At 41.2% G+C, this 70,288-nt stretch overlaps 5 protein-coding genes and 1 pseudogene across 5 annotated transcripts in view; 4 read left to right on the forward strand and 2 right to left on the reverse strand.

Annotated features, from left to right (window-relative positions):
• Window positions 1-1,676: 1,676 nt before the first annotated feature.
• On the forward strand, window positions 1,677-3,287 carry LOC133027834 (UDP-glucuronosyltransferase 2C1-like). Its single transcript, XM_061094977.1, has one exon. It carries the CDS (start codon window positions 1,677-1,679, stop codon window positions 3,243-3,245), a length of 1,569 nt encoding a protein of 522 aa, XP_060950960.1. The 3' UTR covers window positions 3,246-3,287.
• Window positions 3,288-4,320: 1,033 nt separating this feature from the next.
• Window positions 4,321-5,839, forward strand: LOC133027909 (UDP-glucuronosyltransferase 2B14-like). The gene is given in 2 exon segments (XM_061095076.1): window positions 4,321-5,612; window positions 5,614-5,839. Coding segments are annotated over 2 exon segments (1,434 nt in total). The 5' UTR covers window positions 4,321-4,404.
• A 7,027-nt stretch (window positions 5,840-12,866) lies between these two features.
• On the forward strand, window positions 12,867-29,413 carry LOC133028171 (vesicle-fusing ATPase-like; annotated as a pseudogene).
• A 4,104-nt stretch (window positions 29,414-33,517) lies between these two features.
• On the forward strand, window positions 33,518-37,492 carry LOC133028054 (ORM1-like protein 3). Its single transcript, XM_061095249.1, has 3 exons — window positions 33,518-33,706; window positions 33,989-34,140; window positions 35,804-37,492. Exons 1-3 carry the CDS (start codon window positions 33,533-33,535, stop codon window positions 35,937-35,939), a joined length of 462 nt encoding a protein of 153 aa, XP_060951232.1. The 5' UTR covers window positions 33,518-33,532; the 3' UTR covers window positions 35,940-37,492.
• Window positions 37,493-41,519: 4,027 nt separating this feature from the next.
• On the reverse strand, window positions 41,520-60,561 carry LOC133028172 (vesicle-fusing ATPase-like). Its single transcript, XM_061095366.1, has 23 exons — window positions 60,487-60,561; window positions 55,679-55,686; window positions 55,097-55,178; window positions 54,302-54,332; window positions 53,805-53,931; window positions 53,351-53,447; window positions 52,765-52,804; window positions 51,557-51,723; window positions 51,253-51,360; window positions 51,072-51,147; window positions 48,971-49,126; window positions 47,753-47,952; window positions 47,011-47,176; window positions 46,787-46,861; window positions 45,675-45,862; window positions 45,053-45,148; window positions 44,584-44,740; window positions 44,350-44,483; window positions 44,010-44,076; window positions 43,826-43,905; window positions 42,091-42,225; window positions 41,762-41,875; window positions 41,520-41,579 (listed from the first exon to the last, which is right to left on the reverse strand). The coding sequence occupies exons 1-23, from the start codon at window positions 60,559-60,561 to the stop codon at window positions 41,520-41,522; spliced, it is 2,439 nt and encodes an 812-aa protein (XP_060951349.1).
• A 6,804-nt stretch (window positions 60,562-67,365) lies between these two features.
• LOC133028055 (ORM1-like protein 3) overlaps window positions 67,366-70,288 on the reverse strand; it is a 4,559-nt gene continuing 1,636 nt past the window's right edge. Inside the window, exon 3 of the mRNA XM_061095250.1 lies at window positions 67,366-69,636. Within this exon, the coding sequence (XP_060951233.1) occupies window positions 69,501-69,636 (136 nt within the window). The 3' untranslated portion in view covers window positions 67,366-69,500. The remainder of the gene's footprint in view (window positions 69,637-70,288) is intronic.

The raw sequence follows: 70,288 nt of genomic DNA on the forward strand, positions 1-70,288 counted from the left end.
TGCTAGCATGCTATATGCTGGGGTGGAAGCAGCTAAAATGACAATTTGACAAAGTGTTTTAATTAACACAAAATCTAACAAAAAAACATTATTTGTGCAAATTTCTGTGAATACACTTAGACTAGACATCAATTCAACATGTTCACAGATTGTTTAGCTCAAAAAGAATTGAGAGTTGAGTAACAGTAAGAGTATTTTTTGTGAAAAAATTATTGAAAACTTTGAACTGATGAAAGTAAAGGGTTGCAATGATAGAAAAAGGGGTAAGGTCTCTGTTAGGTCTCTTCTTGATTGGCTCCAAGATGTGAAACACCAGAAAATAAATAACTGGCTCCAATTGAATGACAGTAGGACTGAAGGAGTGTCTACTGCCAGCTCCTGTTCTGAAATGTGTTTACATAGGGTTTGCCTTGAAAATGGAAATAAATAACAGAAGCTTTTTACGATGATGTCACTATACATCAACATTTTGTTTTATCATAGGAGAGTGGTCCGACATGGGACGGTTTTCTTTACCTGTTGAACATTGTCCTGTGGTTTTTGCTCAGCACGCGCCTCTGTGTATGTGTGTGTGTGTGAGAGAGAGACAGACAGAGAGACAGACAGAGACAGAGATAGAGAGAGAGACAGGCAGAGACAGACTCCCCCATACCACTCTTCTTAAAATGATTTAAAGGTTGTCACTACTGCACTGATCTCCTCTGGATTTGGACAAGACTATTGCAACTCGCAGGTCTACCTGCTGGTGCTGTCCGACCTCTGCAGTTCATCCAGAACGCAGCAGCTCGACTGGTCTTAAACCTACAGTACCTCAATTCACTCACACTACACAGCTCCTCCGCTCCCTTCACTGGTTACCGGTGGCTGCCCGGGGCTTATAACTGCCCTTGACTAAGTCTTATCTACTTATATGCATACTTACTTGTTTTTAGCCCGGTTAGTTTATTTGTACGTGGTCTATTTGCATGAAGTCTATTTGTATAAAGGGTTTGAATTGATGACTCAAGCTTACTCGGTGGCTCTTACTATTCTATGGCTTTATTGTTATCTTCTCTCATTCAATTGTTATTTTAATGGATCTTACTATTGTACAGAACGTTGGTCAACCCTGGATGTTTTTTAAAATGTGCTTCATAAATAAACTTGATTTGAAAACAAATAAAAAAAGTGAGAAAATAACAGTGCAGCACAGGGGTCCAGTGGTTAGCACTGTTGCCTCACAGCAAGCAGCTCCCTAGTTTGAATTCCAGGTGGACAGGAGTTTTTCTGTGAAGTGTTTGCATGTGTGGGTTTTCTCCAGGTGCTCCGGCTTCATCCCACAGTCCAAGCACATTGGTGATTAGGTTGATCAGTGACTATCAATTGACCATTGGGATACTCGTTGTTTGTCTCTGTATGTTGGCACTGTGATACGCTGGAGACCTGTCAAAGGTGTACCCCACCTGCTACCCTATATCAGCTGGGATTGGCTCAGGCACCCGTCTGTGACCCTAAAGGGCAGAATAGATAATGGATGTGATAGATGGAAGAAATAACAATAATGGTTGGTCATGGATGGCTTGCAACTCTATTACGAGTATTTGTGTTAACAAACTTTGAAATGATCAGACTTTATTTCTTTTGCAGTGATATTGTTTTAACCTTGGTTAACTAACTTTACATTGTTTTTATTTTAGATGAGAATGATCGCTTGCTGCAGGGCTTTGCTCCTGCTCATCCTGATTCCCGGAGTCTGTCAAGCTGGAAACATCTTGGTGTTACCCTGGGAAGGCAGCCATTGGTTAAACATGAATATTCTACTTCAAGCCCTGCACTCAAGAGGACACAATATCACTGTTGTGCATTCAAGCAAAAGCTTTTACATCCCAAACAACTCCTCCCATTACAACACTGTCACAGTCCAAGTGGAGAGGGGCGTGGATGAGGAGCTCTTCACAAATTGCTTATCCAAGGCAATACAATTTGAGTTGGATACACTTCACTTGATAAAGTTTGGAGAAATGATAGGCTGCTTCTCTGAAATTCACAAAGTTGTGGGGGAATTTGTATCAACACTGCTAGATGACCGAGAGTTGATGAGAAACATTGAGGGCAGCAAGTTTGACCTGGTACTCACTGACCCTGCTGTGGGAGGTGGAGTCATTTTGGCCAAATATCTAAACCTTCCTCTGGTTTTTAATGTTCGCTGGCTGCTAGTTCTAGATGGTCAACTTGCTCTTGCTCCATCACCCGTATCCTATGTTCCTATGAAAGGATCTGGCAATAATGATAAAATGACCTTTTTTCAGAGAGTTAAAAATATGATTTTATATCTTATCAATCAAATATTTTACCACTTTGCAGTTCAGGTATACCAGAAGATATGTGACAAATATCTTGGGCCTGAAAATGAATTTAAACAGTTGGTGCTTAATGCAGATATTTGGTTGATGAGAACTGACTTTGTGTTTGATTTCCCACGTCCGACTGTGCCTAATGTTATCTACATGGGAGGGTTTCACTGTAGCCCTGCAAAACCTTTGCCTCAACACCTAGAGGATTTTGTACAGAGCTCTGGAGAACATGGAGTCATCATCATGTCTCTGGGGACTTTTGTGACTGAACTTCCTGCTGACATGACCAACAAGATGGCTGCAGCTTTTGCTAAATTACCTCAGAAAGTCATCTGGAGGCATAAAGGTGACAGACCGGCCACTCTGGGCAACAACACTTTACTTGTCGACTGGATGCCACAGAATGACCTCCTAGGACATCCAAAGATTAAACTATTTGTTTCACACGGGGGAACAAACGGAGTTCAAGAGGCTATTTATCACGGAGTCCCAGTTGTGGGTCTACCTTTGTACTTTGACCAGAACGACAACCTGCTCCGTCTGAAAGAGAGAGGAGGAGCTAAGATTCTTACATTAGCCACAGTGGACAAACACAACAACTTCCTAGAAGCAATACAGGAAGTTTTGACTGAGCCCTCCTACAGGCTGAACATGCAGAGACTCTCCAGGCTGCACAGAGATCAGCCAATGAAACCACTGGACACTGCACTCTTCTGGATAGAGTTTGTCATAAGACACAAAGGTGCAGCTCACCTGAGAACGGAGTCCTACAAACTGCCCTGGTACTCCTACCACTCTGTAGATGTCATATTGTTCTTGATAACATCTGCACTAGTTATTTTGTTATTATTTGCTGGAATCTTATGGTCATGCTTCAGATTGTGTATCAAAAGAAAACTCAAATCTGACTGACAAGGGAGGATATATTTTCAAACTGGTTAAGATGTTTGGATGATCAGCTAAACACTGAAGGAGTACTTGTTTTAGTTTTGGACTGTCCTTTGAGTTGACTGTAAATTTCCTTCTTAACAACAGCTAAACAATAAAAGTACCTATCAGTTTTGACAACCAACTTGCTGAGTGAAGTCTAATTACTTTGTATTAGGCAGAGTCATCTAATCTTATGCAGTGTCATTTTAAAATTTAACTTTGACTATAAACAAAATAAACCTGTTAATGCTTTTCGGTCATTTACAGTGAGTAAAATATTAGATATAAAAAGTGTCACTTTTTAGAAGACTCTACAACAAACACACAGAGATATTATAGATCACAAACACACTATCAGGTCATGCCACCAACACATTGTCCCACAATGAAATAAGCAAACTGTTATGTTTGACATATGAATTTAATCTGACCATTTTTTAAAGTTTCTTGTTTACAGTAATTTGTTTCTGTAACAGATATTTGCTTAACAGCTAATCACCATGAACAACCTTTCCTCCATAATTTATTGTATCACCTGGGCGTGCCAGATCATAAAATTGCAGTGGTAAAGTCCTTCCAGGTGGGCTGGAGCACATTATCTGTTCTCTGGCAAAGGAGGAAGACTGAAACATCTTCACACCGGCTACTAATAAAGGTAGAATCAACATGTTTAAAACTTTAGCTAACAGTAATAGCTGACGTTGTAGCTGTTTTGCAATCAAAAAGTGTGTATTCACAGAAGTACATTTTTTATTGTCAGCAAAAACAAATGGTTTTTATTCTCTCTGGTACAGTTGCAATTGCTTGAATACGGACAAAATTAAGTTATAATATATACCATGCTGCATTGAGTATTGAAAATTATTAAAAACAAAAGTACTAAATAGACTTAATTTGTGTAAAAGGCAGTTTCTATTTAAGAATTAGTGATACCAACTTTCCCTTTGATGATAACATTACTTGTATTGAAAAGTATGTGTTTGATAAGATATAATTTAAGTCACCGTTTGCTTTTCCCCCCCGATTCAGAATAAAGATGGGTTATCCCTGGGTTGTGACCACTCTCTGGTTGATCTATGCACCTTTGGTTTATGGTGGCAAAGTGCTTGTTGTTCCAGTGGACGGGAGCCACTGGGTGAACATGAATGTCATTGTAGAGGAACTATACTCAAGGGGGCACCAGGTTTCTGTTCTGCGATCAATCGACAGCTGGTATATCAAGGAAACATCCCAATTCTATACTTCCGTCACACTTGATGCTGAGTCCGGATTTGATGAAGATTTTTTAACAAAGTTTGTGGCCCAACTCCTGAATATCCAGAGGGAAGGGAAGTCTGCCTGGACACGTTTTAAATTGGAAATGGAACTAATGCAAAAGGGTTCTGAGATGAATCAAAAAATGTGCAAAATGCTTGAGGTGCTTTTTGAAAACAAAGATCTAATACAGTCACTGCAGGATGCCAAATATGACCTTGTCCTCGCAGACCCTTTTAGCCCATTGGGTGTTATACTTGCTCACTACCTCAGGTTGCCAATTGTTTTTAATGTCAGATGGACCGGTCAAGGTGAAGGCCATTTTTCAATTGCACCTTCTCCTCTGTCTTATATTCCAATGCCAGGGTCTGAGCTATCAGATAAAATGAGCTTTCCTGAGAGAGTTCTTAACGTCATGATTTTTGGCTTCGCAGAATTCCAAATAGCACATTATGTGTCACCAATTTATGATCCCTTTATTAAAAAATATTTAGGTCTGGATGCAGATTTTCTTTCACTGTTTCAAGCAGCCGACCTGTGGCTGATGAGAGTGGACTTTGTGTTTGAGTTCCCTCGACCCACCATGCCTAATGTTGTCTACATGGGAGGGTTCCAGTGTAAACCTGCAAAACCTTTGCCTCAACACCTGGAGGATTTTGTCCAGAGCTCTGGAGAACATGGAGTCATCATCATGTCTCTGGGGACTTTTATTAGCACACTTCCGCAGGACTTAGCTGATGAGATCGCTACAGCTTTTGCTAAATTACCTCAGAAAGTCATCTGGAGGTACAAAGGGGACAGACCGGCCACTCTGGGCAACAACACTTTACTGGTCGACTGGATGCCACAGAATGACCTCCTGGGACATCCAAAGATTAAACTATTTGTGGCTCATGGGGGAACAAACGGAGTTCAAGAGGCTATTTATCACGGAGTTCCTATACTAGGACTTCCACTGATTTTTGACCAACATGATAATCTATTCAGAATTAAAGTCAGAGGAGCAGGAAAGATAATTGATTTTTTTACTATGAATGAAGACATCTTCTTTCAGGGAATTCAGGAAGTCTTGACTGAGTCCTCCTATGGGCTGAACAATGAAACCACTGGACACTGCCCTCTTCTGGATAGAGTTTGTCATGAGACACAAAGGTGCAGCTCACCTGAGAACGGAGTCCTACAGACTGCCCTGGTACTCCTACCACTCTGTAGATGTCATATTGTTCTTGATAACAGTTGCACTAGTTATTTTGTTATCATTTGCTGGAATCGTTTGGTCATGCTTCAGATTGTGTATCAAAAGAAAACTCAAATCTGACTAACAAGGAAGGATTTTTCAGATGTTACAGTTAGTCTGAATGATCAGTTGAACACTGAAAGAGCAGGTGTTTCGTGTTGGACTGTCCTTTGGGTTAACTGTACATTTCATCACATTAATCATTGTCTATGGACAAAATAAAATAAAATGAGTTTTGACTATCAACTTGTTAAGTGAAGTCTGTTTGATTAAAATGTTGTATTATAGCGTCAACATTTATTTTTGCCTGTAAACAAAAGGGCACATTACCAATCAGCAGTTTATTTCTGCAGATATTCAGACTGCAGTGGTTTTCCTACCACACTGTAGATGTGATGCTACTGTGACTTGAACTTGTGCTGATGATGCACTTTTGTGGCCTTAATGAGGTGTTCAAGCTTTAAATGTTGTCTGAGAACAGAAGGTAAAGGCAGTTTGAAAAAATCATTGGGTTGGTTTGATTCTAGTTGAACAACAAATCTAAATAATTCAGTGCTTGATAATTATTATATTCACAAGAGGAAACACATCCTGTATGTTGAATGATGAATAAAGTCATCTCACTATATTCTTACAATATTGTTATTTCACGTACTTAGTACTCTGTGTATACAATCATGTTATATGCTTGATGTGTGTGTTCTTTTAAAGACTAGCTAGTGCATTATTTAAAAAAAATATACATGCTGATTTAATTTGAATATGAAAGCTGATTTCTGTAACTTCAGCTCCACACAAAGATAACTTTAACATTTGGTAGAGGGAGGAACATACTGTACATTTCATTGCTGCTTTAGCTGGAAGTAAATAAAACATTGTTTAAATTTTAAACTGCTTACTCATCTGCTTTGTACCTCTATAAACTGTTGGTCCTCTTTAAGTGGAATAAAGGAATGTACCTCTGCATGTGTAAACCCTTTTTACATATTCGCTCTCGCTGTGGCACAGTATTGTTAGATTTCTAACAATAGTAAGAAAGTTATCTAAAAGAAATTGATCTTGTGGTTAAACTGCCTTTGACCCCCCTGTTCTAGGAACCCAGCTGACTAAGGAGCAGCCTTATCAGACATCACACATTTTCCTCTGGGACACAGAACGGTTGCAGCCTTCATATCATACCAATACAGAACATAAGTTCCAGACACAGAACAAAAGATTCACCCACCTCTTGTTTGTGGTCAGGTTCGCTAAATACGCACAGAGACTTCACTTTTGCATCTCATTCAGGATCCACCCTGCCTGTGTGATCCTTTCTGAAGAAAGCTTTGCAATTACACTTTCAAAGACAGCTTGTCTTAGAACTGCGTTTATTGACCAACTCCACCACAATGGATAAATTCTTTCCCCGGTGTTGCAACATATTGAGGACTAAAGTTCTTACATTATCTAAGCCATAGGCTTGAATTGATTTAAACATCCAACTTCATATAAAAATAAAAACCATATGTTCTCCGGACTGGATGAGAAGAGAGAACAACTTTAAATACAATGGAAATTGAAGTTGATCCGATGAAAACCCTGGTACAAGTGTATCAAAGAAAAATGTGGAATATGGCCAAAATGGCCACTAAATACAAAATATCAGGCTTCCTGATTTGTTTTTACAATTGCACCCAGAGACTTTTTTGTTTGTTTGGTCATGATACACCTGTATATTGATTTTTGTGAAGATAGGTCAATGGGAACACCTTCCGGGGGTCTCGGGGGGTCTCGGGGGGCACCGTTGAGCCATTTTGCGACGCCCATTGAAAATTCCTTCAGAATACGTACATTTTCACCACTTTCTAACTTTCTGCAAATTTTGGTAAGAAGTTGAGCATGTTAAAGCCCTCAAAAAGCCAATTCATTTGCCTGAATAATAATAATAATAATAAGTAAATTTTCACCACTTTCTAACGTTCTGCAAATTTTGGTTAGAAGTTGAGCACGTTAAAGCCCTCAAAAAGCCAATTCATTTGCCTGAATAATAATAATAATAACTAAAATTTTTAGGGCTGCAAAGCAGCACTGAGTGGGCCCGAGCACATCCACTTTGAAGCGTTGCATGCTTTTTGTCTGAAAAAACAAAAATAACCAGTTCTGAGAGAGAAAGAGACGTGACCTTTGCAAGACATAAAGTTTCCTTTGATCTAGGAAGACTGAAATCAAAGGATTCATGGTCCATGTATGTCCGCGTTACAGAACATCGTGTTTTAATGGCGTGTAATCAAATTTTGACGCCACGCCACGGTCACACCGTGTGATTAAAAAAAAATCTGTCAGTCAGTTTTTATCTCCATCTTGTTGTGATGACACTCATCTCAATTTGAAGTTGATCCGATGAAAACCCTGGTACAAGTGTATCAAAGAAAAAATGTGGAATATGGCCAAAATGGCCACTAAATACAAAATATCAGGCTTCCTGTTTTGTTTTTACAATTGCACCCAGAGACTTTTTTGTTTGTTTGGTCATGATACACCTGTATATCGATTTTTGTGAAGATAGGTCAATGGGAACACCTTCCGGGGGTCTCGATCAAATGATCTTGAATGTTTCGTATAGCACTAAATAGTATTTTGACTGCTGCTGTGAAATCTGAATTGCAATAGGGTCTCACCAGACACCTTTGATGTCTGTGCTCGGGCCCTAATAACTCAAAGAAACAAACTGATAATAAAATCAAAAACAGAAAACACGTTTCGACCCTCTTGGGCCTTCTTCAGGTCTTGTTAGGCATGTGAAAAAGCAAAATATTTCTATCTGAGCTGTGAGGTCCTTCCACTACAACGTTCAGAGCAGGAGTGAGTGAGGAGACTGAGGGCTCCTCTATTTATAGGCTGCCTCTCACAGACTCCTCCCCCTTGTCTATTCCGCTGTGATCCTTTAATTCTATAACTGTGAGTAAAAATAAACGTATTTATATATATTATTATTCATGATACCGTGTTTCTATGAATACATTATATTTTATTGGACTTAAGTGATATATTTATTTATATTCTATTTAAAATAAAATTGTGACTTGTGACTTTAAACGGCTCTCGTATCAATAAACTGTGATTGTTTTAACTCGCATATCAAATTACATGTTATTAATTTGAGTTGTCGACATCCATGTATTGTTTTTGTAATAAATCATGTTATAACAACTTTTTGACATCTACAAATTGTCTTTATTTTTATAACTGAACTGTGACTTGTGATTTTAATCGAATTTCAAACAGACAAACTGATTGTTTTTTAATTACATATCAAATTACATATTATTTATTTCCTTATTGTTTATTTGAGAGTTCTACATCCATGTAATCTTTTTGTGATCCATCATGTTGTTGAATTGTCTTTTGTCAGTTGTCTCTATGATTTGTGAGTTTCTTTCTTGTTCTTGTGAGTAAATCAATATATATATATGTGTGTGTATTTATTCTTTTTGATTAGTGTAATTTGGAGAATATGTTGTACAGAATATCTAGACTTAGAATAACACTGTTGTTCTCAAGTTAGAACGGTTTAGGCAAGGGTCCATAGTGGTTAGGGTTAAGGCAAGAGTCTAAGGTTAGGTTTAGGAAGAGAGAATGTGTGAGTTAGGTTGAGGCAATAGTAGAGTAGGTTTAGGCTCGAGTAGAAAATTAGGATTAGGGCCCTAGTCCATGTCCAGGATTCTAAACCCACTGTACACTCTATGAATTGGGTCTCCTGGGTGCTGAATATTATCGTCATTCTAATTAAATGCCCCATGTTGTTTAGGAGTCATGAAATATTCACGAAATTGTTGAATTTATTTTAACATTCAGGCCAATTGGTTCTTTCGTGTTTAGGAGGAAGATCCATCTTCTCTCCATTTTCTTTCATTTTATATTGGTCCAACATGTTGACAGTCAACACATTTGACATGGGTTTCTCAAAAAAAGTCATGAAAAATTGTTGTATTTATTTTAATATTCAATCCAATTGGTTCTTCCATCTTCTCTCCATTTTCTTTCGTTCTATATCGGTCCAAGACAAATTGTATTGGAGGCCTGCTCCTCTAAGTGATTGTGGTCCATGTAATATAAAGTGTTTGACGAGAGGAATATTTGTGTTTTTCTTGTGTCTCAATTTATACCTGTGTTGTACCATCCTTGTGGCTATGGAATTTTTTGTTTCTCCTACATACTGTTTTCCACATTTTTCACAGAATATCATGTACACACAATTAGACGTCTGTGGTGTGAAATGCAGTGAAATTATGAAATTGATCTTGGTGTGTGTGTTTCTAACGAATTTAAGTTTACAAAACACTTGTAATAACATATTGTTTTACTTGTGATGCAGTAGTGTGAGTGTTGCCTTAACTAGCAGGTCTTTTAAATTTGTATTCCTCCTGTAAACCGAAATTACTTGGAATCTGTCCAGTAATCCTGGATCTTTTATCATTGTTTGAAAATTGTTCTTAAGTTTGTTGTTAATTACTCCACTCATAGCAGAGAATGTTGTAATAAGAGGAATCATTTCTCTATTTGTGGTTTTTGTTCTTTATAGTTTTATAAACACAGTGTCTTAAAAATGATCTTGAATGTTTCGTATAGCACTAAACAGTATTTTGACTGCTGCTGTGAAATCTGAATTGCGTGTACAATATTCGTGTGTTCAATATATTAACAAATTCATCAAACTCCTCCTTAGAGTGGTGCCAAAGCCCCCAAATGTCATCTAAATATCTAAAAGTCGCCTTTTGGGGCATTTTGCCAGGGCTTTTTCTTTCCAATCTGCAATGAAAATATTGGCACAGGCGGATGCAAATTTTTTGCCCATCGCCCTGATCCGGCCTTTTGATGTTAGGATATTTTTTCATTATGTTTTTCACAGCCAATAGTCCCGCTTTGGTATCAATATTGGTCTATAAGCTGTCTATATCCATGGTGAAGAATAATGAATTTGGAAGGATTTGTAGGTTTTTAACAATGTCTGTAAAGTGATATCTTTAATATATGATGGGTGTTTTAGTGACAATGGATTGAGATAATAATCGATAACTTCTGCTGTTTGGTACGTTTCACTTCCACAGTCAGATACAATAGTCCTGCCTGGAGGCACTTCTAGTGGTACAGTCCATTCTTCTGGATCCTTATGAATTTTTGGGAGCATATAAAATCTCCTAGCCCTCCGTTGGCTCTCCCCTTTTAAATATTGTTTTGGTGTATTTATATATTTATTCTTGTGTAAATCATTTAAAACGCTGTGAACGACAGGTATGGTTTTTAAATATATGAGTTCGTTAAGCTTTTTGTAATATTTAGTATTCTCTAATAGCCTATGGGCCTCCATAACATATTGATCCCTTCCTAATATTACAACAACACTCCCCCTTGTCTTTCTCGTTTGGAGCTTTGTCAGGGCCTAGACATAATCATATTCTCACCAAAGTTTGCAGGAAATTCAAAACCCTAAAAATATTTTGAAATGGGCGTCGCAAAATGGCTCAACAGCGGCATCTAAGGAAAAGCCCCTCAGTTAGCTTTCACCGATCTTCACTAAAATCGGGACACATGTGTATCATGACCAGACGCACAAAAAAGTTCAGGTGCGTTGTGAAAATCACAACAGGAAGCATTTTGATTTAGTGGCCATTTTGGTCTAATTACACCTAATTTTTAAGCAAATAATTAAAAATGTAATAATTAAAGCAAACTAACAAATAATTATTTGCTTAATGAATCCTTTGAAGTGTTGTTTTATATAAAGGCTTTATATAATAGAACACGTGTTAGATTCCTTTGATGTCTTATATGCAAAAGGTGAGAGATTTATGCGATCTGAAGAGAGAAAAGAGTGTTTTTGACCTGAACAGATCTATTGTCTGTATTCAGTGATAGGGATAGCACCACCTACTGCCAAAAGGAGGTAAGCTTGGACTGTAATGCGTGATTAGTGGGCGTGGTCCAGCCTGTATTGCCTGAGATTTGATTATTCATTATCGGCTTCTTCAGTCAGGAATCATCGTTACCAAGTGTCTCTGCACATCACGTCTTTGTGTGAAAGATCAGTGGCCATTAAACCCAATCAAAACACTGGATTAACAGCCCATTATCCCACTATCAAGTCTGCCCATGAAAACATGTAAGAGCCAACAATGATCAGATTCCTCGCAACTTCCCTGATCGATCAATCAAACGGATTGACCGATCCAGATTAAATGGACAACATTAGTAGTTGCTCACTCTTGCTACATGCATCACTCAGGGAAATGATGTTCGGTTAAAAGGGATCTGAATGTTTTCTCCTTTAGTCAGATTTTGTTTCTCTCCTTGTTGTTAATGTTTCAGGAACATTGACAGAGTGGACGACCTGATGCAGGACAACACGGAGCAGCAGAAGCTGGCCAAGGAAACAAAGATGAGCAGCCGCGTGAGTGACTTTAAGACCAACATTCAAACACACAACAATAAAAAACTGCTGAACGTTAAACAAAACTGACCGGAGTCTGTTTTTAACGCGTGAAGTGACCAGAACCGGCCTGTGTGGCAGAACTACTTTTCATTCAAAACTTGGTCCGTAGCCCGGAAGTGGAAACCTTATGACCGGTCCGGCTGCGGCTAACAGCTGGTTTCAGCTTTAACTCAACATATCTAAACATGTCAGCCGAGTCACCTGCTTCTACTGGACAGGAAGGTGTAGCTGAGGGGTTTTACATGTGGCTGCACCAGTCTGAATCCATGGTGGAGGGGAGGGAGGAGGGAAGTGTCAGATAACAGCATGAAACGGCTCAACGTGAACAGGAGGACCAGTCAGATGAACTGGTAAAATAGCAGCTTTAAAAAATGTACATCATTCAAAATAGAGCTGCAGCGATCTGTTGATCAATTAGCTCAACAGCAACTATTTTGATCATTGATTAATTGTTGCTCCAGCTTCTCAAATAATTTGGACAACATAAGATTGAATACATAAAAGAAAAATATTTAATTTTTTAATATTCCACAGACTGAACAACTAGTTGAGAATTTTCTGTATTAATCTGTAATTTAAGCCGTCATTATCTGCAGCTCTATTTTGGATACTGTCTCTAGACATTTCCTGCTCAGTGAAGTCAATGTTTGCGTTATTTTCTCTGCTGTCTTTCCAGATAATGCAAGCGGCTCGATGCCCGACAGACGAACTGTCGTTGACCAACTGTGCCGTCATCAATGAGAAGGAGCCACAGTTTGAACAGTGAGTGGGATTTCCTCCTGATGCATGTAACAGTAACCATGGTGATACACTTTGGTATTTACCTTGTGCCCCAGTGTTTTAACACATTCAATTAAATAAGGAAACAGATAATGAAGGTGCATCTCAAAATCCTCGTCAGCAGAGGGCAGCATTGTTGTAATAGAACCTGAAGAGAGATGTGGTTCAAGTTTCGACCTTAACTGGGCAATTATTTGATCTAAGATCAAGAATTATTATTGACAGAGATCTCAGAGGAAGGACATGATGAAGAAATATAAACTTGTGATTGTTTCATGTTAAGCTTCCCTAGTTAAACAAGGCAACCACAACTTGTTCTGTACTTCTTATTTCCTTTTGTCTCCCACTTGTTCATCCCAACGCAGACACGTGGCCGTGCGCATTTTAAAACACAAGTTTGTGTTCAACTTGAAGAAGCATCCGAGTGTCAACTCCGGGACCATCGCCTTCAGTCTGCCACAGGTTGGGTTCATCGTTTCACAGAAATATGTTGTCAGTGATTTGTCACCTGAGGGAAGCTGTTCGATGCTGGGCTCAGACATTTAAACGAATAATATAAACTTTCCCTTATAACTTACATTTTTATTCAAGCAGTTCTTCAGAGATTCTTGCTCTCCTCATGAACTGTTTATATAAATGTCGACTTTGGGCCTGGAAACTGAAGCAATTGCAGAAGTGCCTAAAACCTGTATTCTCTTGAAATGACCAGCAGATGTCCACATATCCACAGTTTTTCTTTAAAAAGCACCTGTGAATATTAAAATGCTGCTGAAGGCAGAAATCGTCAGTTTTCACACTGAAATCACATTTTTCTTCTTAACCATGAATGCAGAAGTAAACCTTTGAGCTTTCTTGCTTTGTTGTTGCTGTGGATTCTTTGCATGGACGTCTCTGTTTGTCTGAATCTGTCTGTTATTGCTTTCTCCTCTTTCACTTTGCCTGTCTCTGCCTGCTCTGCCTCGTCTATAAACTTGGCAGCCACAACAGCACACAGGTACGACTGTAGCCTCCTCAAAACGGTCTTATTTTACACCAGGTGTTCATTGGATAACAATGATTGAGTTGCCCTCCGGGGACAAATAAAGTTGTTTTGAATTTGATAAACTCATACTTGGCCTGGGAGCGTTCAGTGGACATGTAATCTACAGCTCTGAGTAATGTTATTCCAATATAGACAAATGTTGTGAAATAAGACCCAAACTACAGAGGAACGTTGCACTGATGTCTCCCTGAAATGCGTAGTATGTTTATTTGTAGTTGTCCCTTGTCTGATATCTTTGCCTTATCGATGGCTGAATGGTAACAGAGTGTTTTTTCTTTTGCAATAATGTGTCGTAATAATGTGTTCTCTATTTCTTTATAGAGGAAGTGGGCAGGCCTATCGATTGGCCAAGAGGTTGAAGGTAAGGTTAGGTTTTACATCTCGATATTTTCTTGAATTGGGTCTGGAAAATGTCCAAACCCAATTTTCATGTCTGAAAACAGATAAACAGACTAATTTATCAGACTGGGTGGTCACATAATCAGACACATTTGAACATGCAGATGTAAATCAACAGAATTTGAATGCATTCATATTTGACATAAGTATTTTAAAGACAAGCTCACACAGTTGTGTTTTCAGTGGCCGTTATCAGCGCCTCATTAAAAAATCCAATAATTGGAGAAAAAGCTGAATATTCCTAAATGTAGAAGGAGTTGTAAAATACAAGAAATCAGAGCAGGAATATCCAGAATATCAGGACCTGCTGTGTCCAATGTGTGGAAGATGTCTTCAGAAATGATCAAGGTCATGATGTTGTTGTCTAAACTGTAAATTTCACTCCCTGTCTGTTTGGTTTCTCCACTTCCAGTAACAAACTACAAGTTTGACAAGTCCAAGCAGTGTATAAGCAGCATGACAGTGGAGATAGACTTCCTGCAGAAGAACGTGGACAGCAACCCGTACGACTCCGACAAGATGGCCGGCGAATTCCTCCAGCACTTCAACAACCAGGCTTTCTGCGTTGGCCAGCAGGTGCTCAGGGCTTTAAGGGGTTAACATTGTGCCAATGTCAAAGTTTAATTTGGTGGAATTAAAGACTTCAGATTTTGGAAGTGTCTTTTTTTAATAATAAATCCATCATATCAAATCCAACAAATGTTTTTAAATGTAAGTTTGTTAATGTCTTTCCTGTCCTCGTCTTCTTTTTTCTAGCTGGGGTTCAGCTTCTGTGATAAGCTGTTTGGCTTAGTGATAAAAGACATTGAGGCCATGGACTCCAGCATCCTGAGTGGAGAACAAGCCTCTGGCAAGGAGCCGAAGGTATCAGGGGAACACACACGTCCATTCTGTAGCATTACAGCTTTTTAATTTACACAATTTGTGTAAATCTTGACTCATCATCATCTTTTTTGTGTCTCTCCTCAGATTGAGATTGGTTTGTTGCTGGGAAACAGTCAGGTGATTTTTGAGAAGTCAGAAACCTCGTCCATGACTCTGATTGGTGAGTTCTGGAACCGAAATCACTCACTATTATACTAAAATAAACTTGTGAGAGACGAGTGAGACGTGAAAACAAAGTTGTGTCATGTGTAAGTTTCTCCAGGAGGGGGTGCAGTCTGACCACAGGAGTCTGACACTGTGAGGGAGTTAATTGTTCACAGACTAAATGTAATTATCTATTTTAAATGTAAACGTACGAGCCGAGCATCATCTTCATCTTTTCACTTACAATTTGAGGACGTCTTGCTCGTCTAGTGAGAGCTGCACGTCTCAGTTAAAAGTCACAGAGACAGAAATGAATAAAAGGCCTCAGATGAGACTCAATAGAAGCAGCAGGAAACAGAAACATCCTGGATTGAGAAGAAATGAAAGTTGTAGCAGACACTAAATATTGTCTATTTATTTATACACTTTAGTCGTGTCTCCTTGTGACTGTGGTAACTTACAGCTTATTACTTAACATTAACATTTCAAATGTTTCAGTGTAGGAAAACCCTAGGATAACCCTAACCCTAACGTGCTCTTTAGTTTCAAACTTTTATTCACTTAGTGTTTTTTGTGTCCTCCCTCCAGGAAAAGCCAAGACCCGAGAGTCTCGCCAGTCCATCATCAGCCCGGACTGGAATTTTGAGAAGATGGGCATTGGCGGCCTTGACAAGGAGTTCTCTGACATCTTCCGCAGAGCCTTCGCCTCCCGAGTCTTCCCAACAGACTTGGTCGAACAGATGGGTGAGGCCCCTCCCTTTCTTTCTGTCTGTCTTGCCATAACTTATTCATTTGTTTATGTCCCGTTCTTGTTAAACAAAACAAGTTTTAAACACATTCTACTGCAAAATGTTCCTTTATTATTAAGTGGAATTCAATAAGTGATTTAACATTATTTAGTGTTTAAAGATGAAATAAGCACGCCTTTTTGTTTCTCACTCAGAACTGAACCAAGATGGTGAACTGATTAGTAATAACTGCCAAAGATAATCACTGTTTTTACTTATTTTTCAGCTTGTGTTTAATCCGTAAATCAACATTATGGCAAACAAAACTTTTATTAATTCCTTTAAGAAATGTATCAGCAAACCTGAGAATCAGTAAAGAGCAGGCAAGGCAGCGTTCCTCTGTGCCGCCTCGACCGTGACTCAAATCTCTGGCATCCCCCTGACAGTGATCCCTGCACACACTCATTAATAGATCTTTGACAGCTGTCAGATTGTGATGATTCACTCTTCAAAGAGCTGCAGTTCATTTCTAATGAAAGCCATCAGCACAATAAAACAGCCTCCCTTCCCATACACTCGTGCACACAGCCACATCAGTCCTAATCCTTGATCCAGAACTCCTGTGAAAACCTGTTCTAACAACATCTGGATTTGGCGTATGCACACGTTGGTTTGAGTCGGCTCACTCACACCCTCCGTACCCACACTGCTCAGGGGCCTGTGGCAGTGTCCGGTGGCAGTGGCCTGTGGCAGTGACCTTTAGCCGGGTGGTTGTGTGCAGGACTTGGCCTTTGGCTGTGGCCAGCTGGCGGCTGTAATGAGATGGCTGCAGCTCGAGGAAAATATTGATTAAAAAAAAAACTGAAATTCATTGTAGACAAGAAAATTACCATTTGTGATAAAGATTTTCTTTTTCATTTCAGAAAATACAGTATGTTCAAGTTAAGCTCCTGTGACATGTTATTACATAACTAATACCAGTATTGAACCAGTGGAAAAAAGTTCTCACTTTCAGTCCTGCTTCAGAACTGCTGGAGCTTTATGATGAGTAGGAACATTTGCTGCCCCGGTGCTCAGTGTCTCTCCCTTGATCGTCTGTCTCCAGGCTGTAAGCATGTGAAGGGGATCCTGCTGTACGGACCCCCAGGCTGTGGTAAAACCATGATTGCACGACAGATTGGCAAGATGCTCAAGGCCCGGGAGCCGAAGATACTCAGTGCCTACAAAATCCTCAACAAGTACGCCGAGGAGACAAAGGCCAACGTCAGGAAGCTGTTTGCAGAGGCGAAGGAAGAACAGGAGAGGGTCAGGACCCTTTACAGTTTACAGTCACATGCACATGAGTGTTTATCCAGGTTTATACTGCAATCAATCTTTATGATGTTGACAAACTTGTAATTACAGCTTCCATATATGTAACCTCCGTTTCTAAGGGGTCAGCCCTATGTTCCCACATTTCTAAGGATTTTTTTTCACTGACAATTTAGAAAATTAGTCCCGATGTTCCCACAGCCCTATGTTCCCACATTTCTAGATTTTTCTAAAAATTAGGGTTAGGGTTAGGGTTAGCGGTGTTGAGCTCAAGAGAGTTTGGAAGCTAGCTAGCTCCTTCAAATCCCCAGCTACGGAATGGAGAACTACCAGGCAGGGGTAGAAATGTGGGAACTGTAGGAACATAGGGCTGTGGGAATATAGGCACGCTCCCGTTTCTACAACTTGGCTGAACTTATTATCGTCATGTGTTCTGCAATTATCCCCCTGGAATACAGAAAAGCATCTCATCAATCCAGACAAAAAGAAAAGTAATTTCTCCAGGAGTGGAGAGATCTGTCCTTTAAGTATATGCTGCTGTCATAGCTTTGATAAAGTTCTAGTGTGGGTGTGGGTGTGTGTGTGTTTGATGAATTGAAACCCAGCGGTGATGTGTTTGGACGGTGACGCACACTCACACACTCCATCCAGTGTTTAATAAGGACAGCTCCACACCTACGTCTGAGACTGACAGGACTGGAGATGGAGAGATAACCCCCACCCTGCAGCGCTCTTAGATTTTCCATCTGTCTCTCTGTCGACGGTCACTTCTGATTTTTAAGTCGCTATGAAAGAAAAACATTGACGGCGTCTTTTTTACGATGGATGAAAACAAAGTTTTTATCTGTTACACTGAATTTCTTGAATTTCTTACATCTGCATTCACAAATTCAAGGAACTGTTTTTGCTCAACACTGCCGTCATGTATCTCACTGCTGCTGTAAACACATGTTATCATGTTGCATATATTCAGTTTTATCTTTATCGTCCTCGTCTCTCTGCTGAGCAGCTCGGTTCCAACAGCGGTCTCCACATCATCATCCTTGATGACATTGATGCGATCTGTAGGCAGCATGGCAGAATGGCCGGCAGCACCGAAAGCGTGGTCGACCATCTGATGTCCAAGATCGACGGAGTGGAGCAGCTCAACAACATCCTGGTCATAGGTGCTCAACACACACACACACACACACACACACACACACACACACACACAGACACATAAACTCCCAGACTCTCTGATGTCATCTCTGAACATCTGCACTTATCTCCTATGTCTCATTCATCTTCTTCCCTCTGCTTTCCCTTCTTTTTCCCGATCTATCCATCTGCTCCTGCCTCAGGGACGACCAACAGGCTGGACTTCATAGATGATGCCTTATTGAGGCCAGGAAGACTGGTCAAGATGGAGATTGGTGAGAAAAGAACCACAATTGCAATATGTAGGCACCTGTGTCGGGATATTTTATTGTTTTATATACAACAGGAGGATTCATCATCCATCTTTATTTTACAGTCTATGATCAAGACAGGCAACATAAATGACCTGATGCACCAATTCAAGTAAAATGTTGCAATTAAACTTCCATTATCTTCTTCTGTCAGGGTTACCGGATGAAAAGGGCCGAAGTCAGATCCTTCACATCCACACAGCGACAATGCGTCAGAACCAGCTGCTGGCTGACGACGTGAACTTTAAGGAACTGGCCGAGCAGACCAAGAACTTCACCGGTGCTGAACTGGAGGGTCTGGTCAGGGCTGCACAGTCCTATGCCGGAGAGAGATATCATACGGTCAGAATCCCCAAGAGACATTTTCTGTATCATGACTCACATTTATACTGAATGTTTAATTTATGTCCATGTTCACTTTGTGTGAGTGGGAATTCTAAGTTTGGGGTTTAAAGTGTTTTCAAAAAAAACATTTTTAGTGTTAAGTGATAAGGGTTTTATTAGGTGCATAGTTTTAAATTCAACACAACTCAGCAGCACACACAGATAAGGTGCTCTCACACACTCACAGACACCAACACAAAGCTGCAGATATTATAGGGTGATGATGAATAACAGACAAGGGGCCTTACACATGTCTGGTGACATTTTACTTCACTCGTCTCAGCACTGATTCTTCCCGGCCTCCTTCTCTCTGTTTGACCTTTCTGCTCCGAGGGAGCACGTTGTCTTCATGTAATGGAGCAACACTTCATGTAATGGATCTCACTAGTGGGGGGCACAGAGTTTATCCAGTGATGATGGGACCCATTATTTGCTTCATGTGTTTAGGCCGTTGAGAGTGGGGAGGAAGAGACCGAGGCGTTCAAGAAGCTGAAGGTCACCCGGCTGGACCTCCTCATGGCGCTGAATCATGACATCAAACCTGTAAGTTTCCTCTACATGTCTCTTTTTTTTCCTCATCTTCCATTTTTGTGTCACAGAGGTTTTTTGAAATAAATTATCATAATACAAAAACACATCGAATTAATATGAAAATAATGCCCCTTTTATTAAAGCTAGTACAGCAAATACACAAATGTTCATCGCTTTTTACCTATAAATGCCCAGATGTCCACATTTCCAACATCTCCAGTGGGGAGCAGCTGGTGGAGGCTCTGGAGGTAACGAGACAAACTGTACACACACCAAAACAGAAGCAGGCGCAAAACACACACCGACACGTGCCCACGCTGAACACTTGCTGATGCTGTTCAGACCGGGCAACAGTACTTTAGTTTTAATCCTTTTAAATGTGCAAATTTCTAAATGCATTTCCCTATTGAATTAATGAATTCACAGGTTTAAGTGCCCCCTCTCTCTTTGCCCCCTCCCCACAGCTGCAGAGCAGTTTCCAGGAGAAGGAGCGGGCTATTATAAAACCAGCCACAAGCAGAGATGAATCTGTGAGTGGGGGCTTGGTCATATAGTGAAGCTAGTTAGTGCTAGTGAGGAATCACGCTGTATTTAAAAATGGACCCTGGTCCCAAAAGTGAAGCCAATGCGTAAGTCCCAGAAACACACGTTCTCTGACCAGAAGATGGCGACTCCACTGGTTTTACAATATGTTTTTACAGAAATCCAGTTTGTTATTGTCCAACGGTACGAGTTCACGTCAAGAGTTCACCAAAGTTGAGTTTGAACTCGAGCCCCGATGCAGAATTTGCTCCGTGATCGTGAATGAATCCACAGATTCCACTGAAATGAAATGTTATGGTTTAAGATGTGACCAGGTCTTTAGTTTTGTGATTTTCCTCTGTGATGTCGTAGAAATTCTGTCTACGAGTAGTGGAAACCGCTCTGCTGTGGTTTGGCGTCTTAAAGATCTTTAAAAACATCCTGGATCGCGTTTCATTGTCTCCAAACTACATGTCCCTGCAAAAACACGCCACTGCCATCAGAGTCGCTCCGTGTTTGTTGCATCGCATTGTTTTTAATCTGTTTCTTCAGAATCATGGAAACAGGATTTTCATACTTTTTAGATAAATCTTATCTGGGGCCCGAGCGTAACCAACTTCCGATTGTTTTGTTTAGAGCGGACGTTTCTCATCCATTCCTCCCGTGGCAGGATCTTTCTGTTCTGGTCGCTGCAGAAATTGACCTAAGTCTCACTCCCTGCCTGGTGTTAATTTCTCCTGCTGACTGCGTGTCTGTGGGATGTTGACGATGTGTACGGCCTGGTTGTTGGGCCTGGATGCTTTGTAATTGCTGTGGTATGCACCTATGTGGCCATGTTTTGCACCCTGCAGCCCACACTCTCACACACACACACACACAGACACACACTCACACACCATCCCAAGCCCAAAGAAGTATGAAGTATGTGTTTGCCGAGACATGTTGCACAACTACGCACATACACATCCACAGTGAGTCTCCTGGTTTTCTCTCTGTCGTCTCTCCTCTCATTCCGATGTCTCTTCCCTGCTCTCACTTCTTAGTTCTCGTCGCTACAGGTGCTTCCAGACGCTCTGTAAGTTATTGCACAGGTTGCCATTAAGTTGACTTCCTCTCCGCTCCTCCTGTTTGTTCAAACTGAAGCATGAACTCCAAGACTTTTGGGCTCAGATGTTTCAACACCTTTACGTCTGGATACTCGGTTAAACCATCGATTGTTCTGAAGGAAAACAAGACCTGTTGGGAAATGTGAGGTTATTTTCCCGTGTTCGTACTGAGACGCAATGTTTCTGTCTTTCAGAGGTTTGCCGCCTACAGTTTGAACAAGACCCTGTTGAATGATGAAGAAGAAGAAGAAGAAGAAGAAGAAGAAGTAGAAGAGTAAGTAGTAAAGACTGGACCTTTAATGAGCGTCTGTTCTGATCCTGGAGCAGCGCTGGTTATAATTATGCAGCGACAGCACATCGCTAAGACAATGAACGGAGCAGAAAACATGAATCGATTATGTTATGTCCCTGTATCGATGCCACCCAAACCCACCACCACCTCCACCATCCTTCTGCACCCAGACACTTCTTTAATTGAAATTGTTTGGTGTTCTAATCCTCAGCTTACTCTTAAATTAATGGACTCCATGCGTCAGCCTTTTCCAGCGGGGCCATCATCCGAGCCCGGCTGGGTCACAAGTCCACCTCTGCCATTGGAGAAAATCTGCCCCAGCACCGTCCAGCTCATCCACAGGCCAAACCAGTGCCTGTCATGTTCTGTCATTTCCGTTTGTTTATTTCAGTCTCTAAGTGTTTTCTGTTTTAGTAAATCTCTGTTGTGTGTGTTCTAGTTGTTTTCATGTCTGCACACTCGGTTTCTGTTTCCTGTCTTATTGTTATTGTCTTATTGTAGTCTCTGTTCCTTGTGTGTTGTTTCCATCTTCACTTCCTGTCTTTGATTGTCAGCCTGCCCTCATGTGTTACACCTGTGTTCAATTGCCTCTGCCTTCCCTGTGTATTTAAGCCTCTGTCTTCCCTTTGTCCTCTGTCGGATCGTTTGTTCATCTACCCCCCTGTCTTCCATGTTGCTGTCCTTATCTCCTGAGCTTCTCCTTGGAATCCCAACGTAAGCTTCGTTGTGTTTTGTTTGTTACCTGTTAATGTTTTGTTTGTAAGTTAAGTTACTTCTTTTATTAAATTACCCTTTTATTTTTAAATCTCTGCATCTGGGTCCATCATCTTCATCCAAACCGTAACAGTGCCATTGACCTGAGAACCATTACAGGCCACTCGTGTTTTTATATTCTCAAGTAGCATTTTATTTAATTTGCTGAATATATTCAGGTACTTTACTCTTGCGATTTACAGATGCCGTTGTAAACAATTTCCATATTTATCAGTTTTTTGTTTTGCTGATTTAATGCATGATATTTAAGCTTTGTTAAATTGGGTCTGGAGCCTTTAACTTCTCTTTTTAATCTGTTATTTGTATCAAGTCCAGGCCAGTACTTCAACCCATGCACATGATCCTGTGCTGTTTGATCAGTCTTTTTTAATAATTTGCACATTTAATAAATTGTATATTTCTGCAATCATCAGCCTCCCGTCCCGTTATTCTGGATGTATGTGGTGAACCCAATTGGCATTCAACTGTCACCCTAAACCAATTTGACCACTACACAACAATGAAACAAAGTTGAAGATTTTTTTTTATTTTTAATAGATTTCTAAGTACAGAACAAGTCAAATCTCAGCTCTGAATGAACATTATTAACAACTTAAGCTAAATATCCAATAAATCGTGGTACTCTACAGAAAACACTTTAAGTCATAATCTTTATTCAATCTATTAGGTGACAGGGTTTTCTGTCTGTGAATCAAATAGTGTTCCCTCCTCTCCCGGGAAAGTAAAAAATCCAAGTGTAGAGGTATTAGAATAATAGTGATAAATAATAGTGCATCCCAACAAAAATCCCTCTGCTTTTGCTTATGATTGGTTAATTGTATTGGGTGTTTGATATGTGTTTGGCGCCCTCTACTGGTCGCAGGTGGGCACTGATTTATTTACACGGTTCTGGTCAGAATGTTCTGGAGCTGGCTGAGAGAGGTACGTACTTTGAAATGCGCGACACTAATGTGTAAAGTTCTAAGTTGAAGTTATCTGTAAGTTGTTTAGAAGGTTTCATGTGTAATTTAAGATTAAAGCAGTCGAGTTGTTTAATTAATTTATGGATCATTTTAATTTGTCAGTTAGTTCAGAGTGTTTCAGCCAGCTAGCAAACACGTGTTCTGTCTCTGTGCAGGTGCGTTGGTGGTCGCCATTTTGTGTCCTGAAGAATACCTGTTGAACCTTGTATTCTTTTATGTTAGCCATGTGACCAACGAAGTGCTCTGTTTTGCTGAAATTCTGAACAGGTATGTTTTGTTGTATAGGACTCTTGTTATTATATTTATACTCTTGCTAAAATGTGATTTTTTTTTTTGTTTTTTGTTTTTTTATTTATTTTTTTGGTGATGTGTGACTGTATTGAGAATGTTCTGGAGCTGGAACTGTAGCCTCCTCAAAAAGGTCTTATTTAACACCAGGTGTTCATTGAATAACAATGATTGAGTTGCCCTCCGGGGACAAATAAAGTTGTTTTGAATTTGATAAACTCAAACTTGGCCTGGGAGCGTTCAGTGGACATGTAAACTACAGCTCTGAGTAATGTTTTTCCAATATAGACAAATGTGAAATAAGACCCAAACTGTAGAGGAACGTTGCACTGATGTCTCCCTGAAATGCGTAGTATGTTTATTTGTGCTTGTAGTTGTCCCTTGTCTGATATCTTTGCCTTATCGATGGCTGAATGGTAACAGAGTGTTTTTTTCTTTTGCAACAATGTGTCTTAATAATGTTTTCTCTATTTCTTTACAGAGATTACCTGAGGGGCCGTCCAAATAAATAGACGTAAGGTTAATTTTTTTTTCAGCTCAGGGTTCCATGGCCTCAATGTCTTTTATCCCTTAGCTGAACAGCTTATCACAGAAACTGAACCCCAGCTAGAAAAGGGGAGATGAGGACAGGAAAGATGTTTTATTCAGAGACAGAAATTAATAAAAGGCCTCAGATGGGACTCAATAAAAGCATTCGTGTCTCCTTGTGACTGTGGTAACTTACAGCTCATTACTTAACTTTGACATTTCAAATGTTTGTTTGAATTAATTTGGTGATTTTCAGTGTAGAAGGACGTGCTCTTTGGTTTCAAACTTTTATTCACTTATTTTGTGAAAGGCCTTTCAGCGAAAGCCGAGACCGGAGAGTCGAGCCAGGCTGTCGACCCTTTGCCAGACTTGACCGTTGGGAATATGGCCATTGGCGGCCTAGATGAGGTGCTGAAGGAGATTGAGCGCAGAGCCTTCGTCTCCCGAAAACTCTAAAAAAACCGGTGAAAAAGATGGGTCCCTCCCCGATTTCTTTCTGTCCATCGCGCCATAACTTATTCATTTGTTTATGTTTTGTTTCTCACTCAGAACTGAATCCATGATGGTGAACTGATGCCAAAGATAATCACTGTTTTTACTTATTGTTCAGCTTGTGTTTAATCCGTAAATCAACATAATGGCAAACAAAACTTTTATTAATTCCTCTGTGCCGCCTCGACCGTGACTCAAAACTCTGGCATCCCCCTGACAGTGATCCCTGCACACAGGCATTAATAGATCTTTGACAGCTGTCAGATTGTGATGATTCACTCTTCAAAGAGCTGCAGTTCATTTCTAATGAAAGCCATCAGCACAATAAAACAGCCTCCCTTCCCATACACATGCGCACACAGCCACATCAGTCCTAATCCTTGATCCAGAACTCCTGTGAAAACCTGTTCTGACAACATCTGGACTTGGCGTATGCACACGTTGGTTTGAGTCGGCTCACTCACACCCTCCGTACCCACACTGCTCAGGGGCCTGTGGCAGTGTTCGGTGGTGTGCGAGCTGACCTTTAGCCGGTTGGTTGTGTGCACTTGAATATTGATCCAAAAAAACTGAAATTCACCCTTGATCGTCTGTTTCCAGGTATGAAGCATGTGAAGGGGGTCCTGCTCTACGGACCCCCAGGCTGTGGGAAGACCTCAATCGCCAGGGAAATCGGCAGGAGACATGACATAAAAAATGTCAAGTTCATCAACGGCCCCGAAATCCTGAACAAGTGGGTCGGAGGCCAACGTGCGTCAGTTATTTGCAGAGGCTGAGAAGGAGCAGCAGAGGGTGAGGACCCTTTACAGTTTACATGCACATGAGTGTTTATCCTGGTTTTTACTGCGATCAATCTTTATTATTAGACAAATAATGTTGAAAAACGTGTAATTGCAGCTTCCATACATGTAACCTGTGTTTCTACAACTTGCCTGAACGTATTATCGTCATGTGTTCTGCAATTATCCCCCTGGAATACAGAGAAGCATCTCATCAATCAAAATAAAAAGAAAAGTAATTTCTCCAGGAGTGGAGAGATCTGTCCTTTAAGTAGATGCTGCTGTAATAGCATTGATAAAGTTCTAGTGTGTGTGTGTCAGTTATGAATTGAAACCCAGCAGTGATGTGATTGGACGGTGAGACACTCTTCACCACCTAATGAGGGGCTGGGTTGTCTTTGACCTCCTATTAGACCTCCCTCTAAAACACACTCACACACACTCCATCCAGTGTGTAATAAGGACAGCTCCACACCTACGTCTGAGACTGACAGGACTGGAGATGGAGAGATAACCCCCCAACCTGCAGCGCTCTTAGATTGTCCATCTGTCTCTCTGTCGACGGTCATTTCTGATTTTTCAGTCTCTGAAAGAAAAACATTGACGGCGTCTTTTTTACGATGGATGAAAACAATGTTTTTATCTGTTACACTGAATTTCTTACATCTTCATTCACAAATTCAAGGAACTGTTGCTCAACACTGCCGTCATGTATCTCACTGCTGCTGTAAACACATGTTATCATGTTGCATATATTCACTATTATCTTTATCATCCTCGTCTCTCTGCTGAGCAGCTCGGTGCAAGCAGCGACCTCTACCTCATCTTCGATGCGATCTGTAGGAAGCGCAGCATGGCCAGCAGCAACAGCGAGGCAAGAGAAAGTGTGGTCAACCAGCTGCTGGCCAAGATGGACGGACTACATCAGCTACACAACATCCTGGTCATAGGTGCTCAACAAACACACACACACAGACTCTCTGTCATCTGCACTTATCTCCTCTGTCTCATTCGTCTTCTTCCCTCTGCTTTCCCTTTTTCCCGATCTGTCCATCTGCTCCTGCCTCAGGGACGACCAACAGGATGGATAAAATGGACAAGGCCTTTTTAAGGCCAGGCCGTTTTGAGGTCCAAATAGAGATTGGTGAGAAAAGAACCACAATTTTAAGATGGCAGCATCAGTATCGGGATATTTTTTCTTTGATGTACAACAGGAGGATTCATCATCCATCTTTATTTACAGTCTATGATCTACACGGGCAACATAATTTACCTAATGCACCGATTCAAGTACAATTTTGCAAATAAACTTACATCATCGTCTTCTGTCAGGGTTACCGGATGAAAAGGCCCGAGGAGAGATCCTCAACATCCACCTAGCGCTGATGCGGGAGAACCAGCTGTTGCACAACAACGTGGCTGTTGAGGAACTGGCCATGAAGACCAAGAACTTCACTTCTGCCGAACTGGAGGGTCTGATTATGGCTGCCCAGTCCAGAGCGGTAAGGCAATATCTAACGTTCAGAATCCTCAAAGACATCTTCTGTATCATGACTCACCTTTATACTTAATGTTTAATTTATGTCCATGTTCACTTTGTGTGACTGGGAATTTTTAAGTGTGGGCTTTAAAGTGTTTTTTTTTTTTTAAAAGGTTGTAGTGTTAAGTGATACGTTTTTTTATCAGGTGCATAGTTTTAATTTCAACACAACTCGGCAGCACACACAGATAAGGTGCTCTCTCACACACACACACACCAGCAGATAGTATAGGGTGATGATGAATAACAGACAAGGGGCACATGTCTGGTGACGTTTTACTTCACTCGTCTCAGCACTGATTCTTCCCGGCCTCCTTCTCTCTGTTTGACCTTTCTGCTCCGAGGGAGCACACTGTCTCCTGACACGCAATCGTCTACACACAGTGCAATCTCAACATGCAACACTTCATGTAATGGAATTCACTAGTGGGGGCACAGAGTTTATCCAGTGATGATGGAACCCATTATTTGCTTCATGTGTTTGGGCCGTTAAGAGTGGGGAGGAAGACCAAGGCGTTAAATAAGCTGAAGGTCACCAAGCTGGACTTCATCGCGGAGCTGAAGAGCGACATCCAACCTGTAAGTTTCTCAACACATACACAAACAAAACAAAATATTGTAATAGAAAAACAAATCGAACAAATATGAAAATAACGCCTCTTTTAATAAAGCAAATACACAAATGTTCATCGCTATTTACCTACAAATGCCCAGAAGTTCAACTTGGATCGAATCAGAAACTCCAGACTGCCTAAATAGATAAGTTAGTGAAGTAAGAAGTTTGTGTTCACCAGGGTGTCAGGTTCCACAAACGCCAGTTAGTGTGTGTTCGTGAGTTTTTTGAGAACTTAAATTAACAACATGTCTTCCTCTCCTCCAGGCATTTGGTACCAGCCGGGAGGTTTTAGACCGGTACCTTGGGGGCGGAATTCTCATGTTGGGCGACCGGCCGGAGGAGGTTTTGGAGGAAGGGAAGCTCGTCGTTACCCAAATAAAGAGCTGTGTTCACACGCCCCTCCTCTCCGTGCTCCTGGACGGTAGAACGCGTGAACATGAGCACACACATCCTCAGTCAATGTTCAGCAGTTTAACACAAACTGATCTGCAGAATGTCCTATTTTATTTGATCGTTCACAGGTCCACCTAACAGCGGAAAAACTGCTCTGGCAGTTGAGATCGCAAAATTCTCTGAGTCCAATCATGTTTGTCTCCCCCGACAACATGATTGGACTCTCAGAGATCGCAAAATGCCAGGCCATAGAAGAGGTAACACTCGACACCTGTATATTTTTAATATGTTGTCCTGAAAGTCCTGAAAGAAATGTCTTGAAAAGTTCAGGGGTTATTTAAAAAGTGGGAGTCGTGAAAAGGCCACAGACTAATATCTTGCGTAAGTTTTTTTTTATATAGAAACAGCTTTGAAATCAGACCTAACAAATATTTACTAAAACCATTACTTTTCGTGCGTCCTGATACATAATTCTAGTTGTGTTGGTTTGATTTAGACCTGATTGAACTTTTATTTGTCTGTGATAGATTTTTCAAGATGCCTACAGGTGCCAGATGTGCTGTGTGGTCGTGGACAACATCGAACGCTTGTTGGGTAAGTGTAAAAACACATTTCATATTCTACTACCAATTACATCTACAGTACTTTATCTTGTCCAGGTGGAAGATAATGATTTATTGTTAATATGTGTCATCAGACTATGTCCCACTCTGTCCTCAATTCTCCAACCTTGTCTTCCAAGCTCTGCGGCTGCTGGTGAAGAAAACTCCTCCTAAGGTAATAGACTCTTGTTTTCTACCCTCTGTGGCGTTGCTAGTCCTCAGGTGGCAGAAAGAGGGCAGCAGATCATGAGGATGCCAATGCAAAGTCCTGTGAGGAATTGTTGGAGGTCTCTGGCTGCGACTGGCATGTGTGAGCGACTGTGTGAGTGTACGGTTATTAGCCAGTGTTTTGGTCCAGGCCTGTTGTGCTCCGAGTGAATGGTGGTGGTGGAGACCCATTTCTCATAGTCTCTTTGGTTGTAGCTTGTGTGTCTGTTGTTGATGGGTTTGTTTCAACACCTTTACTTCAGGGTACTCGGTTAAACCAATAATTGTTCTGAAGGAAAACAAGACCTGTTGGGAAATGTGAGGTTATTTTCCCGTGTGCATGTTCGTACTGAGACTTAATGTTTCTGTCTTTCAGATGTTTGACGCCTACAGTTTAAACAAGACCCCCTGAACTTGTTGAACGATGAAGAAGAGCTGCGAACACAATGCCCAACACCCTCCCACTCCCCCCCCACCACCACCCCAACCCACCACCATCCTTCTGCCCCTCCCTGACCCCCTAACAGACACTTCTTTTATATTCTCAAGCAAATAAACTAAATGTAGTAGATGTCTTAAACTGTGGTTCTGTGTGTTTCTTCAGTGGTAACAGGGTTAATTAGTGGTGACAAGTAGAAACACACATTTCTTATATCATTTATCTCGACTGCACCTCTGTGCTCGTGTTAAAATAAACTTCACAGTGTGTGGATGCTGACACCTGCTGGTGAAACACAATCGCACGCTCCTGATTTGTCATTCATGAAACTGAACCCAGTATGGATGATGTCATGAGCCTGTGTTGTGATAACTACAGCTGCAGCCAGTGATTGATTCTGATACTTTGGAGAGTTTATCAGTAAAATTTAATTATTGTGATAAATGTGCAAAATGTGGTTCCAGAGTCCAAAGTGATGCTTTGACAAACACTTTTTGTGATATGGAAGAGTATGGATTTTCTCTTTAAAATTATACAAAAGGAAAATAGCAGGACAATCTTTGTATTTAAATCCTTGTACTGTTCTGCTATGAGGAGCAGAATGTGAATCTTCTACTCTTATACAATGAATTTTCACTTTGGAATTATATAAAACAGGAGAAAGCAAATGAATCTTTATGAAATGTGGAGCTGCTTATGTTCAATGATGTTTGTACATTCAATATTATAATTGTGTTTAGTTAATCAATTGTGATTGACTGATTGGATTTTAATGGGTCAAGATTAAACTGATGTAATTCCAACACAGGGCTGTAACACCGAAGCCCTCAGCCAGCAACACTGAATTATTCCATATATCTGCTACAAAAAAGACTAAACTGCTTCGATTTCCTCCAGATTTTCTTTTAAAGCTGCTGTTGTGGTTTTATGAGCCATTAAAGCTGCATTAGCCTGAGAGTAACGTGCACGCTCTCCCTCCAACACACTGTAAATGTCAAACAAGCATAAAACCCCTGTAAGACTCGATAGCTACAAGTTTCTGAATCGTCGACTGTGCCTCCGAACGACACATTCTTTGCTGATGACACATAAAAAATAACTGACACTGGACTCGCAGCTGCGGACGCCGGAGCAGATTACAACATGAAATGCATCTCATCATTAAAAGCCTTTTATTACTGGCATGGGCCTTGCTAACGGAATCACATTGGGTCTGACAACCGCAGCGTCGATGACCCGTGGGCATTCGCACAAAGTGCAGAGAAGTGTAGTCTACAGAGGAACTTATCTAAACATCTATTAAATGTGTGGTTGTGGAGAAATGGAAACAACCGCAGGACTTTGAAGCTCTGATTTTATCATCGGCGGTGGCAGCCAGAGGTGTCCTACGGCAAATATTGCAGATCCACTCTGTCTCGGCTCAGCTCTTCTCACTGATGCTGCACGAGAAAACATGTGTATTTATTTTGAGGAAACAACAGGAGAAGAGTTCACTGTCCTGCTTCAAAATGTGTCCCAGAATGTTATATATGTCCAGATGACAACTTGACGACTCCTCCTCCTCCTCCTCCTCCTCTTGAGGTGCATTTTATCTCTGTCATGTATTCGTTCATTGTTCCAGTGCCAGCGATGATCTCACCTCACTGTCATCCATCGTTCGCAGTTGCACAGACCTCTAGGTTTACACAGCTACGACAGCTTCAGCACCCGAGGCCACGAGCATGTGAGAGAGTCCACTGTCAGCCGGCCAAACCTGTCTGATGCCACTCATCACAGGCCTCAGAGACACTGGGTGTCCTGTGACATCGCATGCAAGGAGAACACAGTTGACCCCCCCAGCCTCCAGCGACTGAGGGCCCTAAATTAGTATTTGTGCTTATCTTTGGATCTGGAACACGACACTGTTGATCTTTGATTTGAGGAGCAGAGTATCAGCCTCATCAGTCAGCTTTCCTCGCCTCCAGCAAGGTCTCCTCTCACCTTGGCTGCATGACGAGTCAAGGCCTCCTTTTGTACCGAGGTATGGAGAGAACCAGAGAGTGTTAAAATGTTATCTCAAGACCAACAATACCTGCGTCTTTTTCCCCTGTTTCTTTACTTGAAGCTGCAGGGAGTCATGTGAGTGGCTCGCTAGACTTTCAGCTACAGCCCAGACTTCACCTTCCTTCCCTTATCTGAGTTCGGGTCATGGTGGCAACAGGGTGTTCCACACATCCCTATCCCCAGCTACGCTTCCCAGCTCCTCTTGAGGGATGCTGAGCTGTTTTCAGGGCCAGATGGGATGTATAAGGTCCGGGTCTGCCCCGGGGGTCTCCTCCCCATCAGGGCATGCCTGGGAACCCTCCAATAGAAGGAGCCCGAGAGCCGCTCTGATGCTCAGACCTCCTCAAGTGGCAACTCTCAACAGGAAGGACCGGCGTCTCTGCAGGAGTTCAAACTCCTCACCACGTCTCCAACGCTGAGCCCGACACCCTGAGGAGACAGCTCACCTTTATCCAGCATTTCATTCTTTCAGTCAATAGTGAAGACGATAAATAAAAATAGACTTTGGGTTGAAATCTGTGATTCTCTGACTTTTCTTTTGCTGCGTTGCCTCCATTAGATCAAGGCTGTTCTGCAATTATTCAAATCAAAATAATATAAAGCCTCAGTCATCCAGCAACGTGCATTTTTACAATATCTAATAAGATTTGAAGAAAATAAGTTGGATAGATGGATAGAAAGATAGATAGATGGATAAATGGATGGACGGATAGATAGATAGATAGATAGATGGATATATGGATGGATGGATAGATAGATAGATGGATGGATAGATAGATAGATAGTTGGATAGATGGATAGATAGATGGATAGATAGATGGGTAAATGGATGGATAGATAGATAGATAGATAGATAGATAGATAGATAGATAGATAGATAGATAGATAGTTGGATAGATAGATGGATAGATAGATAAATAGATAGATAGATAGATAGATGGATAGATAGATATATAAATGAAAGGATGGTTAGATAGGTAGATAGTATATGTATATGTGTATATATATTTGGAATCGCATAGATCAATAATCGACAATCAATAGTTTTATAAGTCTATTTACTGTCAGAAACTATATTCCCAGGTTATTTTATTTATTAATATGATTACATTATATCATTCCACTATTTTCACTGATATATAAATATACATAAATATATCCCATGTGTCAATCATGCTCTTTCCTTGGGATCCTCCTCCTCCACCCTGACGTCGCTAGGGGGCGTGATCCAGGGCATTTCAACGCATTGAGCGGTGATTGGTCGGCGAGGACCACGTGGCACGAGGCAGCCAATCACGTCGCAATGCGCAGAGTAAAAAAAAAAAAAAAGCGATGCTGAAAAAGCGAGTCGAGGATCGGAGCCGCGGACACGAGCACCAGCGGATGTGTGGCCCCGGACCGTGAGGGGGGGGGGGGGGGGGGTCGGACCGAGGCACCGGAGCGTGGCCAGCCTCCCGGTGAAACGCACACACACACACACACACACACACACACACACACACACACACACACACACACACACACACACATTCTTCTCCGCAGTGAGTCTTGAACCTGCGGCTCCTCGCAGGTCTGAGGCTGCAGTCTAACCCTAACCCATGATGTCACTTCCTGTTACATTTCAGGCTCTAAGTTGTTGAAGATGAGAAGCGACGTTTGTTTCCTGTCGCGAACCAGACGCACTCGGACTTGTTCTCTGTTTTTAATTCACTTTAAAACACGTCAGCATCTTCGTTCAGCCCCTGTTCGCGTCACTTCCTTGTTTACCTTTGCTACAGCGGAATGCTGATCTCTGATTGGCTGACAGGGGACCGTTATGTGTCTTGCAATATAACTGTAATTGTAATTGAATGGTGGCTCATGTTGTAGCTATAGTGTTATAGTATTTAATGTCACTACAGTTCTGATGCTAATAAGTAATATACAGGTTTTTCAATCAATAACCAATGAGTTGATCTGCAGCAGGGGCGTGATTTTGTCAGCACATTTCTGACTTCCTTGTTTACCTTTGCTACAGGAAAGATACTGGCTCCTGATTGGCTGTTAGGTGTGCGTTAACGCAGCCGGCAGCATGAACGTGGGCACGGCGCACAGCGAGGTGAACCCCAACACCCGGGTGATGAACAGCAGGGGCATGTGGCTATCGTACATCCTGGGCGTCGGCCTCCTGCACATCATCCTGCTCAGCATCCCCTTCGCCAGCGTGCCCGTGGTCTGGACCCTCACCAGCCTCATCCACAACCTGGTCCGTGGAGCCGAGCACACGCACACACATGCACACACATGCACACACACACACACACACACACACACACACACACACACACACACACACACCCACACACACAGACACACACACACACACACAAACACACACACACGCCACCACAGTTCACTTCATCAAAGTTCACCTCTTTTCAGTCTCTCTTCCTGAGGGATTGTGTTCCAGGAGCAACAAGTGGTGTTAGTCATTCGTTCACCACGTGTGTAACCTCAGTTCTGTCTCCGTGTCTGTTCCCTGTTGCAGTGCATGTACCTGCTCCTGCACACGGTCAAGGGGACGCCCTTCGAGACCCCCGACCAGGGCAAGGCACGCCTCCTCACGCACTGGGAGCAGATGGACTACGGCGTCCAGTTTACCGCGTCGCGCAAGTTCCTCACCATCACACCCATTGTGCTGTGAGTGTCACCAACAAACACAACGCTTGTCTCAGAAATGTTGTTAAATGTTCAGGAAAGGCTTCTCATTTACGAGTCCGGTCACAGAAATGAGAGAAGCTGGATTTGAGCTTTTATAGAGTTCCATTGGTTGTGTGCAGACATTAGACAGAGAAGACAAACCAGTAAGAAGAACAACCAGCACCAGTTGTGTTTTATCTGCTTTATACACAAAATACAGCCACTGTGCTCCTGTGCTGGTTAATCCTGAATCACTGAGCTTCCTTAAATGGATAAACTCTATGTGCTGCAGCTGGACCAATATACAGACACTGACACTGTGGTGAAAGGTGTCAGTTATGTGACCTCATATTGGCTGTAATTATATTCTGTTATTTAATTGACAGAATATCTGGTCTTCTGTCTTTGTGCCTCTTTCGAAAGGAGGATTCTACAGTATAAACAATACAGACAAATCCTACTAATCAGCTTAACTCAAGTTCTATATATTTAGTTGTATTTGTGTGTTTTTTATTTATAGTTATTTCTAATCACGTTCAACTGTAAAAGGTCAAACCTCAATTAAATATTTTTTCACAAGGGTTTGATAACAAGGAATAATTTGAATATATATCTTATATACAGTTATATATCTTTAATATCTTTTCTTGTATTTGATGTTTCATCTGTGAACATCATGTCGTCGTTGTAGCTCTTATATTTGAGTTCACTCTCACAAAGAGAGTTTATTGATCCACTTCTCCTCTGCTCTCTTATTATCAACCACCCTCTTGTTCTGGGCTCAGTGTTTGCAGCAGTGTTCTTATTAACCTGCAGACTTCAGCTTACAGGAAGCACTCTGGCTCCCTGGGGCTGACATGCCAGCTCGGCCTGAACATTGTGGTGAGAGCAGTTTTGCAGGTGTAACCCCCCCCACCCCCCACCCCCCCAACTGTTTCCAGCAGGAAGAAACAAGTGGTCAAGCTCAAGGCTCCAGATGGAAACAAGGATTCATTAGGGAGCTTTTCTTATTTCCTCCCTTGTTCAGCAGAGAACAGGATGTGCAGCGCCTCATTGTACAGTCCCCCCCCCCCCCACACTGCTGTGTGTGTGTGTGTGTTTGTGTGTGTGTAGCTTTATTTAAAAACTCTGTTTACATCACATGGGCACAGCTGCTTTCTTCTTCTCTCATTGGCTCTAGCTGGACAGTAAAACATTAATAATTATCACAATATCATTTTCATCAATAGCATTACAACAACAGTCTAATACATTGATATAATGATTAATGCACAGTGTGGAGGTAAAGCACATAATTGATTAACCTCAGATTTGTAAAATATCTCTGTTCATAAAAAAGAGTTTAAAACCAGAAGCTCAGGAGCAAAAATCTTTGTTTAAATAATAATTATAATTTCACATTCATTTAGATAATTATTGATATCTTCTTATATGTGTATATATTATAAATACATCAGCTTGGTGTCAGGGTTTGTGCTGGGAACTGCTTTTCTGAATGTTCCCCTGAATAAAGCTTTACAGACAAAATCCTAATAGAAACACCAGTGATCATCTTGTGAGGTTTCAAACACAATCTGTTGTCCCCTGTAGTGCGTGAATATATCTCCCTCTTGTTCAGAGGTTCGCTCTGTAACTTCCTCTTCTTCGTCTTCATCCCATTCAGGTATATTCTCACCAGCTTCTACACCAAATACGACCGGGTCCATTTTGTGGTCAACACGGTTTCCCTGCTCACGGTGCTCATCCCCAAGCTGCCGCAGCTCCACGGCGTGAGGATCTTTGGGATTAATAAGTACTGACAAGGCAGAAGAGGACACCTCCTTCCTCCAGTCCCCAGGGACCTGCTGAGAGCACGCAGAGGATCAGGCCTCTGATTTGGCCGCAGATCCACGAGGATCTGTTGCTCTTTGGCTCCGGACTCTGCCTGCCGACTCTAAATGAAGCCCGCTGGGACGCTGCCATGGCTCCAAACCCCGGGAAAGAGACCAGGCTCTTTACAGAGAGAGGAGAAAGGGAAAGTGTACTGTTGAGGCCTGTCGCCTTTTTACAAGTTTTCCACAGACACTTTAAAGGCATTTGTAAAGAGGAATTATATATTACATCATGTCCGTTTGTGTAGAGATGCCAGTTTTTAGAAGTTAGAGGAAGAAGTAGTTGCACTGATATTGTGCCATTTTCAATCAGCACCTTAGACAGTACTCTTAGTTTTCTTTTAGCTAATGCTACACTTCTGTGTTTATTCAGCTTCTCTCCCATGTTGAGCTTCCTCTCTCTCGAGGCTTCTGGGCTCAAGTAGCGACAGCGTCACGACGTGGTGAGGGAACTGTGAACGACTTCAGAGTCCAGACACCAGAAGCCACCCAGCGTTTTACATTTAGCCCTCGCTGCTCCGCTCAGGGTCAAAGGAGTTAAGTTGAGCAACTCTTATTTTATCTGACTGTGTCCATATTTGGACTCCACTTGTCCCGGTTTGAGTCGTCTGGTCTAAGAGCAGAAGAAATGCACGAGAGCTCTGCGCTGATCCAACATAACCAAAGATTCTGCCGTCTGAGGGAAGGGTCACGTTTTCCTGTCATTGCTTTGCTCATAGTTAGATTTTATATGGGGACACATGCCTACAACTGCTCTGTGACAGCACTCAGGTCCCATTACATCGACATGATCGTTGTATTTCTGCATTTAAATGATAAGTTACCAGTTTATTAGGTACACACAAGCAGTCCTAAGTACTGTGCAGCTGTCAATCATGAAAGGTTCAAGTGTTTTTAATATTGTCTTCAAACCTATTTAGTGTCAAATATTTGACGTAGCTCTTAAAAATGAAATATTGTCTATATCCTTCATGAAAATGTTTAAATGGACAATTTAAAGCTACATCAATCTACTTATTAGCCACTAGGGGGCACTAAGCTCTCAGTAAAGCTGTGAACCACAAACCATATAAAGATGGACGACTTGACAGTGAAGCCAAAGCATCTAGATTTCCTCCTGGTGGCTGGCTGCAGTATAGGTCATAAATAAAGTTATTTTTGAGGTTTTCATTATAAACGCCACCTCCTCCATGTAAGTGGAGGGGACATGAACCAAACTAAAAAGTAAAATTCACATCAAATCATTTTTATCCAGGATAGTTTCTGTTATTGGTTCTTATCACATTGATGAATGTTTAATTAGAGTGTAATCACTTTTTTGGACAGCTGAAGTGTCCATGAACCATTTCCTCCTGACAAGTCTCCTCTGGAATTGTTCTATAATGTGAAGTAATGATTTTAACATGTAGGATGTGACTTGCTGGTTTAACAGGGTTTTGATTTTATTTATTCAAAACAGGCAAATCTCCAGATAAACACGTGAAACCATCTTTACTTAAAGTTTAAAAAAAATTTATTTGTCCAGATTCATTTTTAGGTTTCAATCTCTATCAAAGGACTGATAGTCTGATGTGACATTTGAAAAGGATGATTTCAAATGTTATGATCAGCATTAAGGGCTTTGATATGAGATGTTGTTGCACAAAGTGACCATCAGTTCGTTTTTTAACTAATTGTGGATAAAATGTGAAGCTCTGCTCGTGGTTTCTGTTCGTTGGTACCTGAAGGAAATGTCAGTGTGATGTTCTGTAAAGAGTGTACGACTCCAAAATACAGTATTTTGTAAGTATCATCCAGAAATGTCTCTGTTCTTTTTCCAGAGTTTGTCAGTATCTCAGAAATCCTAACATTTCAGGAGCAGTGTTTTCTTTGGGGCTTTTTAACTTAGCAGAAAAACTAACTGCATGTAACACACCAGAGGAATTTAATGTTAAATCTAAATCCAGTGTGAAAGATTGGAGGACTGAGTGTTAATGTGAAACAGAAACAGGTTTCTGGTGCGCTGCCATGTCTCCATGAGTTAGTGACTTGTTTTGACTTGTAGCGTTTAGTCAAGCTTATGTTTGTGTGAATGTGAAATGGAGTTTTCTCTAAGGCCATTTGATTCATGTTTAAACAGCTCATAACAGTCGATCCCTTTATTGAAGTGGATTTTTTATTACTTCCAGAGCTTTTTGCACAGAGGACACTGAAGGAAATGTACCAAACTAGAGGAAGGTTTGACTACACTGTCCAAATATGTATATATATAATGTATCTGGAATGGTGGTGTAGGTTTGTAGATCAACTTTTTTACCTAATGTCTATGCTCAGCCTGTTCTTTGTTTATAATTTTATTACTAATATACGATTGGATCTAGAATATCACTCTGTAGAGCGCACACCTCGGCATAACTGCCCCTTAAATCAAATAAAGCTGCACCAAATTACACACACTCGTTGGTATCAACACCTGAAATATATCAGATTTTTTTCATCTAGATTAACAAATTATTTCCTGAGAAATTACTGAAAATATCAAAGACACCATGTTAAAGAAAGTGAAGAAACAAAATCCTGATCGAGATCTGCATTAAACTTTATTGAGTTCATATCTGAGCTATAAGACATCGTTCCACTGAGATTTATTGTAATCTGTCCAGTAGTTTTTGTGTCGTCTTGCTCAAAAACCAAACAAAAAATGAAATCCTCTTTCAAAATTAGACTTCAAACTTATTCTTTTAGCCTTTCATTTATTTCTTCACTTGTTATTTTGTGCTCAAACCAGGATGTAAACATTGTAAATACTCAAGCATATTATTATTTCAGATGTGAGCTTCCTCACAGCTTCCTGATTACCCCCCAGTCACAGTTTGTTGTCTGCAGGCCATCAGACGAATGAACCTTAGCTTCCTGTCTGTCCGGCTTCAGACCCTCGTGCTCTCTGCTCTGTCAGCTCCACCTGGAAACTTCAAATCAAACACTTCATCCTCACACTGCAAACTGATACAGGCTCTGTCACTCAACACCAGGAGCCTTTTAAACATCCATTAAGTGAGAGTAAAGATGATGAGGTGAATCAAACACTGGAATTCACTTAATGAAATGTTTCCTGTGTGGTGACCGTTCACAGAGGAAGAGAGAGGAAAGTGTTCCAGTCATTATCCCACTGATGAAATCGTACTGTTGCCAAGGCGACAAGGATACATGGTAACTTTAATTAAATTCTTTCATTGAATACATTTTAAGCCTTCCCCTCGAGATACTTCTAGTTCCACTTTCTATTTACGTCACACGAGCGTTGAGAGGCCGACAACTGAGGCGGATGTGAAAGTGAATTCATGGTCCTCTGGTTAAAATTTGACGCATTTGATGCAATAAAAAACGAATGTTACTTTCGAATAACTTATAACCAAAGTATCACAACACAAATCAAACTTATAAACACCACACAGAATCGAACAAACAGCCTATTATTATTATTAAGCCCAGATGTGTTACCCGTCTGTGGAAAAGGGAAAAAGGAAGTGGCAGTTCAGTTCGCAGTTCTGTGAGGTCTCCTGGCTGATCGTATGGTTTCTGCCTTTGTGGTTCTGTTGAGCTGTGGGGCTCAGTTGCTGGTTGAAGTTCTCCTGCAGGACATTGAGTCGCTACTAGGAGTTTGGTAGAGCTTGAGGTTGCGAGGAGGTTTCCTTGGTGAGATGAGCTGGAAGCTGCTTCTCCTCCTCTCAAAGAGTTGAATAGAAAAGAGCAGCCAGGTTTTTCCCCTCGGCGATGCAGGAGAAGAGAGGCTGGATAGCCTCTGCCTTGGAGGGATTGTAGAAAAGAGAAAAGGAGGGGGAGAAGTGTCCTTATATTGGCCCGCGACCTCACACGTCATGGGGTCCAGAGTGACCAATAGGAGTTGACCCTTGTGGCTTTTCACACCTCTGTGTGAAGTTGTCCGGAAAACAGAGGACATGCGGAATCCTTGGAGACTGAGTTCGGGAGGCTTTCTCCGGAACAAAGAACATGTGGTTTCAGGCTTTGATTACCCATGAAGGCTGAAGAGGAGGCCTTTGGTTTGACAACTATTACATTGACAACTTTTATATATTATTTCACATTCAGAAGCTGTGAACACTCTTATTTCGGAGAACATCCCAGCATCTGACATGATGTCATCTGCTCCTTTTTGTCTAACCTCCTCTCTTCCTGGCTGAGGGTTGAGGTTTTACAGCCCTGTGTTGGAATGACATCAGTTTAATCTTAACCCATTACAATTCAATCAGTCAATCACAATTAATTAATTAAACAACACAAATATAATATCGAATATACAAACTTCACTTCATTGAACATGAGCAGCTCCACATTTCATAAAGATTAATTTGCTTTCTCCTGTTTTATATAATTCTAAAGTGAAAATTCATTGTATAAGAGTAGAAGATCCACATTCTGCTCCTTATAGCAGAACAGTACAAGGATTTAAATACAAAGATTGTCCTGCTATTGTCCTTTTGTATAATTTTAAAGAGAAAATCTTTACTTTTCCATATCGCTGGTCACAAAAAGACTGTTGTGCATTTATCACAATAATTAAAGTTTTACTGATAAACCCTCCAAAGTATCAGAATCAATCACTGGCTGCAGCTGCAGTCATCACAACACAGGCTCATGACATCATCCATACTGGGCTCAGAGTTTCATGAATGACAAATCAGGAGCGTGTGATTGTGTTTCACCAGCAGGTGTCAGCATCCACACACTGTTAAGTTTATTTTAACACCAGCACAGAGGTGCAGTCGCGATAAATGATATAAAAATGTGTGTTTCTACTTGTCACCACTTATAAACCCTGTTACCACTGAAGAAACACACACAGAACCACCGTTTAACACATCTACTACGTTTAGTTTATTTAGTTTAGTTACTTGAGAATATAAAAACACGAGTGGCCTGTAATGTTCCTCAGCTCAATGGCACTGGTTCGGCCTGTGCATGAGCTGGACGGTGCTGGGGCAGATTTTCTCCAATGGCAGAGGTGGACTTGTGACCCAGCCGGGCTCGGATGATGGCCCCATTATTGCCCCTGGTGGAAGCTGAGGAATAGAACACCAAAGAATTTCAATAAAGAAGTGTCTGTTTGGGGGTCGGGGAGGGGCAGAAGGATGGTGGTGGGTTTGGCTGGCATCGATACAGAGACATAACATAATCGATACATGTTTTCTGCTACGTTCATTGTCTTAGCGTGCTGCCGCTGCATAATTTTAACCAGCGCTGCTCCAGGATCAGAACAGACGCTCAGTAAAGGTCCGGTCGTCCTGTGTGTGTGTCGGTGTCTGTTTCCGCCTCACTTCCCTCTGACCTGCGCTCACTTTACACTTTAACAATAAACTCCAGCACTGATCACAAGTTATTAATTATGAGAAACTAACTCGTAATTATGAGATAGAGGATTTTTATTTTCTTCATCACAGTGGCTGAAATGGGCTTCGTTATTTATCACTGTTGAAGTAACGATAGAAAATGAGAGAAACATGAAGATACTTACGCTCCTTCATCCGTCAACAGGCTGAGGAACTTGCTCACTCTGTGGTCGGGATCCATCTGAAAGGCAGAAACATTACGTCTCAGTACGAACACGGGAAAATATCCTCACATTTCCCAACAGCTCTTGTTTTCCTTCAGAACATTTGCCCCAAACCAGCAGAACAACGACTGCCATCACTGCAGCAGGTTCAGGAAACACGGCTAAAACCAAGCAGTGCAAAGAGATGCTCTTTTCTCACCTGCACGGCAATTTCAATCAGCATGAGCAGCTTTTTGATGCCAATCCACAGAGTGTGGTCCTTCACAGCTTCAGCTATAATGTTCCGCTCCTTCTCCTGGAAACTGCCCAGCAGCTGTGGGGAGGGGGCAAAGAGAGAGGGGGCACTTAAACCTGTGAATTCATTAATTCAATTGGGAAATGCTTTCAGAAATTGCACATTTAAAAGGATTAAAACTATAGAGCTGATGCCCGGTCTGAACAGCATCAGCAAGTGTTCAGCGTGGGCACGTGTCGGTGTGTGTTTTGCGCCTGCTTCTGTTTTGGTGTGTGCACAGTTTGTCTCGTTACCTCCAGAGCCTCCACCAGCTGCTCCCCACTGGAGATGTTGGGAATGTGGATGGTGGTGCTGAACGTGTTTAACATCCTCATTTCCTGGAGGACGTCTTTTCGACTGGTGGTGCCAATGATCAGCAGCTTATGGCCCTGAAAGAGAAGCAGATTCATTCATACATTTATTCATTCATTCATTCTCTTCAGCTGTTCTTTCCTCAAGGGTCAATGTAAATGCTACCCACAACCTTGTCTAAATGTTTAGTCTTGAGCTGGAAAGTGGAAGTGTTGCCATCTGTAAAGGAAATATAACAATTGACCATAATAAAATGTTTATTTCCCCTTTGATTGATCATGTTTGAATCCATTAGTTTGATTGTTTTCTTAGATAGGGCTTTTCCTGTAGAAACTGAATGTTTATTCGTTTGATTGTTTTCTTAGATCCTGCTTTTCCTGTAGAAACTGAATGTTTATTCGTTTGATTGTTTTCTTAGATCCTGCTTTTCCTGTAGAAACTGAATATTTATTTGTTTGATTGTTCTCTTTGATCCTGCTGCTCTTCCTGTAGTAACTGAATGGATATTCGTCTGACTGTTCTCTTTCAACTGCTGCTCTTCCTGTAACCTAATTTCCTCTAGACAATGTCTCTTTGATCATGTGTTTCCTGTAGCCACTAAATGCATATTGCCTTGATTGCCCTCGACTAGACATTGTTGTATTCGTGTGATCAAAGGATCTCAACCTTCCTGTTTAACAGCCCCCTCCAGAGTGGGAGGGTTTAGCCTGTATGTATAAAGAACTGAACTGTATTCTATCTGGGTGCATATTACAAACTGAACCCTGTGGTATGCACCATGCTCGAGCATTAAAGGTGACAATACTGTAAGAGTTTTTGAGACTCGTTTCTTCGTTGGTAGTGGGATTGTGGAAATTGCCACGACACATCACACAGCTATTGCAAAGGTGAGTGTGCATTATGATAGAATATGATTCTCTGTATTTATCTCAGCCAAAGTGAACCAGAAAAGAAGGGAAGAGACAGAGAGAGGAAAGAGACGGAATCAGGAAACAACAGAAGAGAAGACAAATAGGAGCAGAGAAGAAAGAGGAGAGGCAAAAGAACCCTGGCTCCACTAAGCCGATGAGCTGGACCAGGAGAAGACGACGACGGAGGAGAGGCAGAGGAGTGGCGAGAAGACAGGGGGATTATGGCTGCTGGCTGCCCCCCCATGGCGTGGGGGGTTGTGATGCTGCATGCAGATGAGGTGCCACACAGGCGGTGGTGCTGCCAGGTCCTGGCTCTCTCACAGAGCCCATTCTCCTCCGTGTCCCCCTGGCCTCCCCTGGCCCCAGGCACCCCGCTGGGCCCAGCGCTTTACAACCCCAGAGGAGCACTGCAGCCAGGCATTCAACACCAGGCCCTGCGCCACTTCTCATGCACATGCAGCCATATAGTGAGCTATACTCTCATTCACAAACCCATCAACAACAGACACACACAAGCTACAACCAAAGAGACTATGAGAAATGGGTCTCCACCACCACCATTCACTCGGAGCACAACAGGCCTGGACCAAAACACTGGCTAATAACCGTACACTCACACACAGTCGCTCACACATGCCAGTCGCAGCCAGAGACCTCCAACAATTCCTCACAGGACTTTGCATTGGCATCCACATGATCTGCTGCCCTCTTTCTGCCACCTGAGGACTGGCAACGCCACAGAGGCTAGAAAACAAGAGTCTATTACCTTAGGAGGAGTTTTCTTGACCAACACCAGCAGAGCTTGAAGCACAAGGTTCGAGAAACGAGGACCGATTGGGACATAGTCTGATGACACAGATTAACAATAAATCATTATCTTCCACCTGGACAAGATAAAAATACTGTAGATGTAATTGGCAGCAGAATATGAAATGTGTTTTTACACTTACCGAACAAGCGTTCGATGTTGTCCACGACCACACAGCTCAGCTGGGATTTGTAGGCATTTTCAAATATCTATCATAAAAGAATAAAAGTTCAATCAGGTCTAAATCAAACCAACACACAACTGGAATTATGTATCATCAGGACGCACTAAATGAAATGGTTTTAGTAAAGATTTGTTAGGTCTGATTTCAAAGCTGTTTCTATGAAAAAACGTACGTAAAATATTTGTCTTTGTGGCCTTTTCACGACTCCCATATTTAAAATAACCCCTGAACTTTTCTAGACATTTGCTTCAGGACTTTCAGGACAACAAATTAAAAATATACAGGTGTCGAGTGTTACCTCTTTGATGGCCTGGCATTTTGCAATCTCTGAGTATCCGATCATGTCGTCGGGGGAGCAAATCTTGATAAAAGGGAACTGGGAGTCTTGCGCAATCTTAGCTGCCAGCGCCGTTTTGCCGCTGTTCGGTGGACCTGTGAACAATCAAATAAACCAGGACATACTGCAAATCAGTTTGCGTTAAACTGCTGAACATTGACTGAGGACGTGTGTGCTCATGTCCATGTGTTCTACCTTCCAGGAGCACGGAGACGAGGGGCGTGCGGTCACTGTTTTTCGTTTGCTTCACCAGCAGCTGCCCGTCCTCCAACACCGCCGACACCGGGTCGCCCCACCGGATGATACCATTCATTATGAATCTGGCAAAATCCTCCTGGTTGGTACCGAACGCCTGGAGGAGAGGAACACATTAATTTAAGTTTTCCTCAAAAAACTCACGAACACACACTAACTGGGGTTTGTGGAACCTGACACCCTGGTGAACACAAACTTCTAACTTCACTAACTTCTCTATTTAGGCAGTCTGGAGTTTCTGATTCGACTTTATGATCCAAGTTGAACTTCTGGGCATTTGTAGGTAAATAGCGATGAACATTTGTGTATTTGCTGTACTTGCTTAACTAAGGGGCATTATTTTCATATTATGAAAGATGGGTTTTTATATTACAATATATTTTTTCACAAAACCTGTAGAGAAACTTACAGGTTTGATGTCATTATTCAGCGACGTGATGAAGTCCAGCCGGCTGATCTGCAGCTTCTCCGCCGTCTCGATGTTCACCTCCACAGTGGTACTGGCCTAAACACATGAAGCAAATAATGGGTTCCATCATCACTGGATAAACTCTGTGCCCCCACTAGTGAAATCCATTACATGAAGTGTTGCATGTTGAGATTGCACTGTGTGTAGACGATTGTGTGTCAGGAGACAACGTGCTCCCTCGGAGCAGAAAGGTCAAACAGAGAGAAGGAGGCCGGGAAGAATCAGTGCTGAGACGAGTGAAGTAAAACGTCACCAGACATGTGTAAGGCCCCTTGTCTGTTATTCATCATCACCCTATAATATCTGCAGCTTTTTGTGTGTGTGTGTGTGTGTGTGTGTGTGTGTGTGTGTGTGTGTGTGTGTGTGTGTGTGTGTGTGTGTGTGTGAGAGCACCTTATCTGTGTGTGCTGTCCAAACTATGCACCTGATAAAACACTACACCTTTTTTTTTAAAAAACACTTAGAATTCCCACTCACACAAAGTGAACATATACATAAATTTAACATTAAGTATAAATGTGAGTCATGAATGATACAGGAAATGTCTCTTGAGGATTCTGACCCTTATATGTCTGTTCATGGCGGTGGACTGTGCAGCCCTGACCAGACCCTCCAGTTCGGCACCGCTGAAGTTCTTGGTCTCCACGGCCAGTTCCTTAACATCCACGTCGTTGGCCAGCAGCTCATACTGACGCATCTTCGCTGTGTGGATGTGAAGGATCTGACTTCGGCCCTTTTCATCCGGTAACCCTGACAGAAGAAGATAATGTTAGTTTAATGTTACATTTATGTTGCCTGTCTAGATCATACTGTAAATACAGATGGATGACGAATCCTCCTGTTGTTCAAACATGAAACAATTAGGGCTGGGCAAGTTAACTCGTTTTAATCGAGTTAACTCATCACTTATTTAACTCAGACAATTATTTTATCTCGCATTAACTCAGGTTTGATTATTTATTGTTTTATTGTGAAAGTCAGGCTCTTATTTTGTGAAAGTCTGTTGCTGACTGCTGCGGAACCGGAAAAAAGAAAATAATTGGCGGATAAACAACCATGGATAAGGGTACGGAGCTTTTACATGGCCATTTTCATTTTAAAGTTCTTCCAGACGGCGGAGTCGACAGAACCAAAGTAATTTGTAGCCACTTCCAAGGTGAATTATCTTATCACTGGAGTACTTCCAGTCTAAAATATCACCTAAATGCAAAACACACAGTTGATATCAGCAAATCACTCAATGAAACAGCGAGCGGAGCGAGGTTTCGGCAGACTACGTTAGACGCAGGGAGGAGTATACATTTTTCATAACGAAGAGGATAACATTAATGCCCTGGCAGTGGCATTGAGCTTTAACTTTGTATTTGCTTTGATAACATTGTTAAGTTGAGATTTACAATATTTTATTTAACTGCTACTGTATTAAATGCTGATGTTAAAAGTGTTTGCACAACAAATGTTATGGCACTTTCGTTCATATGGCAGAACATTGAAAATAAAATTGCGCTATACACTACTTTTTAATTCATTATTGGATTTTGCGTATACAAATGCGATTAATCGCGATTAATCAGGGAAATCATGCGATTAATCGCGATTAAAACTTTTAATCGTTGCCCAGCCCTAGAAACAATAACAGGTGCTGCCATCTTGCAATTGTGGTTCTTTTCTCACCAATCTCCATCTTGACCTCCAGTCTTCCTGGCCTCAATAAGGCGTCGTCTATCAGGTCCGGCCTGTTGGTCATCCCTGAGGCAGGAGCAGATGGACATATCGGGGAAAAAGAAGGGAAAGCAGAGGGAAGAATGAGACAGAGGAGATAAGTGCAGATGTTCAGAGAATATCAGAGAGTCTGGGAGTTTGTGTGTGTACTGTGTGTGTGTGTGTGTGTTGCGCACCTATGACCAGGATGTTGTTGAGCTGCTCTACTCCGTCGATCTTGGACAGCAGCTGGTTGACCACAGTGTCGTGGACGCCGGTGCTGCCGGCCATGCTGCCACGCTGCTTACAGATGGCATCGATCTCATCGAGGATGATGATGTGGAGGCCGCTGTTGGACCCGAGCTGCTCAGCAGAGAGACGAGGACGATAAAGATAATACTGAATATATGCAACATGATAACATGTGTTTACAGCAGCAGTGAGATACATGGCGCCAGAAGTATCCGTCGATAGATGGAAAATCTAAGAGCGCTGCAGGGTGGGGGGTTATCTCTCCATCTGCAGTCCTGTCAGTCTCAGACGTAGCATTTAAAGCAGGTGTGGAGCTGTCCTTATTACACACTGGATGGAGTGTGTGTGTGTGTGTGTGTGTGTGTGTGTGTGTGTGTGTGTGTGTGTGTGTGTTTTAGAGGGAGGTCTAATAGGAGGTCAACCTAAAGGACAGATCTCTCCACTCCTGGAGAAATTACTTTTCTTCTTGTTTTGATTGATGAGATGCTTCTCTGTATTCCAGGGGGATAATTGCAGAACACATGTAGATAATAAGTTCAGCCAAGTTGTAGAAACACAGGTTACATATATGGAAGCTGTGATTACACGTTTGTCAACATAATTTGTCTAATAATAAAAGATTGATTGCAATAGAAACCTGGATAAAAACTCATTTGCATGTGACTGTAAACTGTAAAGTGTCCTCACCCTCTTCTGTTCTTCCTCAGCGTCTGCAAACAGCTTCCTGACGTTGGCCTCAGACTCCCCGACGTACTTGTTGAGGATCTCGGGGCCGTTGACTATCTTCGGCTCCCGGGCCTTGAGCATCTTGCCAATCTGTCGTGCCATCAGGGTTTTACCGCAGCCTGGGGGTCCGTACAGCAGGATCCCCTTCACATGCTTACAGCCTGGAGACAGACGATCAAGGGAGAGACACTAAGCACCGGGGAAGCAAATGTTTCTACTCATCATAAAGCTCCAGCAGTTCTGAAGCAGGACTGAACGTGAGAACTTTTTTCCACTGGTTCAATACTGGTATTAGTTATGTAATAACATGTTCTAATAAAGTACGACGTCATAATAAAAACATGCTTGTGGAGACGGTGAGCTCTCCGCTCCACCACGTTCACAGTGCGGCTCTTTTAGTGGCCTTTGCACCTGCCTGATGACATTTAGCCCAGACTAAATGAGAGGCCCCTGATAACCATCTGAGCTGCCATTTGGGCCCGCTGAAGGAAAAGCAGCGTTTTGGAGCGAAAGCACTGAAGCTTCTGTCTGTCTGCTTCACCTCTCCGGGAGCAAAGGGGAGACAAGGTGAAACTTTCAAACTTTTGGTCCAACACACACAGGCACACGGCCGCTCTGTCAGCACCTGCACTCCCCACGCCTGCCAATTACAGCTTTACCTGATGGCTTTCATTAGAAATTAACTGCAGCTCTTTGAAGAGTGAATCATCACAATCTGACAGCTGTCAAAGATCTATTAATGAGTGTGTGCAGGGATCACTGTCAGGGGGATGCCAGAGTTTTGAGTCACGGTCATGGCGGCACAGAGGAACGCTGCCTTGCCTGCTCATTACTGATTCTCAGGTTTGCTGATACATTTCTCAAAAGAATTAATAAAAGTTTTGTTTGCCATTATGTTGATTTACAGATTAAACACAAGCTGAAATATAAGTAAAAACAGTGATTATCTTTGGCATCAGTTCACCATCATGGATTCAGTTCTGAGTGAGAAACAAAAAGGCCTGCTTATTTCCTCTTTAAACACTAAATAATGTTAAATGACTTATTGAATTCCACTTAATAATAAAGGGACTTTTTGCAGTAGATTTTGTTTAAAACTTGTTTTGTTTAACAAGAACGGGACATAAACAAATGAATAAGTTATGGTGAGATAGACAGAAAGAAAGGGAGGGGCCTCACCCATCTGTTCGACCAAGTCTGTTGGGAAGACTCGGGAGGCGAAGGCTCTGCGGAAGATGTCAGAGAACTCCTTGTCAAGGCCGCCAATGCCCATCTTCTCAAAATTCCAGTCCGGGCTGATGATAGACTGGGGAGACTCTCGGGTCTTGGCTTTCCCTGGAGGGAGGACACAAAAAACATTAAGTGAATAAAAGTTTGAAACTAAAGAGGACGTCCTTCTTAACTACACTGAAAATCACCACTTTTCAAACATTTGTAGGTTAATAATAAGCAATAATCTGTAAGTTACCACAGTCACAAGGAGACACGACTAAAGTGTATAAATGAATATACAATATTTCGTGTCTGCTACAACTTTCATTTCTTCTCAATCCAGGATGTTTCTGTTTCCTGCTGCTTCTATTGAGTCTCATCTGAGGCCTTTATTGGAGAGCCTTTATTAGCGTCGCTACACTAGCTTCCAGTTAAATCTAGAATAGAATTTAAAATTCTCCTCCTCACCTTCAAGGCCCTTAATGATATGATGCCTTTTTACCTTAAAGAGCTGTTAGTACCTTATCAACCAGCTAGAGCACTCCGATCCCAGAATTCAGGTTTACTTGTCGTCCCTAAAGTCTCTAAAAGTAGAGTAGGAGCCAGAGCTTTCAGCCATCAAGCCCCACTCCTGTGGAATAATCTCTCACTTTCAGTTCGGGAGTCGGACACCATCTGTTCGTGGAAGAGTAGACTGAAAACCTTTCTTTTTGATAAAGCGTATAGTTAGAGCTAATTAGTGCGGCAGAACTTGTTCTATTTTCTAAAATAAGAAGCGTTTAGTTCAAAAAAAGGCATAGAGGTATTGATGTCTGGTCTACTGAGTGGGCCACATGGTTTTCATCGTACTACCATACAAACCAGTAGCCAGTCAGATTTACCTTGAGCTTCAGTGTACCCCCAAGTTCGGCCTGTATCATTGTATGATTACAAGGCAAAAACCCCTGATGACGCTAATACGCAGAGGGAATTTATGACACACGGAGCTTCTCTTTCCAGCTTCTCCTTCCTCTTCTCCATCCCTGTCCCCCTTCCCCGGAATCCCTTTGCTTTATCTCCCGCAGATCCAGGGCCTCTGTGGCTGCACCATAGATTACGATTTGTGGATCGCGCATCAGAGGTCGCAATGCTGGATCCAGTATGGCGGATTCTATATCGTGCAGGCTGATCGTAGAGGGAATGACGGATCCTTTGTCGCATTGGCATCGGATGGCGGTGGACCAGGACCGAGGCGGCAGCCCATGATGGATCCTAATAAGCGGCAGTGGACAATAACTGTGGACTAAAGTGGCCTCTGATCGGGATGGTGGATCATGATCCTGCTGGTTGCTGACCATAGACTATGATTGCAGCAGGACTGCTTGACATATCGTATTGAAGTTATCCTTCAAAATGTTTACCCTATCAATGCTGCTAAAAAACTTTAATTTATGATGTTTTCCTACAATAGACACCAATTGCACTTCTGTCCGTCCTGAGAGACAGATCCTCACATGTGTCTCTCTGAGGTTTCTACATATTTTTACCCTGTTAACAGGATTTTTTTGTAGTTTTTCCTGACTCTTGCTGAGGGTTTAGGACAGAGGATGTCATACCATGTTAAATCCCTATGAGACGAATTGTGATTTGTGAATATGGGCTATAGAAATAAAATTTGATTGATTGATTGATTGATTTATTCATTTCTGTCTCTGTGACTTTTAACTGAGACGAGCAAGACGTCCTCAAATTGTAAGTTAAAAGATGAAGATGATGCTCGGCCCCTACGTTTACATTTAAAATACATAATTACATTTAGTCTGTGAACAATTAACTCCCTCACAGTGTCAGACTCCTGTGGTCAGACTGCACCCCCTCCTGGAGAAATGAACATATGGATAGTTCTGTTTTCACGTCAAACTCGTCTCTCACAAGTTTATCTTTCATTCAGCTTGAGCGTAATGCATGATGCTATATATTGTTAGTCACCATCAGTCATGCACACATTTTCATATAAATATATATACACATCTCAAAATTTGGACAGTACTAGAAAATAATAGTGAGTGATTTCGGTTCCAGAACTCACCAATCAGAGTCATGGACGAGGTTTCTGACTTCTTAAAAATCACCTGACTGTTTCCCAGCAACAAACCAATCTCAATCTGAGGAAAGACACAAAGAAGATGATGATGAGTCAAGATTTACACAAATTGTGTAAATTAAAAAGCTGTAATGCTACAGAATGGACGTGTGTGTTCCCCTGATACCTTCGGTTTCTTGCCAGAGGCTTGTTCTCCACTCAGGATGCTGGAGTCCATGGCCTCAATGTCTTTTATCACTAAGCCAAACAGCTTATCACAGAAGCTGAACCCCAGCTAGAAAAAAGAAGATGAGGACAGGAAAGAGATTAACAAACTTACATTTAAAAACATTTGTGCTTTTGCTGTGAACAAATATTTTCTCTGATGGATTTATTATTAAAAAAAGACACTTCCACAATCTGAAGTCTTTAATTCCACTTAATTAAACTTTGACATTGTCACAATGTTAACCCCTTAAAGCCCTGAGCACCTGCTGGCCAACGCAGAAAGCCTGGTTGTTGAAGTGCTGGAGGAATTCGCCGGCCATCTTGTCGGAGTCGTACGGGTTGCTGTCCACGTTCTTCTTCTGCAGGAAGTCTATCTCCACTGTCATGCTGCTTATACACTGCTTGGACTTGTCAAACTTGTAGTTTGTTACTGGATGTGGAGGAAACCAAACAGACAGGGAGTGAAATTTACAGTTTAGACAACAACATCATAACCTAGATCATTTCTGAAGACATCTTCCACACATTAACCATGACCCACTATGTTTGCTGCAGGTCCTGATATTCTGGATATTCCTGCTCTGATTGCTTGTATTTTACAACTCCTTCAACTTTAAGGAATATTCAGCTTTTTCTGCAATTATTGGATTTTATAAAGAGGGTCTATGGGGGGCTTTGAGAGTGGTGACATCATGCAAGGACCTAGTGAGATCATCACATGCCTTCGATCTTGACGGCGTGACATTATCATATTATTCATCTATGATATTTTATTCAGTCCTGATATGTGGACAGTATTATAATAGAACCTATCACTGTGGACGGAGGGAGCCACTAGGCTTTTCTCTGGATGCTGGCCAGCTGTGACAGATGTGCAGAGACACCCTCCAAATCATATTGTTGAAACATCTCTCTCTGCCAAGCAAATCATCTTCTGACACCTGAACAATAGCAAAACCCCCCCGAACAGCACGTATAATTAGTATTCTGCAGGATGCTGCCATTAGAGTCTGATGTTTTTTCTGGAAGAGTTAAAGACTCCGGCCTTTAAAATCTGTCACATGTAAGTTCCATGAACTCTTCAGGGTCTGAGGGTTGATGTCAGAGGCTCTAATGTTTCCACTGTGGTTTCTTCAAATCAAAAGACAGAACGGCTCTCAGGCTGCTACTCAACAGATGACACATTAATGGCAGTCACCACAAAATGGCTGAAAGAATCAGACGTCCTTGCAGCCTGAATGTGAGGCGCTGATAACGGCCACTGGTAACACAACTGTGTGAGCTTGTCTTTAAAATACTGATATCAAATATGAGTGCATTTAAATTCTGTTGATTTACATCTGCACGTTCAAGAGTGTCTGATTATGTGACCACCCAGTCAGATAAATTATTATTTTTATCTGTTTCCAGACATGAAAATTGGGTCTGGACCTTTTCCAAGTAAATCTCGAACTGTAAAAATTAACCTTACCTTCAACCTCTTGGCCAATCGATAGGCATGCCCAGTTCCTCTGTAAAGAAATAGAGAACACATGATTACGACACATTATTGCAATGAAAAAACACTCTATTACCATTCAGCCATCGATAAGGCAAAGATATCAGACAAGGGACAACTACAGGCACAAATAAACATACTACGCATCTCAGGGAGACATCAGTGCAACATTCCTCTACAGTTTGGGTCTTATTTCACAACATTTGTCTATATTGGAATAACATTACTCAGAGCTGTAGTTTACATGTCCATTTCTGCCTTCAGCACCATGTGAACATTGACAGGTGCTTTGTAAAGAAAAACTGTGGATATGTGGACATCTGCTGGTCATTTCAAGAGAATACAGGTTTCAGGCACTTCTGCATTTGCTTCAGTTTCCAGGCCCAATGTCGACATTTATATAAACAGTTCATGAGGAGAGCAATAACTGCTTGAATAAAAATGTAAGTTATAAGGGAAAGTTTATATTATTCGTTTAAATGTCTGTGCACAGCATCACACAGCTTCCTTCAGGTGACGAATCACTGACAACATATTTCTGTGAAACGATGAACCCAACCTGTGGCAGACTGAAGGCGATGGTCCCGGAGTTGACACTCGGATGCTTCTTCAAGGTGAACACAAAGTTGTGGTTTAAATTGCGCACGGCCACGTGTCTGCGTTGGGATGAACAAGAGGGAGACAAAAGGAAATAAGAAGTACAGAACAAGTTGTTACTGGTTGTCTTGTCTATCTAGGGCAGGTTAACATGAAACAATCATGAGTTTATATTTCTTCATCACGTCCTTAGTCTGAGATCTCTGTCAAAGATAATTCTTGATCTTAGATCAAATAATTTCCCAGTTTAGGACGAAGCTTTGAACCACATCTCTCTTCAGGTTCCATTACAACAATGCTGCCCTCTGCTGACGAGGATTTTGAGATGCACCTTCATTATCTATCATTGAATGTGTTAAAACACGGGGGTATCACCGTGGTAACTGTTACATGCATCAGGAGGAAATCCCACTCACTGTTCAAACTGTGGCTCCATCTCATTGATGACGGCACAGTTGGTCAATGACAGTTCGTCTGTCGGGCATCGAGCCGCTTGCAAAATCTGGAAAGACAGCAAAGAAAATAATGCAAACATTGACTTCACTGAGGAGGAAATGTCTAGAGACAGTATCCACAATAGAGCTGCAGATAATGACGGCTTAAATTACAGATTAATACAGTTAATTCTCAACTAGTTGTTCAGTCTATCAACAGATCGCTGCAGCTTCAATTTGAATGATGTACATTTTAAAGCTTCTACTTAAAATTTAAGTAAAGTGGCAAATAAAAATCTTCTAAAAACTTTATATGCAATTGCTTAATACAGTTTATGACAAAACAAGGTAGGTCCGTGTACTGAAAATTATTATTATTAGTGTCTGTATAGTGATTATTTTTATGTACATCATGTACAGCTGCATATTACAAGGGTTGTTATTCTGGACTGTTATGGATAATTATTCACAGTGTTTACAATCCAAAAAGACGTCCAGACAGTTGTGCATCTACAGAGAAAGCCACTTAGTGTGAATCAGCACTCTTGAGGAAGCGGTTCACCGATGTATCGGCCCTACACCGGGCGCCAAGGAACCATATCAACTTGTGGTAAAATGGGCATAATATGTCCCCTCTAAATGACACCTGTAGGTCAGAGTAAACCAAGATTAGCATTTTTAAGTAACTTTTATTGGCACTGTCACAAAGATTAGTCCACAACATTGTACTTAGCTTGAATCAAGTTATGTAAATAAACCATTGTCATGTAAAAAAAGATCTGCAAAGATTTCCAATAGAGCCCAACCGATCTGGTTTTGTTTGAGGAGAACATTTCTGTTCAAGTGAAAAACCCAACTCCACTAGAAGAGAAATTATAATATTATGATCCATGAATAGTACATTAAAGCCGAGTTGTAAAAGCATAGGAAATCCAAAGTCTTTCCTATGCACCAGAGATTGTGTAAATTGCATTCCTCGCATTGTTCACATAATCACTTGAAATGTAAAGTGTAAATGAGGAACCAAATAGTCCCAGCTTATAAAACCATCTAAAAAGCTGAAACCAGCGGTTAGCCGCAGCCGGACCGGTCATAAGGTTTCTACTTCCGGGCTACGGACCAAGTTTGAATGACAAGTAGTTCTGCCACACAGGCTGGTCCTGCGCGGGGTCACTTCACGCGTTAAAAACAGACTCCGGTCAGTTTTGTTTAAGGTTCAGCAGTTTCTTATTGTTGTGTGTTTGTGTCTGAATGTTGATTTTAAAGTCACTCACGCAGCCGCTCATCTTTGTTTCCTTGGCAGGCTCCTGCTGCTCCGTGTTGTCCTGTATCAGGTCGTCCACTTTGTCAATGTCCCTGAAACATTAACAACAAGGAGAGGAACAAAATCTGAGTAAAGCAGAAAACACCCGACTCCCTTTTAACCGAACCTCATTTCCTTGAGTGATGCACGTAGCAAGAGTTAGCAACTACTAATGTTGTCCATTTAATATGGATCGGTCAAGCCGTCTGATCGATCGATCATGGATGTTGCGAGGAATCTGATCATTGTTGACTCTTACATGTTTTCACTCTTACATGTTTTCATGGGCAGACTATTGGGTTACATGGCCACTGATCTATCACACAAAGACGTGATGTAACAGAAGATTCCTGACTGAATGAGCCGATAATAAATATCAAATCTCAGACACAGGCAATACAGGCAGGACCACGCCCACTAATCACGCAATACGCATACAAAGCTTACCTCCTTTTGGCAGTAGGTGGAGCTATCCCTATCACTATATACAGACAACAGATCTGTTCCGGTCAAAAACACTCTTTTCTCTCTTCAGATCGTATAAATCTCTCACATTTGCATCTAAGACATCAAAGGAATCTAACACGTGTTCTTTTATATAAAGCCTTTATATAAAAGAACACTTCAAAGAAAATAATTATTTGTCAGTTTGCTTTAATTATAATTTTTTTATTATTTGCTTAAAAATTAGGTGTAATTAGACCAAAATGGCCACTAAATCCAAAAGCTTCCTGTTGTGATTTTCACAATGCACCTGAACTTTTTTGTGCGTCTGGTCATGATACACATGTGTCCCGATTTTAGTGAAGATCGGTGAAAGCTAACAGAGGGACTTTTCCTTAGATGTCGCTGTTGAAAATGACAAATTACTCCAGACTTCAAATATTTTTTAGGGTTTTGAATTTCCTGCAAACTTTGGTGAGAATATGAGCATGTCTAGGCACTGAAAAAGCTCCAAACGGGAAAGACAAGAGGGTGTGTTGTTGTTATATTAGGAAGGGATCAATATGTTATGGAGGCTCATAGGCAATTAGAGAATATTCAATATTACAAAAAGCTTAACGAACTCAGATATTTAAAAACCATACCTGTCTTTCACAGCATTTTAAATGATATTATTGATAATACACCACTGTTCACACACATACACACACTTTAACGTGTGGTCAGATACACATACCATGTCCTTTGAGTATTAACTACACACACACACACACACAAGGCAGAGGCCCAACATCTGAGAGAGGTGAGGCAGATAACGAACAGACCTCCCTCCCTCACACACACACAGCGGACAGATTAGACTAGACGTTTTCATGCCTTTCTCACAGTTTTCCATGAATCACTTCATTATATTAATTTCTAAAACGTCCTCTCTCCTGTGAAATTATCAGTCTTAGAATGCTTTGAGGCCAGAACACTATGACCTCACTTCACTTCACACATATACTGAGCACACACACTCAGGCAACATGCTTATGACCTCTGGTAACTATAGCAATGGTGTGCACGTACAACGTCGTCATCACGCAACGCCAGGAGGAGGACCCAACGCCAGGAAGGCAGGACCGTCTAGTCTCGACCAATCCCAATCCAAGAAGAACCTGTCATGCCCAGTATCAATATATAAGCTTTGTGCGCACTGTGACTAAGCGCCATTTTTCCTGTACAGGATCAGTGGACCATGCATGATCATTTGCTAGACACCGCAGTTTCCTGACCTGTGACCTCTGAATAAACCTGCTTAATTTTAACTTGAGAACGACGCCTCCTGCCTTTGATTTCCACCCGCAACAATATACACAAGAATAAATATATAAATACACAAAAACAATATTTAAAAGGGGAGAGCCAACCGAGGGCTAGGAGATTTTATTTGTTTTTATATATTTTATATGCTCCTAGCCCTCGGTTGGGATCCAGAAAAAATGGACTGTACCACTAGAAGTGCCGCCAGGCAGGCCAATTGTGTCTGACTGTGGAAGTAAAACGTACCAAACAGCAGAAGTTATCGATTATTATCTATCCATTGTCACTAAAACACCCATCATATATTAAAGATACATATCACTTTACAGACATTGTTAAAAAACTACAAATCCCTCCAAATTCATTATTCTTCACCATGGATATAGACAGCTTATAGACCAATATTGATACCAAAGCGGGACTATTGGCTGTGAAAAACATAATGAAAAAATATCCTAACATCAAAAGGCCGGATCAGGGCGATGGGCAAAATATTTGCACCCGCCTGTGCCAATATTTTCATGGCAGATTGGAAAGAGAAAGCCCTGGCAAAATGCCCCAAAAGGCCACTTTTAGATATTTAGATGACATTTGGGGGTTTTGGCACCACTCTAAGGAGGAGTTTGATGAATTTGTTAATATATTGAACACACACGTTGCTTCCATCACTCTGAAGTACACTTCAAGTGACCAGTCTGTGGACTTTCTGGACACCACAGTATTAAACGGACCGACATTCACACAATCACATAAATTGGACATCAAGGTTTATTTTAAGGACACCGATACACATGCACTGCTCTTTAAAACAAACTTTCATCCCAGAAACACCTACAGGGGACTTATAAAGTCACAGCTGGTGAGTTTACGCAGAATATGTATGTACACGCAATTCAGATTTCACAGCAGCAGTCAAAATACTGTTTAGTGTTCTACGAAATATTCAAGATCATTTTTAAGACAGTGTTTAAAAAACTATAAAGAACAAAAACCACAAATAGAGAAATGATTCCTCTTATTACAACATTCTCTACTAAGAGTGGAGTAATTAACAACGAACTTAAGAACAATTTGATGTTCCAGGATTAAAGATCCAGGATTACTGGACAGATTCCAAGTCATTTCGGTTTACAGGAGGAATACAAACTTAAAAGACCTGCTAGTTAAGGCAACACTCACACTACTGCATCACAAGTAAAACAATATGTTATTACAAGTGTTTTGTAAACTTAAATTCGTTAGAGACACACACACACCAAGATCAATTTATTGATTTCAAAGCATTTCACACCACAGACGTCCAATTGCGTGTACATGATATTCTGTGAAAAATGTGGAAAGCAGTATGTAGGAGAAACAAAAAAATTCCATAGCCACAAGGATGGTACAACACAGGTATAAATTGAGACACAAGAAAAACACAAATACTCCTCTCGTCAAACACTTTATATTACATGGACCACAATCACTTAGAGGAGCAGGCCTCCAATACAATTTGTCTTGGACCGATATAGAACGAAAGAAAATGGAGAGAAGATTGAAGAACCAATTGGACTGAATGTTAAAATAAATTCAACAATTTTGTGAATATTCCTAAACCTAAACAACATGGGGCATTTAATTAGAATGAAGATAATATTCAGCACCCAGGAGACCCATTCATAGAGTGTACAGTGGGTTTAGAATCCTGGACATAGACTAGGGCCATAATCCTAACCATTTTCTACCCGAGCCTAAACCTACTCTATTATTGCCTTAACCTAACTCACACACTCTCTCTTCCTAAACCTAACCTTAGACTCTTGCCCTAACCCTAACCACTATGGACCCTTGCCTAAACCTAAACCTTCTAACTTGAGAACAACAGTGTTATTCTAAGTCTATATATTCTGTACAACATATTCTCCAAATTACACTAATCAAAAAGAATAAATACACACATATATATATATTGATTTACTCAAAAGAACAAGAAAGAAACTCACAAATCACAGACTACTGAGAAAAAGACAATTCGTGGATGTTACGAAGTAGTAAAAACAACATGATGGATCACAAAAACAATACATGAATGTACACAACTCAAATTAATAACATGTAATTTGATATGTGAGTTAGAACAATCACAGAAATCCGTTTAAAGTCACAATTTTATTTTAAATAGAATATAAATAAATATATCACTTAAGTCCAATAAAATATAATGTATTGATAGATACACGGTATCATGAATAATAATATATATTTCAGACTCTCCACTGGTTCAATACTGCTATTAGTTATGTAATAACATGTCACAGCAGCTTAACTTGAACATTTTCTGAAATGAAAAAGAAAATCTATATCACACATGGTTGTTTTCCTGTTTACAATGAATTTCAATCTGTCAATCCTTTCCGTGGTTCAACTCCTGTCGGTGCCTTTCCGTCAATTCCTTTAACTTTCAGCTTTGCAACCATACTCCCCCCAGAACCCAAAGACTTTGGTTTGGCTGAGCCGATTTGGAAGTTCTGAATGTGAAGTGATGAGTTAGCCTTGCTTTTCACATTTTACAGAAACCCATGTTAACTGTGTTGACTGTCAACATGTTGGACCGATATAAAATGAAAGAAAATGGAGAGAAGATGGATCTTCCTCCTAAACACGAAAGAACCAATTGGCCTGAATGTTAAAATAAATTCAACAATTTTGTGAATATTTCATGACTCCTAAACAACATGGGGCATTTAATTAGAATGAAGATAATATTCAGCACCCAGGAGACCCAATTCATAAAGTGTACAGTGGGTTTAGAATCCTGGACGTGGACTAGGGCCATAATCCTAAACATTTTCTACCCGAGCCTAAACCTAAACCTACTCTATTATTGCCTAAACCTAACACACATTCTCTCTTCCTAAACCTAACCTTAGACTCTTGCCCTAACCACTATGGACCCTTGCCTAAACCTATAATATGTAATTTAATATTTAAGTTAAAACAATCACAGTTTATCTGTACGAAATTCGCTTAAAATCACAAGTCACAGCTTAGTTATAAAAATAAAGACAATTACAAAAACAATACATGATTGCAGACAACTCAAATTAATTAACATGTAATTTGATATGTGAGTTAAAACAATCACAGAAATCCGTTTAAAGTCACAAGTCACAATTTTATTTTAAAAAGAATATAAATAAATATATCACTTAAGTCCAATAAAATATAATGTATTCATAGAAACACGGTGTCATGAATAATAATATATATAAATACAGTTATAATCACAGTTATAGAATTAAAGGATCACAGCGGAATAGACAAGGGGGAGGAGTCTGTGAGAGGCAGCCTATAAATAGAGGAGCCCTCACTCCTCACTCACTTCTGCTCTGAACACTGTAGTGGAAGGACCTCACAGCTCAGATAGAAATGTATTGATTTTCACATGCCTAACAAGATCTGAAGTAGACCTCAGTTTTTGACTTTATTTCCAGTTTGTTACTTTGAGCTAATGTGTTTTTGATTTAATTTCATGCTAAAAACAATGGTTCCAAGTTGCATTCTGTGCTTTTTTTGGTGTGTTTTTTGCGCCTGCTTCTGTTTTGGTGCGTGAACAGTTTGTCTGGTTACCTCCAGAGCCTCCACCAGCTGCTCCACACCGGAGATGTTGGGAATGTTGACGGTGGTGGTGAAAGCGTTTAACATCCTCATTTCCTTGAGGACGGCTTGTGTTGCCAGTGATTAGCAGCTGACGGCCCTGAAAGAAGCCGATTCATTCATACATTTGTTCAGTAAAAACAGTGATTATCTTTGTCAGTAATTACTAAGCAGTTCACCATCATGGATTCAGTTTTGCGTGAGAAACAAAACAAACAAATGAATAAGTTATGGCCCGATATACAAAGAAATCGGGGAGGGGGCCTCACCCATCTTTTTCACCGTTTCTTTTGAGAGTTTTCAGGAGATGAATGCTCTGCGCTCAATCTCCTTCAGCACCTCAGAGGGGCGTTTGTACGCAGGTCCTCGTTTGGGTAACAAGTAGCTGCCCTTCCTTTAACACCACCGACACCCGTTCGCCCCACTCGATTATTCCGACCCCGAGGTATCGTTCTAAATTCTCCTGGCTGGGACCAAATGCCTGGAGAAGAGGAAGAGATGTGTAATTTTAAGTTATCCTCAAAAAACTCACTTACACACCACAACTGGGGTTTGTGGAACCTGGCACCCTGGTGAACACAAACTTCTTACTTCACTAACTTCTCTATTTAGACAGTCTGGAGTTTCTGATTTCGACTTTATGATCCACTTTGAACTTCTGGGCATTTGTGTATTTGCTGTACTTGCTTTGTTAAAGGGGAATTCTTCTCATATTAATTTGATGGGTGTTCTGCACCAGTGAAGTTCTTTGTTTTCACCCATTTCTGCTCCGTCTCAGCGTCTGCAAACAGCTTCCTGACGTTGGCCTCAGACTCCCCGACGTACTTATTTAAAATCTCGGCGCCGCTGACTGTTTTGGGCTCCTGCGCCTTCAGCATCTAGCCAATCCCCCTGGCAATCAGCGTTTTCCCGCAGCCTGGGGGTCCGTACAGCAGGACCCCCCTTCACATGGTTAATACCTGGAGACAGACGATCAAGGGAGAGACACTGAGCACCGGGGAAGCAAATGTTTCTACTCATCATAAAGCTCCAGCAGTTCTGAAGCAGGACTGAACGTGAAAACTTTTTTCCACTGGTTCAATACTGGTATTAGTTATGTAATAACATGTCACAGCAGCTTAACTTGAACATTTTCTGAAATGAAAAAGGAAATCTATCTCACATGGTTATTTTCCTGTTTACAATGAATTTCAATCTGTCTATGCTTTCCGTGGCTCAACTCCTGGTGGTGCCCTTCCATCAATTCCTTTAAGTTTCAGCTTTGCAACCATACTCCCCCCAGAACCTAAAGACCTTGGTTTGGCTGAGCCGATTTGGAAGTTGTGGATGTGAAGTGATGAGTGAGCCTTGCTTTCAAATTTTACGGACACCGATGTCAACTTGACTTTTTCTATCTGAAACCATATCAGATTTATCATAACAAAACATCTCAGAGCATGTAAATGTGATTATTTAGATGTAATTGGCAGTAGAATGTGAAATGTGTTTTTACTATGGCTGTGAAATGATTACAAATTTTAATCACAGGTTTCTGTGGATTAATCATGATTAATCACATATTACCGATTTTCACAGTATATTTTTGTGAGAACAAAAAGATTCATGACAAAAGACGGATATATACATTTAACATGTTTTCTTTTTTTATTCTTAAAAAAACCAAACTGGTGCTGCAACTCAGCAGTACTTCAGCAGATCTATTTTCTATTCCATATGGAACGTTAATATAATACAAATATTTTAACACAATCATTCATCATGTACTTATATTTAACATAAATACACTTATTTATCTCTTTAAGCAGTATTTATAGTCTTAAGCGATATTTATCGTTTTAACTGTAAATGAACTGTATCAATTCACTGACCTCCATGGATTAATCACATTATGTACACAGTAAATTATATCAGATCGATATTATTACACCCTGACATCATAGTCCATCTCTGTCTCTATCATTAAATATTGTGGTGGCCTGGTAGTTTAGCCAGCTACCCATTAGCTATGTTGAACACCATAGTATATCTGAGCTAGCTTTAGCAATGCTACTCGCGACTAGCGTTAGCGCGGTAGCTACGATCTTTTAGAAGCTATTTTCCCACATATCACAATGATACAGATAGTACCACGGTGGGTTTAAACATTAGGAACATTCCTTTAACTCCGATTGGTTTTATGAAAGTATCTCAGTAAGCAGCATGTTCATCTGAGCTAACATCAACAAGCTAATAACGAGCTAGCGTTAGCATGTAGCTTACCGGAGTCCAACAGAGGCTTAGGCCTACACGGCTGAAGCAGCTCCGCTCTCTCTCTCTCTCGTACAAACGCACAAAGCTCTCTCCTAATAAACAAGAGATTTATCAGTATACTATGTGGGGATTATTCATTAATTTATGAGATTTACATCACTTTCATACCCAGGTTGGTCAGCTCACTGCACGGGCAGCTCTCTCGGTCAATGTCTCGAGTGAGTCTCAGGTAGAGGACACGCTGTGTGGTCGTGACCATGGATGCAGGGCTAACGCGCCACCTTGTGGTGGGGCGCGTTAAACTCTCTCTAAATTATATATATGGGTCTGGTATCCATGTGGGTTACATAATCTTCATCTTAAAACAGAATTCGGGCTTCTTAGCCATTGTCAGGTTGAATAAAACAGCAGCTTGTTCGATACGGGTGCTGCCATCTTGAAATTGTGGTTCTTTTCTCACCAATCTCTATTTGTACTTCAAATCGGCCTGGTCTTAAAAAGGCCTTGTCCATTTGATCAATCCTGTTGGTCATCCCTGAGGCAATAGCAGATGGACAGATTGGGAAAAAGAAGGGAAAGCACCGTTTTGCCGCTGTTAGGTGGACCTGTGAATGATCAAATAAAACAGGACATACTGCAGTTCAGTTTGTGTTAAACTGCTGAACATTGACTGAGGACGTGTGTGCTCTTGTCCACGTGTTCTACCGTCCAGGAGCACGGAGACGAGGGGCGCGTGTTTGTGGTTCCTCGTTTGGCTAACGAGTAGCTCCCCGTCCTTCAAAACTGCTTTCACACGCCCGTGGCTCAACTCCTGGTGGTGCCCTTCCGTCAATTCCTTAAAGTTTCATCTTAGCAACCATACCCCCCCCCCCAGAACCCAAAGACTTTGGTTTGGCGTCCTACACTGAAAATCACCAAATTAATTCAAACAAACACTTGCAATGTTAATGTTAAGTAATAAGCTGTAAGTTACCACAGTCACAAGGAGACACGACTAAAGTGTATAAATAAATAGACAATATTTAATGTCTGCTACGACTTTCATTTCTTCTCAATCCAGGATGTTTCTGTTTCCTGCTGCTTCTATTGAGTCTCATCTGAGGCCTTTTATTCATTTCTGTCTCTGTGACTTTTAACTGAGACGTGCAGCTCTCACTAGACGAGCAAGACGTCCTCAAATTGTAAATGAAAAGATGAAGATTATGCTGGGCCCGTACATTTACATTTAAAATAGATAATTACATTTAGTCTGAACAATTAACTCCCTCACAGTGTCAGACTCCTGTGGTCAGACTGCACCCCCTCCTGGAGAAACTAACACATGGCACAACTTTTTTTTCACGTCACACTCGTCTCTCACAAGTTTATCTTTCATTTTGCTTGAGCGTATTGCATGAGGCTATATATTATTAGTCACCATCAGTCGTGCACAATTTTTCATATAAATATATATACATACACATCTCAAAATTCAGACAGAACTAGAGAATAAGGGAGTCATTTCCGTTCCAGAACTCTTGTGTGACGTAAATAGAAAGTGGAGCAAAAAGAAATATCTAGAGGGGAAGGCTTAAAATGTATTCATTTACTGAAGCTGCTTAATGGCTGGCTGAGTGACTTCATTTGGAACAAGAGAAAGCCCAGGCTAAAAGTAGCTAAACTACAACTTCCCACTTCGAAGGGTGGTCTGGATCTTCCCAACATCAGATGGTATCAGCTGGCATCTCATTTGAGATTTATAGCAGAATAGGTCAAGGAGGACTCCACCTCTGATCTGCTGAGTTTATAAAAGTCACAGACCTCAGGCCCCCTGTTAGGCCTTTAGGCCTTCAAGGACTTAAAGTCAGTCAGGAGCCATTGTAAAAACAACCCTATAATCTGCAATACTTTAAAAGCATGGTTTATTACACAAAAGCTTGAAGGGAGGTCTGGTCTAACATCTTCGTTGGTTCCAATTCAGGGCAATCCTAACTTCTTACCAGGCATGGTGGATGGTGGGTATAGCACTTGGACATCTCGAGGGATAAAAAGGATGCGTGATTTATTTCAGGGTGCATCCATGTTGTCATTTGCACAACTTCAAGAAAAGTATAATCTTCCCAGACATGACTTTTACAAATACCTGCAGATCCGGGACTTCATAAACAGGGGAACTACTCTTAATATTGATGCCACTACATCTGCAGTTGAACTAAGATATGGACTCAAACAAAGAAAATATCTGTGTGTAACCATGCCAGATTGCTGCAATTTAAGATTGTGCACCGTTTACAAATCTCTCCTAACAAAAGACATAAAATGAACTCTCAACTCTCACCTGCATGTTTAAAATGTAAAATCTCAGTGGGCACCTATACTCATTGTATCTGGTCATGTCCTAAAATACAAGCATATTGGATGGGTGTTTTGCAAGATTTGGAAAAAATATTTGGTGTGGTGTTGCACATGGAACCTCTTTCCTTAATCCTGGGTTACACCAGTCAGGATACTATTGTGGATACCAACGCTGCCAGACTGTATAATATCCTAACATATGCAGCAAGGAAGAATATCTTTTTGTCTTGGATAAGCGACAAACCCCCCACTAAATCGAACTGGCACAAGATAATTATGGAATGTTTTCCCCTTAAGTACCTGACTTGTCTGCTTCACTCTTCAGAGGGACAGTTTATGAACATTTGGACTCCATATCTTCACTTTTCCAGCTCTACAGTGGCTTCAGTGCTCTTGAATGTTGTCCTCGGCTAGCCTTAGGCTCTTTATCTTTATCTTGTTGTCATTGCACTGATTGGGTGAATGTGAGTTGTAAGTATGTATAGACTGTGTAGACCAATATTCCAATATTGTACTGAGTGTTGTTTTATTGTTGTTATGTCAATATATAAAAAGCTCAATAAACATATTTGTAAAAAAAAAAAAAAAATGTGTTCAATTAAAGAAATAAATTAAAGTTACCATGTATCCTTGTCGCCTTGGCAACAGTACGATTTCATCAGTGGGATAATGACTGGAACACTTTCCTCTCTCATGAAGCTCAGCGCAAGTTCAGTGAGGAAGACTTAACCTGCAAAGTGATCAGCTGATCGTGGGCGTTTCTAAATGTCCAATCAAGTCTGGCGCGGGCTTTTCAGCCAATCATTCAGCACCTGGCAAACTTTAAAAATCCCTTCTGTTCTCTTCCGCAGTCAGGCGTCCTTCAGTGACGCGCATAACCCCTCCTCCACCCCAATCTCCTCCAGTCCCCAGTAGGATATTCATCGACCTCAACTGACTACATGCCTAATCTCACATCATGCTGGCAGAGATCATGGACCTTGATGACGGATCCCAAGACTGTCAGCGGATCGTGATTACGGCGGCACCCGATCACGGTGGGAGCTGATCGCGGACTAAAAAGGCAACAACCTGCCGACAATATACCTAGTACTCGTGGCATCCATTGCACTTCTGTCCGTCCTGGAAGAGGGATCCCTCGCATGCGGCTCTTCCTGAGGTTTCTACATTTTTCCTTTAAGAAGGTTTTGTAGTTTTTCCTTACTCTTGTGAGGGTTAAGGGCAGAGGATGTCACAATTGGCGAAGTCCAATAGGACAATTCTCACGGACATGGGCCATCCAAAACTATCGCTTGACTGATGAACCACCACCAGTGTCTAGACCCCGGGGGGGTGTTCCTGTTCGATGTCCTGCTCCGCCCCCTTCTAACCCTGACATCTCACAGGGGTCTAAATGCCCCAGACCGTAAACATTCATATCTTGTGTGTTTACAAAATAAATATTGTAAAGTAAAACCAAGTCTCTCCTCATTGAATTCCTCTGTGAACGGTCACCACACAGGAAACATTTCATTCAGTGAATTCCAGTGTTTGAATCACCTCATCATCTTTACTCTCACTTAATGGATGTTTAAAAGGCTCCTGGTGTTGGGTGACAGAGCCTGTATCAGTTTGCAGTGTGAGGATGAAGTGCTTGATTTGAAGTTTCCAGGAGGAGCTGACAGAGCAGAGAGCACGAGGGTCTGAAGCCGGACAGACAGGAAGCTAAGGTTCATTCGTCTGGTGGCCTGCAGACAACAAACTGTGACTGGGGGGTAATCAGGAAGTTGTGAGGAAGCTCACATCTGAAATAATAATATGCTTGAGTATTTACAATGTTTACATCCTGGTTTGAGCACAAAATAACAAGAGAAGAAAAGAATGTAAGGCTTAAAGAATAAGTTTAAAGTCTAGTTTTGAAAGAGGATTTACTTTTTATGTGCTTTTGTTTGGTTATTGAGCAAGACCACACAAAAACTACTGGACAGATTCCAATAAATCTCAGTGGAACGATAACTTATAGCTCAGATATGAACTCATTAAAGTTAAATGCAGATTTCTAGCAACCTGTTACTGTTTCACATTAACCCTCAGTACTCCAATCGTTCACACTGGGTTTAGATTTAAACATTAAATTCCTCTGGTGTGTTACATGCAGTTGGTTTTTCTGCAAAGTTAAAAAGCCCAAAAGAAAACACTGCTCCTGAAATGTTAGGATTTCAGAGATACTGACAAACTCTGGAAAAACAGAGACTTTTCTGGATGATACTTAAAAAATACTGTATTTTGGAGTCGCACACTCTTTACAGAACATCACACTGACATTTCCTTCAGGTACCACCGAACAGAAACCACAAGCAGAGCTTCACATTTAATCCAAAATAACTTCAACCGTTCTTCTGCAGCTGTTGTCTTGACACAACCATTAAAAAGGAAAAACTGATGGTCACTTTGTGCTACATCTCATATCAAAGCCCTTAATGCTGATCATGACATTTGAAATCATCCTGAAGGAGAAATAAATGCTGCAGCAGAGAAACTAGAGTATTTACAACTTCTCAATTGTCTGGATCTTTGGTCCTCGCCTGTAAATAATGCCAATTCAACACGTCAGTCTGAGGAAAGAAACAACTCAATGCAACAGTTCTGTTTTAGTAATAATTCTTATTAAAACTGTAGAAGCGGAAACTAGTGTTGCGTATTTATTAATGTTTGTGTACCTGCTGCTATTACTACTGCTGAGATAGAAACGAGTGGTCAACACTGTTCAGGTTAATGTCAGTAAACATGTTACATGTGTTTCATCGAGCAGAAGAAGAAGAAATTCAGTCCTTTGATAGAGATCGCACTTTAAAACAGAAATCGAAACGTAAAAATGAATCTGGAAACATCAATTTTGAATCTTAAGTCGACAACGTGTGAAACGTAGTGTTTTTTCTTCTATAAATAAAATTGGTTTCACGTGTTTATCTGTAAATTTGATTGTTTCGACTTAAAATCAAAACCCTGTTAAACCAGCGAGTCACATCCTACATGTTAAAATCATTACTTCACATTATAGAACAATTCAAGAGGAGACTTGTCAGGAGGAAACAGAAACTATCCTGGCTAGAAATTATTTGATGTGAATTTGACTTTTTAGTTTGGTTCATGTCCCCTCCACTTACATGGAGGAGGTGGCGTTTAGAATGATAACTTTAATAATAACTTTATTTATTTATATCTAGATGCTTTGGCTTCACTGTCAAGTAGTCCATCTTTATATGGTCTGTGGCTCACAGCTTTACTGAGAGCTTAGTGCCCCCGAGTGGCTAATAAGTAGATTGATGCAGCTTTAAATTGTCCATTTAAACATTTTCATGAAGGATATTGACAATATTTCATTTTTAAGAGCTACGTCAAATATTTGACTCTAAATAGGGATGAAGACAATATTAAAAACACTTAAACCTTTCATGATTGACAGCTGCACAGTACTTACGACTACTCGTGTGTACCTAATAAACTGGTTATATATCATCTTAATGCAGGTATGTAAGTGAGATGCAGAAATACCACGATCATGTCGATGTAATGGGACCTGAGTGCTGTCACAGAGCAGTTGTAGGTATGTGTCCCCATATTAAACTCTAACTATGAGCAAAGCAATGACAGGAAAACGTGACCCTTCCCTCAGACGGCAGAATCTTTGGTTATGTTGGATCAGTGCAGAGCTCTCGTGCATTTCTTCTGCTCTCAGACCAGACGACTCAAACCGGGACAAGAGGAGTCCAAATATGGACACGGACAGATCAAATAAGAGTTGCTCAACTTAACTCCTTTGGCCCTGAGCGGAGCAGCAAGGGCTAAATGTAAAACGCTGGGTGGCTTCTGGTGTCTGGACTCTGAAGTCGTTCACAGTTCCCTCACCACGTCGTGACGCTGTCACTACTCGAGCCCAGAAGCCTCGGGAGACAGGAAGCTCAACATGGGAGCGAAGCTGAATAAACACAGTAGTGTAGCATTAGCTAAAAAAAAACTAAGAGTACTGTCTAAGGTGCTGATTGAAAACGGCACAATATCAGTGCAACTACTTCTTCCTCTAACTTCTAAAAACTGCCATCTCTACACAAACGGACATGATATAATATTGAATTCGTCTTTACAAAAGCTTTTTAAGTGTCTGTGGAAAACTTGTGAAAAGGCGACAGGCCTCAACAGTACATTTTCCCTTTCTCCTCTCTCTGTAAAGAGCCTGGTCTCTTTCCCGGGGTTTGGAGCCATGGCAGCGTCCCAGCGGGCTTCATTTAGAGTCGGCAGGCAGAGTCCGGAGCCAAAGAGCAACAGATCCTCGTGGATCTGCGGCCAAATCAGAGGCCTGATCCTCTGCGTGCTCTCAGCAGGTCCCTGGGGACTGGAGGAAGGAGGTGTCCTCTTCTGCCTGGTCAGTACTTATTAATCCCAAAGATCCTCACGCCGTGGAGCTGCGGCAGCTTGGGGATGAGCACCGTGAGCAGGGAAACCGTGTTGACCACAAAATGGACCCGGTCGTATTTGGTGTAGAAGCTGGTGAGAATATACCTGAATGGGATGAAGCAAAAGAAGAGGAAGTTACAGAGCGAACCTCTGAACAAGAGGGAGAGATATTCACGCACTACAGGGGACAACAGATTGTGTTTGAAACCTCACAAGATGATCACTGGTGTTTCTATTAGGATTTTGTCTGTAAAGCTTTATTCAGGGGAACATTCAGAAAAGCAGTTCCCAGCACAAACCCTGACACCAAGCTGATGTATATAATATACACATATAAGAAGATATCAATAATTATCTAAATGAATGTGAAATTATAATTATTATTTAAACAATGATTTTTGCTCCTGAGCTTCTGGTTTTAAACTCTTTTTTATGAACAGAGATATTTTACAAATCTGAGGTTAATCAATTATGTGTTTTACCTCCACACTGTGCAGTAATCATTTTATCAATATATTAGACTATTGTTGTAATGCTATTGATGAAAATGATATTGTGATTAATATTAATGTTTTACTGTCCAGTTAGAGCCAATGAGAGAAGAAGAAACCAGCTGTGCCCATGTGATGTAAACAGAGTTTTTAAATAAAGCTACACACACACAAACACACACACACAGCAGTGTGGGGGGGGGGTGACTGTACAATGAGGAGCTGCACATCCTGTTCTCTGCTGAACAAGGGAGGAAATAAGAAAA

The sequence above is a fragment of the Limanda limanda genome, chromosome 21, assembly GCF_963576545.1.
Source record: "Limanda limanda chromosome 21, fLimLim1.1, whole genome shotgun sequence".
Taxonomy (NCBI): Eukaryota; Metazoa; Chordata; class Actinopteri; order Pleuronectiformes; family Pleuronectidae; genus Limanda; species Limanda limanda.

Bases quoted from the DNA above. Each gene is read 5' to 3' on its own strand.
- LOC133027834 (XM_061094977.1), top strand. From the start codon at position 1,677: ATGAGAATGATCGCTTGCTGCAGGGCTTTGCTCCTGCTCATCCTGATT.
- LOC133028054 (XM_061095249.1), top strand. From the start codon at position 33,533: ATGAACGTGGGCACGGCGCACAGCGAGGTGAACCCCAACACCCGGGTG. The intron at 33,707-33,988 runs GTCCGTGGAGCC...TCCCTGTTGCAG, and splicing joins CCAGCCTCATCCACAACCTG to TGCATGTACCTGCTCCTGCA. The intron at 34,141-35,803 runs GTGAGTGTCACC...CATCCCATTCAG, and splicing joins ACCATCACACCCATTGTGCT to GTATATTCTCACCAGCTTCT.
- LOC133028172 (XM_061095366.1), bottom strand. From the start codon at position 60,561: ATGTTAAACGCTTTCACCACCACCGTCAACATTCCCAACATCTCCGGT. The intron at 47,177-47,752 runs GTGAGGACACTT...TCTGCTGAGCAG, and splicing joins CTGAGGAAGAACAGAAGAGG to CTCGGGTCCAACAGCGGCCT. The intron at 42,226-43,825 runs GTAATAGACTCT...CTTCTCTTTCAG, and splicing joins TCAAGAAAACTCCTCCTAAG to GGCCATAAGCTGCTGATCAT.